Genomic DNA, 71,431 nt, shown 5'->3' with positions numbered 1-71,431 from the left:
GGAATGCTTGCCATTGTGTTTGCATTTGACAAATTCAGGAGTTATCTAGTGGGATCAAAGGTCACAGTTTACACAGATCACGCGGCCTTGAGGTACCTGATGTCTAAGAAGGACGCTAAGCCGAGGCTTTTGAGATGGGTCTTATTACTCCAAGAATTTGACATGGAGATACTTGATAAGAAGGGCATTGAAAATGGAGCCGCAGATCACCTCTCAAGGCTGAGGATTGAAGAACAGGTCCCAATAAATGATGCTTTACCCGAGGAACATCTCATGTTAGTCCGGTCTTACTTAGAGATGGAGGAAGCCAATACGATCAAGGAAAGAAGCCTTCCATGGTTCGCGGATCTTGTGAACTACTTGTCTTGCGGATTAGAGCCACCAGATCTTGATACTTATCAGAGGAAGAAGTTCTTTAGAGATGTGATGAGGTATCATTGGGATGAGCCGTATCTTTACGTGCTTAACAAGGACCATCTCTATAGGCGATGCTTGGCCGAAGAAGAGATCCATCCAGTGCTACAAGAATGCCACGGCTCATCGTATGGTGGTCATTTAGGTGCGTTCAAGACAGTTGCCAAGGTTTTACAGAGCGGTTTCTGGTGGCCGACCATGTTCAAAGACGCCCAGGAAGTGGTCTCGAGGTGTGAAGCTTGTCAAAGGCACGGAAACATATCCAAAAGGAATGAAATGCCCCAAAACCCAATCTTTGAAGTAGAAGTCTTCGACTGTTGGGGCATTGACTTCATGGGTCCCTTTGTAAGCTCATATGGGAATCAATATATCCTTGTAGCAGTGGATTATGTGAGTATATGGGTTGAAGCGGTTGCATCTCCGACCAACGATTCAAAAGTGGTGGTAAAACTCTTCAAGAGTATCATCTTCCCACGGTTTGGAGTACCAAGAGTAGTCATCAGTGATGGGGGAAGCCATTTCATCAACAAGACTCTTGAGAGTCTTTTGAAGAAGCACGGAGTAAAGCACAAGGTGGCCACTCCTTATCATCCGCAAACCAGCAGCCAAGTGGAGGTTTCCAACCGTCAGATAAAGGCCATTTTGGAGAGGACCGTGAACTCATCCAGGAAGGATTGGAGCAAGAAACTTGACGATGCCCTGTGGGCTTACAGAACCGCCTACAAGACCCCCATTGGGACTTCACCATTTAACTTGCTCTATGGGAAAAGCTGTCATCTACCGGTTGAGTTGGAATACAAGGCCTTGTGGGCAGTGAAACTTCTTGACATCAAGACCGCACAATAAAAGAGGGTTTTACAGCTTCATGAGCTTGAGGAGATCCGGTTAGATGCTTTCGAGAGCTCTAAGATCTACAAAGAAAGAACCAAGGCGCTCCATGACAAGAAGATACACAAGAGAGAGTTCAAAGAAGGGGACCAAGTTCTGTTGTTTAACTCAAGACTCAAGCTGTTCCCTGGGAAGCTGAGGTCTAGGTGGTCCGGTCCGTTCACGATTCTTGAAGTGAGACCCTATGGAGCCGTGGTTTTGAAAGGAAAAGATGGACAAGGCTTTGTGGTAAACGGCCAGAGGGTAAAGCATTACTTGGCATCAGAAACAAGGGAGGGAGGTACCTCAGTTCCTCTACTTGAACCGGAATCAGCCTGAAAAGGTATGAAAAGTCAAACTTAGTGACGTTAAACAAAGTGCTCTTGGGAGACACCCCAAGCTTATCCATGTACATATTTCGTTTTTCATCTTCTTTTTCTTTTTATTTGAAGCTGTTTGAAGGGTTTGTTAAGTGTTTCAGGAGTTAGACAGTAAACCTCGAGGGTGAAAGTGAGAGAAAGCTTGAAAAAGACACGGCCTGATGAATTAAGTCAAAGAGCATACATAGCCTCGGTATCGACCCTCGGTATATTCATACCATGGTCATCTTTTACCGAGTGAAAACTTGAGAACCTCAGCTAGATTCCTCGACTTAATTTCATCATGGTCGTGTCTGAGAAGTGCTATGGTAAAATAACTAAGTGTGGGGGAGGCTCATGGTGTAAACACCTTGGTATAAGTATACCGAGGGGCGATGTTCACTTAAAACGGTCAAAAACCTTGATCCGAGGCCGCGACCAGTTTACACCAACGACAGCCTGTTTAAACCCCCAAGCCTCACGTGTTCTTTGCTAAAAACAAGCGACCTCGGCATGATGCCCTCGTGGTGGAGCGTGCCGAGGCACTCGGTTTCAAGAAATGATCAAAAGCAAGAACACATGAAACACTTAGGACGAAGAAGAGGCTTTGCGAGGTCCAAAGAAAAGACGTGAAAGCTATGGGGATTTACTCGTTGGCATGGGCTCAGACAACTCGGCTTGGTACCCTCGGGGTGGAACAAGTCGAGGCAGCTCAGAGTAACACGAGAAAATATGGCTTGGTCCGTACAGCCCACGTCATCCCCATACCGCGTCCATTTGAAGGGTTGCGCGGCATTTTGAATTTAAACACTCGGTCAACGTAGTTTTTGGCGCGGTCAACGGCTGGAGCTGGAGCAGAAGGGGGGACCAGTCCCACAACAGTCCAAATGCCAGCTGGAAAGCACGCTCCAGCCCATACCGACCTCCATACTTGGCCAAAACGCAGAGTTTGCCCTCTAGACTCTTTTCTCTGCATTTCACGAACACAACTCACTCATTTCTCGTTCATTTTGCGTGATTCCAAGCGTTCTAGACTCGTTAGGGTGTTGTCTACTCTGCATAAGCAACTCGTTCAGCTTAAATCTTGCATTCCCAAAGGTATTTGCATCTTAAAGAACTCATTTTTTTCCTTCATTCTTTGCGAGCTTAAATGTTTGTAAAATGTGGAATCGATTCTTTTAGAATATATCGGCCTTTGGGAACAATTTTGTAAATTCCTCCAGGGTAGACAACACACGAAAAACCGGTCTTTGCATTTAAAATCACTTATTCTTGAGTTTTTAAAATTCTTGAGAAAATGCACTTGGAATCGGTCTTAATGATGATTTGTGTGTTTGAGCTGAAATGTCTAGATAACTTGTCTCTAATCGGTTGTTCTGGCTTGTTCTTACTTCCCTTGATGTTTGAAAAAGCTATGAATATCAGTTCTGCTAGAGAAAAAGTTTTGTACTTGCCAATCTTGAGATACATGTGCTTAACGATATACTTGGCTCTGACGATTCCTTTGAGAATCTCCCTTGCAGATGACCGGAGACCGAACCGTTCCTACCCACGAGACAAACAGAAGTGCGGGCCAGAAGAGAGTTTTGAAGGGTAAAGCCATTGCCGTGACACGTAGTGGAGAGACCAGCAAGAAACCCTCGATGCGACCCGATGACGAGCCAACCCCCAAACGAGCAAGAAATACTGAGCTCACTCTGGCACCAGCTCTCGAGTCAAAGAGGAACGGGAAGAAGGAAGCTGTGGGATCTGATGACGACGAGCCCGGAGCCTTAGTCCCTTATGTAGACAACGGTGACAAAAAGTCCAAGAAAGAACCAAAGGCCGAGCCCGAGGATGAGCACTTCCCAACCACTGAGGAATACTTGGACCACTTTAACTCAATCAGAGTGGCTCAAGGTCGATTCCCTGACTTGGAGTTGCTGAAGAAACTCGAGATACTTGATGACGTGACCCTCATTTTTGAGAATATGGGCTTGGCAAAGTTCTTTGAGATGAGCGATGTTGCCTATGAAGGGATTACACAACAGTTTCTTGGAACCTTGGAGGTCATCATCTACCCCAAGAGAGATCCAAAGCGTTTACATGGCAAAGGATTCGGCCACATTGAGTTTGACATGGATAGCGTGCACTACAAGGTCAGTTTCAAGGAGCTTGATGAAATCTTTGGGTTTGAAAGGAATGGAAGCTCGCTTGACAAGTTTGTGTACCCTCGTGATGAGTTGGCCGCATTGTGGGAAACGATATCTTTTGGACCCTACCTCGGAGGCAAGAGCAAGACAAGCTGCATAAGGAACCCTGCGATCAGATACACAAACCGCATCCTAGCATCAACATTCTTCTCGACCTTTAACCCTGGTGTTATTCACACGGCCGAGCTTGAACTATTGGGACTCGGACTGAAGCCGTTCATCACTCAAATGAAGAACAAGAAAGAGTTCCGAGGGCCGCTGCATGTACCATCATTGGGTGCATTTTTTGCCACTCAAATGCTCACTTATCAGCACAATGTATGGTGCGACCGCAAGAAGCGAGGAGCAAGAAGACTTCAGAACGGTTGGATAGTCACCAAGATCCTGAGGGCTCAAGGGTTTATATTCCCTGATTCACCAAAGAAGCCGAATCTCATTGATGAGTTATACCTAAGCAAAAGTGGTTTCTTCGGAGGCAAGTCAGGGGATAAATGGGTTTACAACTTCACCCTACTGCATAGAGACGGCACGCAGGTTCTATTGCCTAACCGAAGCCTCACCATGCTCGACAAGCAGTGTAACGTCTCGTTCTACGTTCTCAAAGACCAGTTGTATAACCCAGCATTCGACCCACCAACACGCAAATGCACCAAGGCAGCACCTAGCAAACCCGAGAACACTAGTGGCCCGGAAGATTATGATAACGGGGAGCAGAGACAATATGAGAGAAGGATCGGAGCAGGCCGCTATCACTTCGATCCGCATGTGTGGGGTGAGCCTGAATACCACACCAAGAAGCTGTATTCACGAGTGAACACCCTCCAAAAGTGGTGTAAGTGGCAAGAAAAAACCATCCATGCATTGGTGGATTGTGTGAGGCATTTGAAGAAGAAGGTAAAGCAGCTCACGAGGCCATCCTCGCCGGATAAGAACTCAGCGACCTCAACCGCACCGATTACAGAAGAAGGAGTTGGAGAAAGCTCAAACGCGAGGAACCCGGAGTTTCCACCAGGCAAAGAAGACTGGATCGATCCAGCCACGGCTTTCCTGCCTGAACCCTCAGAAAGCAGCCCACCACGTCAGCCCACTCCATCCTGCTCAACATTGAATCCCTCGCATTACTTGGGATCCGACCTCTCCGACTAAGGTATCGACTTCAAACCTTGTACATATGCATCTTGTATATATCATCTTGCATTCGTTCAGTTTGTATTTTCTCTTCTCTCACACGCTTTTATAACACAAGGGACTGTGTTATCTAAGTGTGGGGGAGGAGCTTTGTGTTTTCTGATCTTGTTTTCTTTGTTCTTATTTGACTTTTGCATTCTTGAGTCTCATTTAGCTTAATACATGTGATAAATTACATCATTCTAGTTGCATCTTGCATTCTAAGATCGAGTCTAGTTGCATCATGTAGGATTGCATCAGTGCAAGGAGCAATGATAGATTTTTTCCTAGAGAGTAAATCACTTGAGAACTTGAACTAAATATGCTTTTGAAACTCATTCTGTGCTTGTAAAGCTTGAAACGATTTGAATCTGAGAAGCAAGTCTGAATTACACTCAACTCTAGCTAAGTGATAACCCTGAACTTGAAATGAAAATATCCTTTGATGCATTGCTTAAATAGGCTTGTGGATACCGATATACATACTTGAGCTAGAATCATTGTTTTTACCACCCTCCTTCCTTAGCTCAACTAGCTGAATCCGCATCATGGATCAGTTTCCTCACCTTGAACCCATCTTTCTTTCGAGCCAATGTTTGCGTGTGAATTGTAAGGCCACCTTGGACTGAACTTGGCAGAAAGTGTTAGGTTTAGAGCGACAAGGGCATGGCTCATTGAGTGATATGTTCCAACATCAAGGAACCAAGAGTATTGGTGAGAAATAAGTGTGGGGGAAAAGACTTGTTGGTGAGTGGAAAAGTGAGAGTGGAAATAGCTAGGGGAATGAATGAAAATGAATCAAGTCTTGGTTGTGAAAAGATAAGCTCTGAAATGAAAAGAAGCCAAAGGCTCAAGTGTTCTGAAATAAAAATGAAAGAGGTTATACGCTATGAAAGAAAAGAGCTGTGTGAATAAGCAAAAACCAAGGCTTGAAAATAAAAGAAAAAGGCGAATCCCCTAGTGAAAAGAAAATGATTGTGAAGAGTGAGGATTCTGAGAGGGTGAGCAAGTGAGAAACGCTTTGAGTGGAGTGTGGGGTGTGATGAGTCTTGCCCTTGTATGCATCGGTTGCTTTTTACCTTTAGCATTCTGCTGAAGTTTGGTCGTTCATAGAGAGATCCCTGTTGCATTGCACCCGCTTGAATATTGATGAGATCATTTTTATCTCATGACCTTACCCTAGCCAAGCTAGCCTATTTGAACATTGCATCATTTGATTCACTGGTTACGAACTTAATAAATGTGAAAGAGTTGATTGTGATAATGACTTGTGGAGATTCCGTGTTTTAGTTGGAAAATATCCGAGTATAGCTTTGCATTGCATATTTGAGCATGAATCTGAGTTCTCTTGTGGTCACTTCTCTCTAAAAAAGGAAATATGAGCTCCATCTGCATTACAACCTCTCCCTCTCATTTGTTCTTTTTGCTTGAGGACAAGCAAAGGACAAGTGTGGGAGAGTTGATATGTCTATATTTTACATCATTTAGATTGCATTATAGAGTCCTAATCATGTGTTTTCTCATGTAAATTGAGTCTTTAGGCGTCAAAATAGGACTTAGGGCTTGCATTAGGTCCCAAAGAGTTTTGCATGTTTTGAAGTCCTTATCAGGAGCCTTGGAGACCAATTGGAGCCTAAGAAGAGGAACAGGAAAGAAAACGGTGAAGAAAAGGGTCAAAAATGGTGAAAACCGCTTGGAGGAATTTCTCGGCCAAATCTCGTACCGGCTGGTCGGAAACCTCGACCAAAATGTTTACCGGATGCTCATTACCGGCCAAAAACCTTACCGATCGGCCAGAATCGAGTATCGAGTGCAAAAATACCACGGGACAAGTTTTTGACCGAGGCAAGGATTTTTACGACCAAAAAGCTTACCGCGGTACACAGCCGTCGGCCATTTTCCTTACCGCGGGAAGGTTTTTACGACCAAAAGTTGCCCTTGCCCGTGCAATTCAGAAATCAGCAATCCGGGGAACCTTCCGGTCCGAATCAGTTGGCGGGGTCTTCACCAAAGTTGGAGATAATCAAGAAAAGATTCCAGAACAGTTGGAATAATCCAATTCGGACGAGTAAAGAGAAAGATATGGCTTCTGGAGCGTTCACCAGCCTTGCGCGTACCCGAGAACTGAACGGCGAACTTCAAAGATCATGGCGGACGGAGCCTTTCCTGTCCGAACCAGCTTACCCTGTCTTCATCAAAGTTCGAGATCCATGGAAGATCTTCTCAGAGCATTTGGAATCGCTCAATTCGGAGCAATGGTTTGGAAGATAGGGTTTCCGGAGTTCACATCGGTCTAAAAGTCTATTTTCCGGTAATTTCAATGCGGCGCAAGATGTGAAATCCAGGAAGCCTTCCGCTCCCCAAGCTCCGATGATTTCTTCACCAAAGTTCGAGCTTATTGAGTCATCTTTACTGTGGAACTGGTCCCAGAGCAATTGGAGTCGTGTACTGAAAGTTATCGCTTCCGGAAGGTGACATGGTCGATACAAGCCTAAAATGAGTTGCGATACGCACTAAGTGTCTTCACAAGCCTCGGTATCTTTACCTTGGCATCACCCAAGTCGAGGCTCATATCTTGGAAGTATTTTGGACCAGACCTCGTCCCAAAGCCTTGGCATGATTAGATCGAGGCATGCATACGTAAAAACTGAAGCTTGAAACGACTAAGTGTTGAGAGTACACCTCGGTGTAATGACCTCGGCGTGCATGCCAGACTGTGTTCTCCCAAGCACCTTGACATCATGACCCCTCGACATTTTATCCCGAGGTCCCTTGTCACGAACCCAGAATCAAGAACAGAGTAGCTCAAGAACACACACGTGAGGATGGCTCAAAGACTAGGGTTCATGCATGTTCTTGACGTGTTCTTCACGAGATCTTCATCCGGATCCTGACTCACGTGCACACCTCGGCATGAAGACCTCGGCTTCACTTTCCGACACACCGTGGCACTCACCCATCAACCCAAGAGGGCAGTTCAGTACCCGGTTTGTTCTGGGCTGACCCGCGACACTTTCCCTTTGCTATAAATACATTTTGAGACTAAAAACCTAGTGATCTTATCTCTTATCTGTTTTTAGCTCTAAGAACTTGCCTCTTTCGTGAAACTTGATTAATCTAATCCGATATCTCGTTTTTACATTAGAATCTTGTTCTTTCTTTATTTCTTTTATCATCCAACATCAAACTCCTTATCATGACTAGCTACACGTCTTGCAAAAGACTTAGTGAGCTCGTTATGATCAGTGAGTAGTCGTTTAAGCGGCTTTAGATAGGTAGATTAGGGTGCTTTCAAGGTGGATTAATGGGTTTAGGTGTCTAGTCTTGCATGTTTCATTCCTTAACCGACGAGATCTCTAAGCTGGATCCAAGCACATCACTTGAGGTTCAGATCTGAGACATATCTCGCATCAGAAGTGTTTGTAGAAATGTCTGAACCACTCGGTTAAGAGTGATAGTTTGTTCCCTTAAATGACGTTTTTGAACCGATTCTTATTGCTGACTGATTCGTGCTTCTCAAAAGGGATTTTGGTATGAAAGAGGATCATTTTAGACGTTTAATACTTTCATGAGAAGATTAACGTGCCTTGAGTTCAAAGTCAAATGAAATCGCTTGATAAAATGATTCATTAGCCCCTTAGTCCGAGAGTCTAAGGAAAATACGAGCCATGGTCCGGAATGAGGGTTAAGTCTAGTTAATGTGGGACTTAGCCAGGAAAAAGAAGAGAAAGATAGCTCAGTAAGGAGGGCCGAGCTATAAAGAGTTGGAAAGGTGAGCTAAGCTAGCTGGACCAGCTGCCGGGAAGCTCAGCTCAGCTGGATTAAGAGTAAGACAGTTGGTCTAGCTGAGTGGCCAGTGAACTAGCTGGACTGGGGTGGTTATGGGCGGTTATGGCCGAAGGGTTGCAAAGTCTATGCGCCCAATCAGTGCACCTGTTCGGCCAAAAAAACTCGCACCTGTTCGCCCAAAGTAGTTACCGCAAGGGAAAGTCTATAAATAGACCCCTTGGGCCACATTTTCGGGTACGCACAGATAGGGAGAGAAACTCTGCCCAAACTTCTACCAAATCGTGAGACTAAGGCAATCCAAGAGAGGGAATTAACTTGACCGGCGGTGAGGAAACCGACCGGAGCGGCTGGTGCGGGTCGCGGAAGAAGAAGAAGAAGGAAAGGAAACGCGGCAAGAGGAATCGACCGCGGGATTACTAAGGTGTATTCTATTAGTAGATGCGTATGGTTAAACTATCGCTCTGCCGGACGAACCAAACGATCGACCCAAGTATGGGCTAGGCCGATCAGACGGGAAGTCGCGGCCGAGGCGATAAGGATCCACCGAACGAGCCTGACGATCGGCCAAAGTATGGGCTAGGCCGGTCCGATCGCAAGCCTCGGTTGGATTTATAATAAAAGTCGCCGGCCATGGAATTGAGATTGGGCCGGCGATGATGCGCGATGGGTCGTATGGATGTAGGCCGGATCCGGTTGGTGCGACGGTTGAGCGGCTTGGGAGACAGAACGGATCACGCCAAGACTCGGCTTGTCTAAGGCTGATCCATGATCCGGATTAGAATAGTTTACTGTGGGTTAAAGTCGGGGTCGGGAATCATAGGCATGAAATGCATACATGTGCATAAATAATACTTAGCCAAAATAGCGAGTACTTATGGTGTTGGTTTACAGGGAACGATGAACGCGGAAAGGAAAGAGGATAGGCGCGCAGACCGTTTAGCCAAGGATGATGGGTGGTGTGATAGAACAGATGGATAGGATCATACGAACTTATAATAGCTTATATGCAAACTCTTAAGTTGTATTGAATCCTTTATTATATCAATAAAATATCTGTTCTCTTACTTGTTCATTACATATTGACTCTAACTTAGCAAATCCCAGAATACACATATCGAATATGACTTAAATAAAGGACTTGACCCTAAAATTGGACTGATTGGGTCGGAGCCGTATAGCGGTCCGACCGGGAACAACCTCCATGGGCTTAGAGTCCGGGATGGGGTGTTTCAAGTTGGTATCAGAGCATGCTTGCTCCTAGGACGGTTTTGTTAGGTTTTGGGTACACCATTCATCGGCTAAAGGGTCTCGCGCTAGGTTGTTGCTTAGGCTTGTCTAGGAATCCTGGTAATAGTTAGGATGCACTAACTAAACGATTTCTGCAGATGGGTAAAAGCAACAAGACGGGAAAAAGTAAAAAGAATAAGGAGACGGCCGAACCAAGTCAGGCCGATGAAAAGGATCAGCCTGCTCTCAACCCCACCGGACCTGAGGCTGGGGAAAGAGAGAAGAGCAACGGGAAAAGACCGATGGTTGACCAGGATGGTCAGTAGGCGATGGATCGTGAGGACTTTGCCGAGACATCGGATAAAGGTGCTGGGAATAAGGAAGGTGCGGCAGCTGGCACGGGAAACCAGACCGCAGTATCAACGCCTGTGGAGATGTGGCAAACTCTCTAGGCTATAATGACGCAACTGACGGTCCTGAGTCAGGCTGCAGCACCAGCAGGAAACCTGTCCGATGGGCAATCCACAAGGATCCGTACGGCCATTCCGATCGTAGCAGAAAAGGAAGGCAGGGCTGCGGAGGTGGTGGAACTCGACTCATCACCGACTAAGCCGACAAAGAAGGTGGACTATTTGGTCGTGTTGGATCACATGGCCAGGCTTGGAACTAGGCAATTCCAGGGTAGTTCTGACCCGATTGAGGAGGATGAGTGGAGAAACTGCTTAGTCCGAAATTTTCGATCCACCAGATGCCCGGAAGATTACAAGAAGGACATTGCGGTCCATTTTCTTGAAGGAGATGCACACAATTGGTGGGTATTAATGGAAAAACGCTTGGGAGGAATTGATACTTTTTCCGAGTTCGAGGAGGAGTTCAAACAAAAGTACTTTCCTTCGGAAGCCTGGGATAGACTCGAATAGCGATTCCTGGAATTAACACAAGGAAACCGGACTGTCCGGGAGTACGAGGTGGAATTCAACCGTCTGCGACGGTGTGTTGGAGGGGAATTGGTGAAGGAGGATACACAGATCCGGCGTTTCCTCCGCAGCTTAAGAGGAGAACTCCGAACCCATTGCTCCTCACGCACCTTCAGATCGGTTGTGGAATTATTGGAACGGGGTGCGGCTGTTGAGTCCAGCATTGAAGAGGAAAATAAGGAAAGAGCCCCGACACGTCCCAACCTGGCGAGTAAGATCGTGGATAACAGAAAACGGAAATGGGATCAGGTCGGTGAAGGCGGTCAAGCCTCAGCTAAACAAAGGGAATGTGCGACTTGCGGAAAGAAGCACGGGGGTACATGCTGGAAAATGGTTGGAGCATGTGCCAAGTGCGGAAGCAAGGACCACACGGTTCAAAGCTGTCTGCGGATTGAGCAAGGGCAGCTCAAGATTAAAAATGAGGAAAGATCATGTTTCTATTGCGGAAAGGTCGGACATTTCAAGAAGTAATGTCCTAAGCTGCAAGCTGAAATACGGATGGAACAAAGAGGAAACCGTAGCGGGGACACACAGCAAGCCAAGAGACAGGCTGTGGCACCCCGGGTGTACGAGTTGTCCAAGGAAATTGATGAGGCCGGAAGTTACAGTGAGATCACTGGTAAGTTTCCTAGCCTATTCAATAATTTAAATTTCGAGCATGGCATTGCATCGGGGTAGAAAGGATAGGGAACTTAGCATTTAGGAAAAATGTGTAGGAACCCTAGAGATAGGCGGTGTGTCAACACACATCTTATTTGATACCGGAGCTACACATAGTTTTGTGAGCCCGGAAATGATAGGAAAAGGCAGGTTCTGTAAAGAACCTGGGAAAGACTATGGGATAGTCAATGATGCAGGTGGTCAGGTCATGTTCTCGCAGGGAACAGTCCATGACATCTCGGTAATGATCGGGGGTGTGAACCTACCGGCGGACCTGGTCATAGTCCGACTCAAGCATCACGAAGTGATATTGGGAATGGACTGGCTGGGAAAACATAAAGCAACGCTAGACTGTTACCAGGGACGGGTGCGGTTCGAGCGGGATGCTGGAAAGTTGGAGTTTCAAGGAATTCGACCAACTTCAGGGAGTTTGATTGTCTCAGCAATCCAAGCGGAAAGGATGTTAGAGAAGGGTTGTGAGGCTTACTTGGCCACAATCACGTCGGCCGAAGTGGGCAAGGGTGCCGAGATCAAGGAAATTCCGGTAGTCAATGAGTTCGCAGATGTGTTCCAGGCCTTAACAGGTTTACCACCTGACCGGTCGGATCCATCTACGATAGAACTCGAACCGGGAACGACCCCACTCTCGAAGGCGCCTTACCGGATGGCTCCGGCAGAGATGGCCGAGCTTAAGAAACAGTTGGAAGAGCTATTGGAAAAGGGATTTATCAGGCCAAGTAGTTCACCATGGGGAGCGCCGGTTGCCCGGTTCTATTTGTTAAGAAGAAAGACGGAAGTTTTAGACTGTGCATCGACTACCGAGGGCTTAACCGAGTAACTGTTAAGAACAAGTACCCATTGCCTCGGATAGACGAGTTGTTGGATCAGTTGAAAGGGGCAACGGTGTTCTCAAAGGTGGATTTGGCTTCGGGATATCATCAGATTCCCATAGAGCCTACGGATGTGCGCAAGACAGCTTTCCGGACTAGGTATGGCCACTTTGAATTTGTGGTTATGCCATTCGGATTGACCAACACACCAGCAGCCTTCATGAAGATGATGAATGGGATTTTCCGTGATTGTCTAGACGAGTTTGTTATCATTTTCATCGATGAAATTCTTGTTTATTCAAAAGCCCGGGAAACGCATCAAGGTCATTTGAGGGCGGTGTTGCAGCGACTAAGGGACCAAAAGCTATATGCGAAATTGAGCAAGTGTAGCTTTTGGCAATGGAGTATTGGGTTCCTAGGACATATTGTCTCGGACCAAGGTGTATCAGTGGATCCGGAGAAGATCAAATCCATTGAAGAATGGCCAAGACCCAAGAACGCCTTGGAAATAAGGAGTTTTCTCGGCTTGGCGGGATATTATAGGAAGTTTGTGAATGGATTCTCGAGTTTAGCCAAGTCATTGACACGGCGGATCGGGAAGGATGTGAAATTCACGTGGACGGAAGAGTGTGAAAAGAGTTTCGCCGGGCTGAAGGAGAAATTAACAAGCGCACCGGTTCTAGCCTTACCGGAAACGGACGAGCCGTATGTGGTGTACACGGATGCATTTATAAACGGGCTGGGATGTATCCTTATGCAAAAAGGCAAGGTGATCGCCTATGCATCAAGGCAGTTACGGAAACATGAAGGGAATTATCCAACCCATGACTTGGAAATGGCGGCAGTAGTCTTTGCACTTAAGATATGGCGATCTTACCTCTACGGAGCCAAAGTGCAAATCTACACCGACCATAAGAGTCTGAAGTACATCTTCACGCAGTCCAAATTAAACCTAAGGCAAAGGCGGTGGATGGAACTTGTGGCGGATTACGACCTGGATATAGCTTACCATCCTGGTAAAGCTAACTTAGTCGCGGATGCTCTAAGCAGAAGGCAGTCCGAAGTAGCTGCGGGGAAAGAAGCGGAGATGCTAGTGAACATGATTGGGACCTTGCGCCTTAATGCCTTGTCCACTGAACCGGAACCGTTGGGCTTAGGGGCTGCAGATCAAGCTGACGTTCTTACACGGATTCGGATTGCACAAGGAAAAGATGAGATCTTGTGTAAGGCTGTGCAGAACGGGAAAACCGAGTACCAAACCTCAAACAATGGTACGATTGTGGTTAATGGCCGGGTATGTGTTCCAGAGGTGAAAATGTTAAAGGAAGAAATTCTTAAGGAGGCGCATCAGTCTAAGTTCTCGATTCATCCTGGGCTTAACAAGATGTACCAGGATCTAAAACGGTATTATCATTGGGTTGGGATGAAAAGGGACGTGGCTGAGTGGGTGGCAAGATGTCCTACTTGTCAACTGGTGAAGGCAGAACATCAAGTTCCGAGTGGGTTGCTACAGAGTTTACCAATTCCGGAGTGGAATGGGACCATGTAACGATGGATTTCGTGACTGGTTTTCCCCGAACAAGGACCGGACGTGATGCGGTCTGGGTTGTGGTGGATCGATTAACTAAGTCCGCTCACTTCATTGCAATTAAAAAGACGGATGGTGTTGAGCAGATTGTGGTCAGGTATCTGGATGAGATAGTGCGGTTGCATGGTGTTCCGGCAAGCATAGTCTCAGACCGGGATTCGCGGTTCACATCTTTCTTCTGGAGGGCTTTTCAAAAGGCCTTAGGGACAAGAGTGAACATGAGTACGGCTTACCATCCGCAGACAGACGGTCAGTCAGAACGGACCATACAAATCCTCAAAGACATGTTAAGGGCTTGTGTTCTAGATTGGGGCGGGTCATGGGGAAGTATTTACCCTTAGCCGAATTTGCCTACAACAACAGTTTCCAAACCAGCATTGGGATGTCGCCGTATGAAGCCTTATATGGACGGCCGTGCCGAACACCACTTTGTTTGACCCAAGTGGGAGAACGGAGTGCAATTGGACCAGCTATTGTGGAGGAAACCACGGAAAGAATCAAGTTCCTAAAGATAAAAATGAAGGAAGCCCAAGACAAACAGAAAAGCTATGCGGACAAGCGTCGGAAGGACCTTGAGTTCGCGGTGGGCGATCTGGTCTATCTGAAGATGATCACGTTCAAAGGAAGGGCTCGGACTTCCAAGAGGGGAAAGCTTGATCCAAGGTACATAGGACCATTCCGAATTGTGGAAAGGGTTGGGGCAGTCGCATAGTTGGATTTACCACCGGCGATGGAAGCATTTCACAATGTTTTCCATGTATCCCAACTAAGGAAGTGCTTGACGGATCAAGATAAAGTCCTGACCGAAATCCCTTTGGACCTTAAAGGGAATCTGACCGTGGAAACAAAACCAGTCCAAATCATTGACAAGATGGAAAAAGCAACAAGGAAAAAGATGATTCCGATGGTCAAAGTCGTTTGGGAAAGTAACGGAGTGGAAGAAGAAACTTGGGAAACAGAGTATCGGATGATGGCTGATTATCCCGAATGGTTCGAGGAATGGAACAAGGTTCTACCCCTTAGCCCGGATTCGAGGACGAATCCCTTTCAAGGGGGGAAGACTTGTAACGTCCCTGACCCGCAATAGGGTCGCCGGGACAGACCATGGCCGTGAAGTGGGGAATAGTGACCGAGAGTCTAAGGAAAATACGAGCCATGGTCCGGAATGAGGGTTAAGTCTAGTTAATGTGGGACTTAGCCAGGAAAAAGAAGAGAAAGATAGTTCAGTAAGGAGGGCCGAGCTAAAAATAGTTGGAAAGGTGAGCTAAGCTAGCTGGACCAGCTGCCGGGAAGCTCAGCTCAGCTGGATTAAGAGTAAGACAGTTGGTCTAGCTGAGTGGCCAGTGAACTAGCTGGACTGGGGTGGTTATGGGCGGTTATGGCCGAAGGGTTGCAAAGTCTATGCACCCAATTAATGCACCTGTTCGGCCAAAAAAACTCGCACCTGTTCGCCCAAAATAGTTACCGCAAGGGAAAGTCTATAAATAGACCCCTTGGGCCACATTTTCGGGTACGCACAGATAGGGAGAGAAACTCTTCCCAAACTTCTACCAAATCGTGAGACTAAGGCAATCCGAGAGAGGGAATTAACTTGACCGGCGGTGAGGAAACCGACCGGAGCGGCTGGTGCGGGTCGCGGAAGAAGAAGAAGAAGGAAAGGAAACGCGGCAAGAGCAATCGACCGCGGGATTACTAAGGTGCGTTCTATTAGTAGATACGTATGGTTAAACTATCGCTCCGCCGGACGAACCGAACGATCGATCCAAGTATGGGCTAGGCCGATCAGACGGGAAGTAGCGGCCGAGGCGATAAGTATCCACCAAACGAGCCTGACGATCGGCCAAAGTATGGGCTAGGCCAGTCCGATCGCAAGCCTCGGTTAGATTTATAATAAAAGTCGCCGGCCATGGAATTGAGATTGGGCCGGCGATGATGCGCGATGGGTCGTATGGATGTAGGCCGGATCCGGTTGGTGCGACGATTGAGCGGCTTGGGAGACAGAACGGATCTCGCCAAGACTCGGCCTGTCTAAGGCTGAACCATGATCCGGAGTAGAATAGTTTACCGTGGGTTAAAGTCGGGGTCGGGAATCATAGGCATGAAATGCATACATGTGCATAAATAATACTTAGCCAAAATAGCGAGTACTTATGGTGTTGGTTTACAGGAAACGATGAACGCGGAAAGGAAAGAGGATAGGCGCGCAGACCGTTTAGCCAAGGATGATGGGTGGTGTGATAGAACAGATGGATAGGATCATACGAACTTATAATAGCTTATATGCAAACTCTTAAGTTGTATTGAATCCTTTATTATATCAATAAAATATCTGTTCTCTTACTTGTTCATTACATATTGACTCTAACTTAGCGAATCTCAGAATACACATATCGAATATGACTTAAATAAAGGACTTGACCCTAAAATTGGACTGATTGGGTCGGAGCCGTATAGCGGTCCGACCGGGAACAACCTCCATGGGCTTAGAGTCCGGGATGGGGTGTTTCAGTGATGGCACACACATTTCTCTAATTAAATTTGGACCTCTCAAGACCCATTCTTATTTTATCATGTGCATCCATCTTCCCAAGATAGTTACCACTAAACATCACACGTAATAAATTACGGAATTGTAAAAGATGATAAGTCATAAGTATACATGAGTGATTGCACACAAGTTTTAAAACTACAAAGTATGCAAAATTCAAAGAAAAAAAAATGGATTGCTAGCAACACTTTAAATATGCCTAACTCTACAATCTTTTACAATGAAGTAGAAGTGTAGAACTTACAAATGCCTAACTCAGACTTTATTAGAAGTCTGTATAAGTATGCTAAACACAAATTTCAAAACTTCGTTTGGAGACTTTGTGTGCAGATTCATCCAAACTGCTAGAGAAGTCTACTTTTACAAGCTAACTAGCTTATAAATCAAAAATTTTGATTCCACAATAAATATCGAATTAAATCAAATGAAAATCATTGAGCAGTTCAATTACTTGCTAAGACGTTTGGCAAAACCTGAAAATTGAAAAAAAACGTTATAAATATTTTTGGAAAGCATTTTTAAATAAATACAAAAATAGACTTCTCAATTAGACTTCATCCGTAGACTAAACCACGAAGTCTACTTTAATGAGCTAAGTAGCTTAAAAATCAAAAATTCTGATTCCACAATAAATATCAAATGAAATTAAATGAAATTCACTGGATAGTTCAATGACTTACTGACAAACATTTCTAATAAAAAAATTGAAAAAAATACTTTATAAATTTGCCTAAAACACGTTTTTTTAAAAAAATGCAATAAATAGACTTCTACAACAGACTTCAAACATAGACTGGAGGAGAAGTCTACTTTTTCCTATCGAAGTCTGCGAAAGAAGTCTACTTAAAAATAGGTTATTTTTGCAATTGACCAAACCATTGACTTTTCCTTCAGTAGACTTCAAAAGTAGACTTCCGACCAAAAAGTTTACTTTAGCATTTGACCGAGCCATTGACTAACAAAGTAGACTTCTATCGTAGACTTCAAGTAAGAGTAGACTTCTCTAATAGTCTACTTTTGAAGTCTACTCTTTCAATAGAAGTCTACAGAAAAATTTAGGTTATTTTTGCAATTGACTGTCTTTAGTAGATTTCACAGGGAAGTCTACTAAAAAAAAAGATTCTTTCTAAGTTTGACCGGAAAACAGAAGTAGACTTCCGCAAGAAGTCTACCGTTTTTAGACTTCTTTCTACTGGAGTTTTCCGGAATTTTCTGTATTTTTTATTTTTTTAAAAACTTTAGTCAAACACTATAATGACCTATACGTTTTTGGTCAAACAACAAAAGTAACTTAAAAGTAAACTTCTTGTGCAGACGTAAATAGTAGACTTTAGAAAGAAGTCTATATTAAAAAGTCAAAATACGGTCAACTACAAAAATAACCTCTTCTCTTTCGTTTCTTATGCCTTCAAACGAAGTCTACTGGGTTTTTTTTTGTTTTCAAAGGATATCGAGTAGACTTCTTGTGCAGTTTAATGAAGTCTACTTTTAAGAAGTCAATTGCAAAAATAACCTTATATTTTGAAGTCTACTTTTGCGATACAGATATAGATATTACCAAAATTGAAGTGTATCATTACCTATATCGGTTTTGAGTTTGTTTTTAGGTCTCTCATGTACCCAAAACTCTGAATTTGACCCAAAAAAAAATAACCCAAGTCTTGATTAAGCTGAAATCACCAAAAATGCATAACCTTTGACATTGTAACTCAGCTCAGAAATTTTAGAGAAGAAATTAGGAAAGAATATAGAAAGTTATGAGTGTATGAGCTCTCATATTAACTTATTATAGCTTTAAAATTGGTTGAGAAGCATTTATTCTATTTTTGGGGTTGTTCATGGTGGTTAAAAGTATTGAAAAAGATGGCATTATTGTAATAAAAAAGGTTGTAGGAGGTCCAAAGAGACTTTAGTCAATATTTAAAAAAATCGAAATAATGAGTATATAATTGCATTTTCGTTAATATCTTGAGTGAGAAGGATAGAATTGTGACAAAATGACAAAATTTGGAGAGAGCAAAAAATGAGGCTAATTTGGTGTTTGGCTTTAAAATTCAGGTTAAATCTGAAAATCTCCATTGTTCATATTGGTTTGTGTTCGGATTTTCAAAAAAAATTTTAAACCGCCGATATTCGGATTCAATGCAAACCCATTAACGATCTCGATAAGAATTTTTATAAAAATTAAAAATCATCAAAAATTATTAAAACTAATCGATATAAACTAATAAAATTATAACAAACATCGACCAATCAGAATATTCGAAATTCATTAATCAAAACGACATCCAAAATTGTGCATTGAACCACACTCGGATCACTTTGTAAATAATATAATGATTGAAAGAAAATTAGTTTTCAAATTTTTGCTTTTAACCAAACAATATTAATATTCAAGCCACCGGCTGCAACGATATTTCATTATTTGGTGAGATTTAGGGGAAAAAATCTGGAAGGAATGGATGATATTTTGAGGTTATAGTAGAGAAATAAGAACCATTGACAGAAGTACACGTGGTCGTCACGATGCTTTTCAAAAATCTTATCCAAGCTTATGCTCCTTCGTACCTTTTTCTCCACAGGATCCTTCTCCACTCTTTTCATCTCTCTAACAATGAACAAACCCAAAAAATTATAAGGATTCAAAAAAGGAAGCATGGCGACTGCTACTTTGTCCTTCTCTCCTCTCTCTCACTCCCATTCCCATTCTTCTTCTTCTTCCCTCAAACTGACACCGTTTCTCAGATATGGCAAGAAACAACTTCACCTTCACCACCAAATCTTCATTACCATCTCATACCCAAATTACCACTCTACCCTTTCTCGCCACCTAGCCGTCTCAAGAGACGACGCCTCCACGCCTCTCGAAGAGACCGAGACCATGGAACTCGAAGACGCGACTGAGAAGCGAAGAAGAGAAGAGGAGAAATTCGCGGTTTTGAATACTGGGATCTATGAGTGTAGATCATGTGGGTACAAGTACGACGAATCAGCGGGCGATCCATCGTACCCAATCCCACCGGGTTTTCAGTTCGACAAGTTACCTGAAGATTGGAGATGTCCAACTTGTGGAGCTGCAAAGACTTTTTTCGAGAGTAAAATGGTTGAAATTGCTGGTTTTGCTCAAAATCAACAATATGGACTTGGTGGTAATGCACTTACTTCTGGCCAGAAAACTGCTTTAATCTTTGGGAGTCTCTTCCTCTTCTTCATGCTTTTTTTGAGTGGCTATTTTATCCAATGATGATGTTTACTATTTATGTTAATGATGTTATTACAATTTTTATAATGTTTCAATACACACCAGCATTCTCATTTGTTACCTACAATGATTTCTACTGGAAAGGTTGGTTTGAAGTGTAATTAAACACCTTATATATTACAATGGTGGTAGGTGAAGACATTCTACACCAAAATTCGATGTCAAATGCATAGGCTAGTCAGATATATGTTAAGGATAATGCCGGCGACGAGATTGTGAATCTGGAAAGTGTAATGGGATCAGTCTCAATCTAGTCAAGAATTGAGATAACTGTATATGGCAAAGATCTAAATCAAGAGATAGAAAGGAAAGGTATTTCCATGAAAAAATGATAAAAATAAAGTTATTTCATGCTGATAAATGATCAGAATGAACAAAAGCATCCAATTAGCAAAGATTGTGTGCTATGAATCTTTTCTATAAATTGTATATTATTTAGGAGAATTGGTATTTTTACTACACAAAATCAGTAAACTAAATAACATCGACTTAATAAGAGCATCTCCAATGGTCCTTCATTTTTCACATTTTCCTTCATTTTGAAGATAAAAATGAAGAAATGTTCTTGAATGGTGCTTCAAATTCATCTTAAAAATGAAGAAATGAACAGTGTTCCTTCAAATTTGAAGGAACACTTTTCATTTCTTCATTTTTTGAAGGTGAACTTTTTTATTTACAAAATGTATCCTTAACTTTCTACATGCTTTGTTTTATACCCAAACAAAATTTATATGTTTTTTTTATCCAATTAATTTTAAAACTGTTTATTTTTTAATTAAATTATGAAGTAAAAATACTGTAAACACAATAAAAATATACAATAACATATATTATATAGAAAATACAAGAACATAGCTCACAACAAAATTAAAAATGCATAATTAATACTGAATTATAAATAATAAACTTAACATAACATAAACTAGCAACTTAATAATTTGGAAAATCACTTCCAAGTCCATTAAGATGATTAAAATACTGTCCAAATGAAGCTGATGCTGAAGGAAGAGTTTGCTGGTTTGTTCTTATTTACATGATATATTGTAATTTTCTTTATATAATAAAATTTTTAATTATATAAAATTTATAATTTGGTTGAATAATTATTCTACATAAATAAATAGGTGAAAATTTGAAAATTTGAAAAGTATAAGACCTTGTTAGTAATTAATAAAAAAATAGAGATAAAATATGCTTGGAATATTCTTTTTAAAGAAAAAAATGAAGAAAGTTTGCTTTATTGGTTTCTTATTTTTTCCTTTAAAAATGAAGAAACTTCATCGAAGAAACTTCATTTTTAAAGGAAAAAATGAAGAAACCATTGGAGATGCTCTAAGATATTAAAAGCCAACACTGTTTGATTTTCTGTTATATCTCAGGTGTAAAATATACGCAATTTGTCAGCAAGCATGAATAAATAGAAAACTCTTAAAAATTCGTGCATTACTCTAGAGACCGAAGTAATCAGTGTAATTTTCTACCAAATCTTATTTAGTTTTGGTATTTTTTTTCAGGAATTTTCTCATCAAATTTCAAAATTCACTCAAATATTCAATGTGAAAAACCCTAATCATATGAAGCGTCGCAGTTGCTAAAAGGAGCAAACTGGAACCAAGAGAAAATTAGAATGGCGTAATAAAACATTGAACTAATTTCTTAAATTTGCTTGAGAAGTGTCAACAATAATTAATTTAAGAGGGAAGAAGTAAATAAAAAAAAAAAATACGTCAACGGTACATTATACATTTGCATTTTAGCCGAAATATTGGAGCATTAATGACAGTGCGAATATGGCAGCCGCTGTAGCTTCTCACCAGAACTACAAAAGGGCATTGCAGCGAATGAAAGAAACTAGGTGTTCGATACACCACATGTACAGAAAGAAAACTTGAACTTGCCTCAGCTAAAAAACTCATTCATTTGTGCCTCGACGACTTTGTTGTGTCTTGGCCTGATAAATCACTTTCTTTCCCGGTTTTCCATTTGTTTCACCATAACCAACTCCTTCTTTATAGTATCCACCGCCATAATTCCCACCTTGCGGTGTACCGATCCATTGGGTAGGCGGTAAAGGCAATGGTTTGAGACTTGCATTAGCAGCTTCTGTATAACTTGAATACAATTGTTTGCTTCTGACGTTATCTTCAATAGATAAACCTGACATTCCAGCTCTGATTCCACCACGGTTCTGCTGTTCTACCTTGGAATTATTGTAGTTCTGGTTATAGTCTGGTGATCCATTTAGTGGACCAGGATACCTTGGACCGTTGCTGTACGTTCCTTGGTAACTATTGTTATACTTTCCGTAATAGTAATAGCTGGAGTCATCCTCGTATGCTTTCCTGTAAGAAGAAGAACCTGGTGCTCTTGGTCTATTGACTCCACCGTAATAATGATTACCCGGTACATTTCGGTTGTATGCGTACGGGTCAAGTAGTCCTGAAGCCGAACCACTAGAGGATTTCATGTTAAGCGTGTTTTTGATAAGACGATGAGCTGCTTCTCCCAGCATTGGTCCGGCTATAGCACCAGCCACTTGTGGTCTGCACCGTAGAAATATTATAGGTTTTTTTTTTATAAAAAATACATTATTTACACTGAGATATTCAAAATATCAGTAGTAGTAAAGTCCCCTTACCGATCTCGGGCTTGTCGGCGTCGGTTGCTATTATCTTCATGCCACAAAGGAGGAAATGGCTTTATATCTGCTGACGTCAAGATCTACAAATTGGAACTTCCATAATGAATATCGATCCACTTTTTTTTTGCAATGAATATTCAGCAGATAAATAGGCATGCAAGATGAAACAAACAAAAAAAAGAAAACAAATAGACTGGTAAGAAAACACTGACATTTGAGATACAAGTAAACATGTTCTCCTAAACGCTAATACAAAACCTAATTTCCATTTCTTTTAGTGCAGTGATGGACTATACTGTTTATGACGGACTCCTTTGGTGCAACATACCTTGTCCGGAATGATCGCTCCTCTTGGTGGTTCTGGGATATGAGAGTGTTTGGCAGGATTCAAGTACGTAACATTTCTGAAAATGTATAGGAAAATATCTGAATGAGTAGATCATAATTTTATTAGACAGTAACTTGCGAAGAACGAAAAAACGTACAAGGCTCGGTTCTGCTCAATGCTTGGCAAATCATTTACAGGAGAAACCACTTTCGTTTGGAAACCATTCCTTTCACTAAACCAGAGAAACCCGTTCATCGCTTGGCTGCAACAAACACAAGAGAATCGAGAATAAGAACAAGCTCGATAATCAGACTACACACAGCTTGTTAATTATCAATTTAGCCAATCAAAGCAAACCTCGAATTCGGGTCAATCATCCATGGAAGACATTCATGTGGTGCCAACTGGCGGTAGAACTGGTAGTACTGCATAACCCGCTGGCCCAGTGGATGAGCGGGGTGTACGTATAACAAATCAAGCATCACGCTGTTGCGTTGCCGTTCTTCCACCTGCGAGATTAAATCCATATTGAATATTTAATTGCTAATCATTTTCAATTCTAGTTCCCAATAGACAATACTGATGGCTTGCGCACGCTTAGCTGTAAAGCTACTTTAGCTAACCAAAAAAAAAACCATCCAGATGGTCCAAGAATTTATCTTATCAAGAATTATAGTTTTCTTGGAGAGGTTGTAGTTTTGACCAAACGATATGCTTATGTATTTTGAGTGAAGATTCAGTTCCAACCGTTAGCGTTTCTTCAAGCTTCCTTGTAGCAGCTAACAATAATTTCTCCTCAATGAAAGGGAGTTTTGCAATACCCTGGATCACAGCAAGTGCGATATACACAACATCAAAATCTGAAGAACAGAATACAGTCTTATCGTGATAACATCATCACAATATCCAAAGAATACAGACAACCATAAACCTGCCAGGAGAAGCGCTTTCCATTCATGTCAATCTCAAAATCTGTAAATATAATGATAGCTTATGAGTATTTACTATCCAGCATAAATATATAGGAATAAAACCGTATTAGCATTTGGGTAAATGATTACCAGCAGGGTAAAATTTCAGGATCGGGGATGAGGGATCAGTCATCAACTTCCGGTATTCACCAGGTAGAGCATTTGAGCTGCAACGACGTAAGAACACAATTTACATCACCGCAGGGGCCCGAAATAATAATTATTGAGGTTTCACAAAAAGGAAAGAACCTTGCAGCCGGCAAGGTTCCCATTAACTGGTCAAAAGGTTTAAAGGGCTCTCCAATGAAAAATGTGATTTCCAAATCAGATAGATTCTTAAGATCTGAAGCAAATGGAGCATAATGGTATGGGTAAAACCTGCAAAATTTAAAGGGTTAGAAAACACAGTCTAGCCTTCACAATTTGCAACTTAGTATTTCCCAACAAGTGACACCAACATCAAGGTCTATCTTGGGAAGAGACCAATCAGTTTACAGTAAAATAAGATATTCTAGTCTTTTCCAAAACATGGCTCTCATGGCAGTCGCATGACATTCTCAATGTAAGCTTTACGTAAAGTTATACTGACCATTGCCAAGAGCAAACACCTTGGTAGTAGTACCGGCAGACCCAGCACAAACCTTCAACATATTTTTGTACCTACAGGATAATGGTCATTAGACTTGATAAGTGATAACAGTTTAGTGTTCATCTAAAACTGTCTCAGGAGAAATTATAAGAAAGTAGTTCATATAGCGCAATAAACTTTTATTAAAGATGAAACGAACTGTGAAATATCAAGCTGTGAATTTGGTGGTCAAAAATTTTCAAGATGAGAGACTTAAAAGGATGTTTAATTACATTAGCAAATGGCCTGAAGAAACTTTTAATTAACTTTAGATTTATTATAAAGATCATCAGAAGGGTGACTGAGAGAGTTAATTGACATAAACTCACCAGATCTTGCTTGATTTGCTCAGTTTCCTCTGGATTGGTCGTACTAAATTTCTCAGCATAATACCTTTCCTTGTAGCCTGGCTCTCCTAGCTTAATCTACACAAAATGAATGAGCAATTTTAGTTGTACCTCTAAAACAATTTCAGCTGGTAATAAAGATATAAGAATCTCTACAGCTCACAGGCTCATACTGAGAGAACGTTGCCACTATTTTACCTTATCGTCTATCGGTTCAGGTGGTGCCTCAGATGGGTCTCTTCTTGATCTTTGTTTCATTTCTTCATTGTTGTCCATTGACTGAATACCAACATTAGCACAACTTTAGCCATAACTTATGCAGTTTGAACATAAAAGAAGAATATGATACAAACCATTAATTAAAAGTGGAGCTAGTTATTGCCATACAAGGGGCACCATTCATTTAGAAGCTAGTTTTTAGGGGTGAATTCTACCCAGTTCTACGCTTACAAGTATTGGATTGGTCCTATTTCAGTGATCCTATCAACTGGTATCAGAGGCTACCACATGGCGACAGCGCAACAAAGTAGAATGATGAAACTAGAAAGGATCATAGACATGGCAGGTGGCCCAAGTTGGTGGTCAGTGCCAATACCATGGTGGCATGTTGGGTTGCAACTTTGATTAGACATGTTAGTTAGTGCCTTATAAGGGTATGAGCACCCTACTTTCCTTAAGTCTTCAAAGGGTTGCATAAAGGGAAATATGGGATAGGTAAAGAAAACCTGTTTTATCCGCGTCCTTTTCTGAAATATTTTATCTTCATTAACAGCGACGGCTTGAATAAAATGCTCTACCCTATTTAGCAAAACCTATCAATGCAGAAAAGGAAAACATTGTCAATGGGTTAATGGATAAATACAAAAAACACAAATACATGGAAATAATGCAGTTCAGGTTTTAATTACTAATTATCTAGGCAGACAATATAGAACCGAAGCAATCTAAGCGAAAAGTTGCCATAAGATAACTGACCATTTTCTACAGCTCATACAAAATAGGGTACTGAGCAAGGTGAAGCGAGAATGAAAGGGGGGTGAGATGATTAAAAAGACCAATAACTTACCTCACCAGAATCTGTTAGATAGCCTCCCATAGCTGTAAACTCCTTTCTGTAAACATGCATCAGCAAGTTTATAGCCCCCTGAAGTAACAAAGCAAATCGAGTATAAAGATAAAAAAACAAAAATAAGCTAAAGACTATTTTGTCAAATGCCTCGATGCATTATACTGTAAGAAACATGATAGTTAGTCTGCACATAGTGACTTGATTTTAGAATCAACAAAACAATAATATTACGAAGTAGGAATGAAAACATTTCATAATGTACATACCTCTCGAATTTCCAATGTAGGCATATGAGGTAGGAAGTCATTGCCAACAAAGAAGCAAAGGAAAACAAAGTCGTCTATAATTCTCTCGAAGTTGATCGTGAACGGAGTATCTGGAATGGCCAATTCATATTGCAGATATTCTCGCAACACCCAGATGTTCAGGAACTATAAAACATGTCACATCAGACAGATATGAGAAAGCTCCAAAAGTGGCATGTTGTTCAACTGCAAGATCCTTGGAGATAACAAAGGAAACTACTTAAACCTGATATTTTTTCTTGTGGATTGGAATATCAGATGCTGCATTTGCGCTACCTGATTTTCCAGGGCAATCTGCAGCAAAATGACCAGTTTGTCCGCACACAAAACATTTCTCTTGTTGGCCAGGGTATGTGATAACCTGGAATTAAGATGATCGTCGTTTGACTGACTGAGAATCAAAGCAAATACAGAGCATATGGGTGGAAAACAGCTACCTCTCTTAAGATTGAAAAGTGAACTTCATGTGTCGCTAGAGATAGCATTATTAAATCAGCATCCTGCATTATAAAATACAGCTCTTGGCAATAAGGAATGAGAAATTTTTTGGAGGAACCCTCAGTATCTTACAAATCAAAAAGAAAGTAAAACAACTACATTGTGGGTTGACACTAACCAGACCATAAAGACAATGCCGTGTATTTGGATCAAAACCAGGAAGATTACGTTGGAGACGAATGTATGACATTATCTTGTGTTCTCCTTCGCCCGGCACATTTGAATCAGAAAGAATTACCTTCAAATATTAATCCATGAAAACTTAGGAAGGCAATTTACCTTGAGAACCATACGTAAGGGGATAAAACTAACGAAACAAGAATAGGATAAATCTTGAACGGTATCACACCTTAAGAAATTTCCAACCAGGGTTATGGTTTAACCTATATTGGACGTAATACTGAAGAGCTACGGACAGTATAGTCATAAACTGGGTCCCAGGAGTAATGACATTTGAATCTGAGGTTTCTGCTTTCTCTTTAGCAGACAAGATTTGCCCCCCAGTCTCAAACTCTTGTCTCAACCTCTCTTCCTCAGCTTCCTATTCAACGAGATATAGTATAAACAACAGTGACCCAAACAAAGCCAAGAGTAAATCTAAAATAGAAAGACATAGAGAGCATACAGCCTCCGCTGCGTCCTTTGCAGCTCTAAAACGTCGAGAACGCTGCTGATTCATCTTTGCTCTGGGTGCAACTCCATCTGCAACATCATACTTAATTCAGATCCCATCTAACAGAGCGAAACAGATAGGGGAGAAGAAGGATGCAAAGATCACCTATAGCCAAATAAAGAACCTTCCTCGGTCGCACTAATGTAAAAAGATGGTCAATGTACTCAAACATAGATTTGAATACATCATCATATGTGGCAGGAGTAGGCTGCATTAAATCAAATAATCAAAATGTGATTAGCTAGTGAAATCTTCATGGCAATTAAGTATCAGCTTATCTCATTCATTAAAATGTCTCCTCAACTTAAATAAAGACCTAAAAGCATCGCCGTCTCTTGTTTTCTAGTCAAAAACTTAAGAAACCTACTCTTAACTAGCATAAGTGAGCAGAATCAACACTGCCATTTGCATCGGATTTCCCAAAATAATATTATTCCAATTCAGCTTCCGAAAAGAACTTCCAATCACTTTTAGTAAGCAAAATCATGCGAAAGCAACAACTGTAATCATCATCTTCTCCACCAAAATACTTAACTCGGTGATTTCATTTCTCATACAACAAAACCATATGCCTAATACGATTAACTCAAAACCATGCCCAAGTAATTCACAGTTAAATTTGTAAACAGATAAGAGTCAAAAGCTTACCTTTCCTTCAGGATGGAAACACGGGTGGATGATACCGTTCATATCGAGGTATAGATTATCAAATTCGAAGCCGTTAGGGTTAGGTCTGGTGATGTCTACCGGAATTAGGTCACGACCTGCATCGGTGGGTTCTTCCTCAACGACGTCGCTAATAGACTTCGGGTACCGGTCAGCGAGCCATCTGTAGAACGCTGGTACCCCCATGGCGGATTAGGGCTTCCCTTTTTTTTATCGGCGATGGAGTGAGATCCGAGTATGAAGCTTGTTCGCGATCAGTTTGACGTTTATCGGCTTAAGGATGCTGATTGTGATTTTCCTTTTTCACTTGCAAAATTTTTTACTGAATAAGCTGTCAACTTTTTCACTTGTGATTGTGATTTTCCTTCTTCAATTTGTCCCCAAGTTGAAAATGTGCACTTGCCAAACCACGACTGTTTTGGATAACGAACGAATTGGTTGCAGCTAGGGTTGTTAATTTTGGACTCGAACCGTGGAAGATTATTGGAACTAGGGGTGGCTAATCCAAAATTTGGGTTGGGTTTCTTTTTTTTGGAACAAGATTTATTGGTTTGGGTTGGGTTTCTTAGGTTTTGGATTGGGTTTAGTTTATTTGGTTTGAGAATTATTTGACCAAATTATTATTTTTTTTTTTGTCGTCAAAGTATTTCATTGAAATAAAACATTACATCAACCATTTGATTACATGATTTTGCATACCAACTCTAGCTTGCTTAGCTAATGTATCAGCTTCAACATTGATTGATCTACTAATCTGCTTGAATTTGAAACCACACATAGTGGATATCTTCCTAATATCGAAAAGATATGAAGCCCACGGAAGATGCTTCCAAGCCTGATGTTCTTGTAAATACTGGTTACTTTGCAAAGAACCGTAAACTGCCTTTAAATCACCACAAAATATTGCATTCTTGTAACCAAGTCTTCGAACATCAATGACTGCAATCCGTAGAGCCTCGGCCTCAGCTTCCATAGATGTCTGAGTAGGTGGAATAACCCCTGATCCTGCAATGATCTGCCTGCCATCCTCGTTGTACAAGATCCATCCAATTCCAGCTACTTGATGCTGAGAAATCCAAGAAGCATCTACACAACAACAGCAGTTACGACTGGTACGAACTATCTGACAAATGTTAGAAGAAACATCATGATCAATAGATACAGCAGGATGAGTCAAGATCTCTGCATCTAATCGAACTTCCTGCTTATTTGCCTCCAATGCTTCATTCCACAATTCTACATCCATGAGCACTTTGTTAATTACATCTGGGATAGCCCATCTTCTGCCATTGAAGACGACATCATTACGCTGCTTCCAAATTCTCCAACCCAACAAATGAAATAATATAATTAAGCAAGGGTCATGCTTGTTAGCCTCCATAAACGCAGGGTATATGTCGCATAAGCTATGAGATGAGATAAAGTCAGATGATGGCTTTTGCAAAGGAGATAGCTCCCAAATCTCCTTACTTATACGACACTTAAACAGAAGATGATCAGTGGTCTCTTCTGCTTCTCCACACACCTGACAAGTGCTATCCCTTAAAATTTTCTTGTATTTAAGCTGCTGTGCCACCGGTAATGCCTGGTGAAAACCTCTCCACCCGAAATGTTTGACCTTTGGAGGAATATTCTGTCTCCACATAGTTTTATATAGATGTACAGGAGTAGAGGAGGTCTGACCTTTTTGACAACGAAGAAGATTGTATCCAGACTTAACAGAATATCCTCCATGCTTAGTATGCTTCCATATGATCTGATCAGATGCTCCTGTGATAGAAGGTCGAATCATTTTGATAAGAGGGATATCCAAAGGATCGCAAAGTATCTGTAACTGAGATTCATCCCAGCTTATAGATCCTGCAATAAAGAGGTCTGACACTTTCATATTTGGATATATTGTAGCACCAATACCAGAAGCTGGCACAGACGGATTGATAGGCAGCCAAGAATCCTTCCACACATTTATTTGTCTCCCATTTCCAACAATCCATTGAACTCCGTTTTTAAGCACCTGATTACCTTTCAATATACTGCGCCATGCATAACTTGAAGCCCATTTCTGTTTCGCCTCCAACAAAGTAGTTTTTGGAAAGTATTTGGACTTATAAACTCTGGCCAAAAGAGAATGAGGATTTTGCAGCATTCTCCAACCCTCCACGAGCTTGTTGTGAGGACCACCAAAATCTCCTCGTAACTGCCACAATCTGTCTAATAATTGCCATAGGCAACATAAAACAAGTCATACAATATGCAGGAATAGCGGTTACCACCGATCTGATTAAGACTTCCTTACCAGCAGGCGACAATAATTTTGAATACCAATTCTCCATTTTCTTAGATACTATTTGAGCCAAATAGGAGAATGTATCAGTTTTATTCCGACCAATATATTCAGGAAGTCCTAAATATTTACCAAATCCCCCAACCTTCTGAATATTAGTAGTTTGAAGAAGATAATCCTTAAGTGCAGGGGAGATACCTTTAGTAAACATAATTGCTGACTTTTGAAAATTAACCGCTTGTCCAGATGCTTCCTCATATTGGTGTAATAAATGTAAAACTTCCTGACATTCTTGCACTGTGGCTTTACAAAACAGCAGGGAATCATCTGCAAAGAGCATGTGAGTAACTGAAGGGCCTCCCCGACTTGCACAGAAACCCGTAATGAGACCTTTGCTCTCTGCTTGAGAAATTAAGTATGATAATCCCTCTGTGCATAACAAATAAATATAAGGAGAGATTGGGTCCCCTTGTCTAATACCTCGAGTTGGGACAATAATGTCAGATGGATTGCCATTAAGAAGAACTGAATATGTAACAGTTGAAATGCACTTCATAATCCATCCACACCATTTCTCTGCAAAACCCAACTTCTTCATTATATTCTCAATATATATGACCACTCAACTTTATCAAAGGCTTTGCTGATATCCAACTTTAAGGCCATAGTTGGATCAACTCGTCTCCGAGTATGCATCGAGTGCAGCAATTCATGGGATATAAGCACATTATCAGTAATAAGACGCCTTGGAATAAAAGCTGTTTGGTTTTCTGAAATGATTGAATGCAGTATAGGTTTAAGCCTTTCAGCGAGGACTTTGGAAAGGATTTTATACGCAACATTGCTCAAGCTAATAGGCCTATAATCCTTGACTTCAACAGGTGATTCAATTTTAGGGATCAAACAGATATATGTACGATTCAAAGCAGGATCCAAACTAGAAGTTTCAAAGAAAGCTCGAATGAATCTTACAACACCTTCCTTAATGACTGACCAATGGTCCTGGTAGAATCCCGCTGTAAGTCCGTCAGGCCCTGGAGCCTTATCTCTATTCATCTGTTTGAGAGCTTGATAAATCTCCTCTTCTGTAACCTGTCGAGTGAGATGCGCATTCATTTCTTCTGTAACTTTTGGACGCAGATTCTGAAGAATATCAGGTGCGATATTATTCCTCTGAGAAGAAAACAGCGCAGAAAAGTAATTAGTTGTGATCCTTTCAATATCATCTTGCTTAAAACAAATATTGCCTGAATCATCAGCAAGAGAGGTAATTCTATTCAAGAATCTTCGCTGCTTTGTTCGAGCATGGAAATATTTTGTGTTACGATCACCGGCTTGCAACCAAAGAGTTCTACTCTTGGTTCTCCAATACTCTTGTATGCATGAGCAAGCTGAGATTTAATAATACCAATGTGAGCATAATCTATAGGAGTCCTCTCATATGCCTGCTGAAGAGACATCTGAAGCTTATTGATTAGCTTTTGTGAATTAGTAGGGTTCTGAGATTTCCAATTAGATAATCTACGCCTGCAAATCTCTAGAGCCTTACTAAAGTTGTTGCTAGGTATCTCTTTACATTTATCCTCCCAGACCTTCTGAATATCATCCTTGAGTGCTGTATTAAATCTCCATCTATTATCATAGCGGAATAACTTATAACCCTTCCACTTAGATGTCTCTGTATGTAATAGAATAGCACAGTGATCCGAACAAAACCAAGGTAGAATTTGCGCATATGCAGTAGGATAGATGTCTAACCAGTCACTTGTGGCAACAACTCTGTCAATACGAGTTCTAACAGTATGCTTATACCTCTGACCAACCCAAGTGAATTTGCCACCAAACGTTTTGACATCATGAAAACCACAAACATCAAGCATTTTCTGTACCATCCTGCTTCCGCTTCAGCAATCATCCTGACCAAATTTAATTTACATAGAATTTAGATCAAGTTTTTTAAGTTTTACATCAAATTTTGGTCCTTTGAATCATAACTAATTTGATCCAAAATAGACTGATATCTAATTTTATTTGGATTATTTAGAGCTTATATTAGATTTAGTTATTAAATATTTTTAAAAACAATAACATATAAAATAAATTCTTAATGTTAATTGCAATAAATAAAATAATTTATAAAATCTAGAAATATAACAAGACCATTACCTGATATTGTAAAATATAAAATCTAGAAATGAAACAAAAGTATTATTATATCTCAGAGGTGAGCGTTATTTGGGTTTTTTGGGTCATCTAATAACCAATCCAAATAATCTAAACTCAAACTAGATTCTAACCTGCCTATGGGTGGGCAGACGTAATTTTTGTTGGCTAAAAATAAAAATAAAAATATTAAGTTATTTGGTAATAATGTTTAGTTTAGTGTATAAAGTTGTATGTTATGAACGCAATGATATGTGGAGTATATACATCGATACGTGTGATATTTATGATATGGAGATGTAGATTTAAAATATAGGTCAGATTTCAGTTCCTATTCGCGAGAGAGCAAACCCTCAGAACCCATTGGTGGAAAAGCACGCCTCCATTGATGCTCGCAATGAAGGTCATAAAGAGAGGAGAGGTATGCGTGAGGATCTCCGTAAGCCACCACAAGGTTTGAAAGATGGAAACCCCGAATCAGCTCTTGCGAAAAAAGTCTTGCGATCGGTGGATGAAAGAAGGCTCGATGAAAGAAGACATGACGAGAGAAGACACGAGAGAGTTTGGAACAGGATCGAGCCAAATGCAGGGTATCGTCGGGAAGCTCGGAGATATGAGTTGCACCCTGAAGCTGAGGAAGAAAACCGGTCTCGAAGCAGAGATGGAATAAGAATCTCGGAGAATGTCTATCGCAAAAGGCGATACGAAGAATCATTTACAGCGAACAAAGAGAAGTTTGCCAAAAACAAGGAGAAAGAGATGTTACTGAATAAAGACTCCCAACCTGACAAAACCTACCGGAACAAGCCGTTCTCATCCGCGAAGCTCTCTTCAGACTCGCAAAGGACAATTTCTGACTCCCCAAATCGCATGAACAAAGCTAAAGCAAAGCATGGAAACACCTCCCCTGAGCACGTGCAAAGCCGACCCTTTCGACTCTCTCTTCTCAGCAAATCATCAAGCTTGGGAAGGGGTAATGGCATGGAAACCGGTGAATCCTCAGAAGCTGCAAGCTCTGCAAAAAAAGCTCTAATCTTTGAACCGGTTGATCCGGTGAAGCTTGATGAAGCTGACTCACATGAGCCACAATCTCCTCAACACCACCGAAATACCTCTCTCCCCGTGCAACCCTTGATTCAGAAGAGCTGGTATGAACAAACATTGGAGGAGGAAGAAGAGGAAAACGCCCCCTCAAATGAGGCTCTGAACCCCCTCGAATCCTTTGCACTCCCAATGGAAGGGGATCCTGGGGTAGCTATGGGGGAAATCGCAGGGAATGACCACACAAATCTCCATTCAGTGGAAGAAGATCTCATGGAGGAAGACCTCCCTGAAGGCAATGAAGACTTCGGAATTTCTGAAACAATTGAGGGCCTAGCAGACGGTGATGACTGGATGGATGATACAGATCTGTACGACGAAGGAGAACTGGACGAGCTTCTCACAAACGACGATCTGCTCGGTGAAGAACTCGCTCAAGATGGAAAAGTGAAGGCGGCGGATGACCAAAAGCATATTGAAAACGAAGCTCACTCTTTTCAGGCAGCATCATGGTGGCGAAGCCCACCTAAGTCGGGAATGAATGGAGATGTTTCGCCGGGTGCTGCTAAATCTGGCAGACTTCTCGGAAAGAAGAAGTCGGTCCCTAGATCGCCGGCAATGCTGGGAGTCTCTCTGAAGAAAAGAAACTTCACGTTGGGCCGTACCTCTCCTAAGGCCAGGGGAAAAGGAAAGAACACAAATTCAGGCCCAAATACAAGCCCAGAGGAAGAAACAGATGGAAAGCCCAAGGGAAACAAAACAACAAAGGCCCAGAAGCCAAAACCACCATCAGGCTTAGGAGAGCCCCCGAAACCAGCCAACCGAAAGAAATGAATGTTCTTGGATGGAACTGTCAGGGCGCGGGAGCCGACCTGACGAAGGATCACTTAGAAGAACTTTATCATTGTTTTTTCCCTCGCTTTTTATTTTTATCAGAAACTAAGAACAATCGGATATTTATGCAAGATATGCAGATGTATTTTGGCTATGACCATGTTTTTACCGTCGATCCTAGAGGTCGAAGCGATGGTCTAGCCCTCTTTTATATGGATGAACCCTCGGTTTCTATTATTATTCCGACGAGCATATGATCGATATTGAATCAAGTCTAGACGGACATAAAATCTTTATGACTTTCGTCTACGGGGATCCGGTTATTAAAAACCGAGAAAGTGTTTGGGAACGTTTAACAAGGATGAGCTTAACCAGGAACGAAGCCTGGTTTATGATTGGGGATTTTAACGAAATTACCGGGAACCATGAGAAACGGGGAGGTCGTAGGCGTCCGGAAATCTCTTTCATCCCTTTCCAGACCATGATAGCTAATTGTGGGATGATCGATCTCCCTTACAAAGGAAATTCATTCTCCTGGGTGGGAAGAAGACGCTCAGGAAAAGTCAAATGCCGCTTAGACAGAGCACTTGGAAACGAAGAGTGGCTCTCCTTTTTTCCCCATTCATCCGCAGAGTATCTGAAACTTTGGGGATCAGACCACAGACCAGTCCTAGCTATGATAAAATCTGAAAATATAAGGAAGAAAAAATTATTTCGCTTTGACAAAAGATGGATTGGAAAACCAGGATTCAAAGAGGTAGTCGTTTCCGGGTGGGGCCCTTTTGATGGAATCTCACGTCGAGATTTCCATCTGAAAGTGGCACGATGCCGGAAAAACATCTCCATCTGGAAAAGATCTTCCCCGACGAACTCGCAAAAGATGATCAAAGATTTAAAAAATCAATTGGATTTTGCCCAAGATGATGACAATACAACGCTTGAGGAAATCGAAAATATTAGGAGACGACTCTGCAAAGCACTCCGGGAAGAAGAAATCTTTTGGCAACAAAAGAGTCGGGAAAAATGGCACAAGGATGGAGATAAAAACACAAAGTTTTTCCATGCGCTCACTAAACAAAGGAGAGCTCAAAACCGTATCGTCTCGCTCAGAGATAGTAATGGACAATTGGTAGAAAACGCGAGGGGGATTGAGCGGGTGGCTTCCTCGTATTTCCAAGAGCTATTCTCTTCAGCTTCCCCCTCTGACCCGGCACTCTCACTCCGGTATATCACCGAGAAAGTATCAAACAATACAAATCAATTACTACTGAAGGAACCAACTGAAAAAGAAATCAGAGAAGCCCTCTTTGATATTAATCCGGATAAAGCCCCCGGTCCTGATGGAATGACAAGTAAATTCTATCAGAAATTCTGGCCTTTTCTCCGCCAAGACATAGTAAAACTCGTCAAAGATTTTTTCAGCTCGGGATCCTTTGACCATAGACTCAATCAGACCAACATTTGCCTAATTCCGAAAAAGAACAAACCCAGAGAAATGACAGAATTTCGGCCAATCAGCCTCTGTAACGTGAGTTACAAGATCATTTCAAAACTAATGTGTAAACGGCTTAAAAAGCCCTCCCTAACATCATCTCGGAAACACAATCGGCCTTTATGGCTAGACGGCTTATTACTGACAATATCTTGTTAGCCCAAGAAAACTTTCATGCACTTCGTACCAATACCATATGCAGAGAAGAATTCATGGCCATAAAGACAGATATGAGCAAAGCCTATGATCGGGTCGAATGGAGTTTCATTGAAGCCCTCCTGATTAAGTTAGGCTTCTCGGCGAGATGGATCGAGCTTCTTATGTTCTGCATTTCCTCAGTCTCATACCAGGTCCTTATTAATGGTGAACCCAAAGGACATATCAAGCCATCGAGGGGTTTAAGGCAAGGAGATCCTCTCTCCCCATTTCTTTTAATCTTATGCACAGAGAGCCTTATCTCCCTCCTTAAAGGAGCCGAGGATGAAGAACGTATTTCTGGGCTGAAAGTGGCCCAAGCAAGTCCCCCAGTGTCGCACCTACTATTCGCTGATGATAGCCTGTTCTTCTGTAAAGCAAACATTCACCAGGGAACAGAGATCCTCAGAATTTTAAACACTTATGGAGAGGCATCGGGGCAAAAACTTAACCTGGGCAAATCATCCATCATGTTTGGAAATAAAGTGGAGCTGAACCAAAAACGAGATATTAAAAACACCATCGGCATCTCGACAGAAGGTGGCATGGGCATGTATTTGGGCCTACCAGAGCAAATCTGCGGATCAAAGAAGAAAGTCTTCTCATTTGTCCATGATCGCCTTAGCTCCCGAGTCAATAATTGGTCTGCAAGACTTCTCTCAAAAGGGGGAAAGGGAGTCCAGATCAAATCAGTGGCTCAAGCCGTACCAACCTACGTCATGTCTTGCTTTCTCCTCCCTCAAGGGATTACTGACAAACTCCGTAGTGCCATTGCCAATTTTTGGTGGAGATCAAAACAAGATAGCAGTGGGATACACTGGATTGCATGGGACAAGATCTGCATTCCCCAGGATATGGGAGGCCTTGGATTTAGGGACTTAAACGATTTTAACCTAGCTTTGCTAGCCAAGCAACTATGGAGACTTATCCAGTTCCCAAACTCTCTTCTGGCACGGGTGCTAAGAGGAAGATACTTTAGACAATCTGACCCTTTAGAGAACCGTAAAGTTTACTCACCATCCTACGGATGGAGGAGTATGTTGGCCGCCAAACCGTACCTTAAATTGGGACTCAGGAAGACGATCGGATCGGGACTCAACACCAGAGCTTGGAGTGAGCCTTGGATCCCCGATGTTAGAGCCCGACCTCCAAGAGCAGGCCCCCTGATTGGCTTCCAAGATCCGGGTATGCTGGTATACCACCTGATCAATCAAGACACGAAACTATGGAATGAGCCGCTCCTAAGAGCCTGCTTCCAACCTGAGGATGTCTCTATTATTCTCGGGTTGAGACCTACTAGGAACCGTACCCTAGATGGATACGCATGGAATCACACCAAATCAGGAATCTATTCGGTCAAATCGGGCTATGATTTGATTAGAAGAATAAAACTGGCACAAAATCCTGAGGTCATGGGTGAACCGAGCATCAGAGCCCTTCAAAGTCATGTTTGGAAAGTACAAACTCCCGGAAAAATGAAGCACTTCATGTGGCAAGCCCTCTCAGGATGCATTGCCACTTGTCATAACCTGACCCGCAGATATATGGCTACAGATGGATGTTGTCCCCGCTGTGGAAACCCTGAAGAATCTATTAACCACCTTCTATTTTTATGTCCCCCGGCTTTACAAGTCTGGGCGTTATCGGACTTTCCGTCCCTTCCGGGCCTCTTCCCGAGTACCTCTATTTTCCAAAATATGAGCTTCCTCTTTTGGAAAACAAAAGAGTTAGGCATGACAGATCCACAAAAGGATATTTATCCTTGGATCCTATGGTATATCTGGAAAGCAAGAAATGACAAGATTTTTAACAGGAAAGAAATCTCCCCGTTAGACACCTTAGTCCATGCAAAGATTGAAGCAGAAAGCTGGCGGAGTGCAAACAAGTCGGAAGCAGAGGAGGACGCATTTGACGAGACAAACCCTAATTCCCTACTTCCGATATCGCCACCTGATACCATGAGGTACCCAATCTGCCAGGTTGATGCCTTTTGGATAGCGAACGGGCTGGTTAGTGGGCTCGGGTGGAGTCTGAAGAAGGAGAGGAGCGGGGAGATTTATGGACTCCAAGGCTGTCGTAGAAGCATCTCGGCATTACACGCCGAATTGGAGAGCCTCTTATGGGCAATGTTTTGCGTGAGAGACAAACAGATCTTATCAGCTCACTTCCAGACCGACTGCTTGGATCTGGTTAACATGGCAGAATCGCCATCTGATTGGCCTTCTTTCCTCTCAGAATTGGAAATCTTCCGATCTTTACGTGAGAGCTTTCTGGATTTCACTATTTCTCATATTCCCAGGAGTTCAAATGTCCGAGCGGATAGTCTGGCGAAAGGAGCTCGAGCTAAAGGCATTATATTCTCCCAAATCATTCATAACGAGCCAGTTGCGGGGGGTCTTCCAGACCATTCCCTAAACGGGTCAATAGTGATGTAATAGTGGGATGGGGGAAAAAAAAATATATAGGTTAGCAATCAAAAGGGAAAATTAAAATGCAAATTTAGTAAAGTATATATATCGTATAGAAAGCATAATTGTTGACAGTTTTACAGATGTTAAACAATCAAAATCCATCACATTTTCTTACAACCCTTGTTATATTATAAAGAAAGCTCATCACTTTATCACTTATATAGAACAAACTAATTGTATGGCCCCCATAAACCGATTAATTAATAAAATATAAAATGCAAATGTATATAGAAAATTGGTCAAATTCATTGACAATTTTAATAATGTTAAACCATTAAAGCCCATCACCTTATAAATTATAGAGTGTAAAGCATTGCAATGGCCCAAAAAATCGAATTGTTAAGAAAACTGCAAATTTAAGTGTTGAAAAGGTGTTTTTTTCCATTATTGAATAGTTGGTTTAAAGCCTACATATTATTCATACTGATATCACTTATATAACTGACTCGAATATGTCAAATACGAAAAAAGTTCAGAGTATAAAAAGAGTTATGACAAATAAAGAAACACTTGTACATATATGAAAACACTGTTATTCTCTAATATCTTCTTAACTATCACAAACTAAACCTAAATCCACCTCCGTGTTGAACCTGCAAAAAATAAATATAAGAAGCCTAAAAATAACCATATAGTGGCTTATATGAGTATGTGACAAAAATGATGTATCTCTATTAATTCTGGTAAAACCATAATGTATACATCTACTTGAGATATAAAGATAAGCATCATAACATATGCATATGAATAGCCTCTTACTTTTTTTTGAAATCGACAGCCTCCTGTATTGGTGGATCAATCAAAAACTGTGAACAATCTGTAAGAGATTGAACACACATTCTCCCATTGTTTTGATCTACATAACATAACATATTGTGTTAAGTAAAGTATGAATGTTTATTTTTAAATAATACAGACTCATTGTTATTTAATAACAAATTCTACTACCAGTTACCTTCCTTAATCACCCAAAATCGAAGAACACATACTGACCGATAAGATCCTATATGGCTCTACTGATGATAAAACTCGAGCAATTTCACCGAAAGCAAAACATGTAATAATGCATGCTCTATATCATGAGAAATATGTATAAGTTACGACAAAAATGAAGTTATAATAACTATATTCATTACATATCTATAATTAAAAGAAGTAATTCTTACTCTTCGTCTACAAGGTAAAAACTTATTGTATCCTGATCATCGTGATATAAGAGATTCCCCACGGCAGAGATAGTTCCAACTAGTTCTATATACGAAGATAAAGGAAAATGAAAATGAGAAAGGGAATATCATAAGTGAATTTTTATAAAATGTGCTGGTACCAGTCAAAACATTCGGGTCAGTCTTCTTCCGCAGAATATCAAAAATTCTTGCTGCATCCAAAAAGTACCGATCTGTATTTGGCTGAATATCAAAAATAATGGACCCATACCTGAGTCTAATGTAGTAATTATTGGGAGTTAGCCTCAGAATTCCTACATTTAGACACACTTTGAAGCCGATAAACAATTTCCAATCTCCTTGTCGAACTGAATCTTCAAGAAAACGCACGTCTCGCGGCTATATCACAGCAGAAATATTCACACTTTAAAAATACAGAATACAATATACCAATAAAAGTTATTATTAAGCAACTAAATCTATGACAATCGATTGTGATACTACTTAACATATTAGAAGTAGATGTATGATCTAAATATAACTATGATCCTAAAATTAATTTTCTGCATATGTACCTTATGATCGATGAGTATCATGTTAATACTCTCTCCACCACCAGAAGGTTGCCTCCAAAGACTCAAAATTTTCGCATCAATAGCCCAACATTGGCCAACGTCACGTAAATCTTTCAACTCATTGATGGGCTTGTGGGCCTAGGGTTGTTTTTTAACAAGCTTGTTGGTCCTCCAAAAGTTTTAAATTTATAAAACCATAGTGTCTGCAAGTGCACAGATGTACGTTGTAGGACTTAGGGTGTCGATCCACAGGGAAGATGTCTAATCTGCAAGAAACAACAATCTGAGAAGTAAGCAAACTCATAAACCAATAAAAGTTTTGGGGTTTTTGGTTAAGATCCTAAACTAAACCTAATCTAGTATTCACAAGAAATGCAATGCAGGATGAATTGTTAAAAGAACATCTAAAGCATATCGACTCAAACTAAAGACTCTTAAACTCATAGGTGGCGATTTAGATGATATGTTCATAATTTGTATCATTTAGGTTGTATATTTCATTCCAAATCATGTTATTTCTCATGCATATTAGGTCCTTAGGTGTTGTTTTAGGACTTAGGAGTTGCATTAGGTCCCAATGAGTCTTTGCATGTTTGGAGTGTTTATCAGGTGTATTTGGAGCTATTTGGAGTTGAAAAGGTGAAACCAGGAAGAGAAACGGTGATCAGAGCTTGAAAGATGGTGAAAATGGATTTTTGGAGGTTCTCGGCGATTTTCACGTACCGCAGGAAGCTTTTCTCAGCATTTTTCATGTACCGCGGGTGAACCTCTCGGCCAAAACACGTACCCTGCTCAAGTTTCTCGGCCAAAAACTCTGGGTGAAGATACAATCCTCCCAAGGAAATTGCACTTGCTTGTTTGGTAGGGGTTGATATACTCGGCCAGATCGGTTTGATCGGAGAGATGCTAAGGGGTGAGGGGTTGCCTCGAAGATCCTTAGGCCCAACTCGCGAGAAACGGAAACTGAACAAGGGGGTGAGAACACCAAGTGTTGATCTCGCGGGTCAAGGATGAACAGGCGTGAGACTTGATCTCGAAAATCCTGTTGCCCCTAAACTACTTTGAACGAAATCGAAAACAAGATGTAAGGAAGGCTGCGTCGAATCCTATGGACTGAATCCGATAAACCAAAATAAACTTTCAAGGCTAACCACCTAAGAAAGGAAACTCAAAGAGAACAAGAGAAAATCTCGAAATTTTATTGATAAAAAAAGTGAATGAGAAAATACAAGGGATTAGGGCTCTTTATATAGAGTCTCATAAGAAGTGCAAAAGACAGAAATAATAAATAGATACATTGAATACGATAAAGGACTACTCGGCTTCCTCGGATGTCCGTTTGTCTTCTTTTGCGCGAATGATCTTTCAACTCCTTGTAACGACTATTAACCAATTCGGATAAGGAAAAGATGTGGACCTTAACCTCATTAAAACCCCATCCGGTAAACCCGATGGGACAAACCCGGATGCAAGGAAAAAGAGTATCAAGGGGCCACACCGTCCGAATAGGCTAAGAGTGTTACAGCTCGGTCGCTTAGTGTGGCATCCGTGAACTTGGCCATCAGCTCGGTGTATAACCTCCAAATGAACATGGACAGCTTCTTAGCTCGGGACCGTGTAATTGGACCAGTGAGCTCGGTCAGTTCTGGACTTGGGTCGTTCACCTTGGTCAGCTTTCCTTCTTGAACCTCCATCTCACTTAGCTCGGCCATTTGGTCGTGATTTCCGGTCTGAACTAGTCCTCCGGCCTGACCCTCAGTTCGCACCTCGTCCATGCTCGTATCATGTCTGCAAGTGCACAGATGTACGTTGTAGGACTTAGGGTGTCGATCCACAGGGAGGATGTCTAATCTGCAAGAAACAACAATCTGAGAAGTAAGCAAACTCATAAACCAATAAAAGTTTTGGGGTTTTTGGTTAAGATCCTTAACTAAACCTAATCTAGTATTCACAAGAAATGCAATGCAGGATGAATTGTTAAAAGAACATCTAAAGCATATCGACTCAAACTAAAGACTCTTAAACTCATAGGTGGCGATTTAGATGATATGTTCATAATTTGTATCATTTAGGTTGTGTATTTCATTCCAAATCATGTTATTTCTCATGCATATTAGGTCCTTAGGTGTTGTTTTAGGACTTAGGAGTTGCATTAGGTCCCAATGAGTCTTTGCATGTTTGGAGTGTTTATCAGGTGTATTTGGAGCTATTTGGAGTTGAAAAGGTGAAACCAGGAAGAGAAACGGTGATCAGAGCTTGAAAGATGGTGAAAATGGATTTTTGGAGGTTCTCGGCGATTTTCACGTACCGCAGGAAGCTTTTCTCGGCATTTTTCATGTACCGCGGGTGAACCTCTCGGCCAAAACACGTACCGCTGCTCAAGTTTCTCGGCCAAAAACTCTGGGTGCAGATACAACTCCAAAGTCGCGTCACCGGAAGATCTTGCCAGCCAATTCAGCTTACAGGGTCTTCAGCAAAGTTGGATATAATCGAGTCAAGAACCCAGGACAGTTCAAATCAGGACATTTGGAGCACTGAGCTGAAAGATACGATCACCGGAAGACAGACCTATCTCGCATCCATTCCGGAGCAATCCAATACGCCTGAAAGATCACCTGTCCGGGGAACCTTCCGTTCCGATTCAGCTGTTGGGTGCTTCATCAAAGTTGTATAGGATTGGATCATGGTTCCATATCAAGTAGAGTCATAAGATTTGGAGTCGTGAGCAAAGAGTTAAGCTCACCGGAAGGCACGCCTGTCTCGCTACCGTTTTGGACCGACCCGATGAGCTCCGAAGATTTCGAAGGACGATGCACTTCCTGACCGATTCAGTCTACAGGGCCGTCATCAAGATTTGCGATATTTGAGTCCTCTTTTCAGAACATTTGAGATCATTCAATTTGGAGCCATGAGCAAGAAGATAACGTTTCCAGAGTGGACACATGTCTAGATGCTTCTTTCTGACCGTGTCAATGAACTGCAAAGATGATCCCTCCGGGGAACCCTCCACTTCCCAAGCGTTGAGGGTTCCTTCACCAAAGTTTGAACTGTTTGAATGCCCTTTCCACTGCAGCTAGAATCAAGCCGTTCGGATCTATATTCTGGAAGTTACTCTCCCCCGAATGTGAAGTTGTCCGAGGAGACCTGAAGCCTGCGAGATAGTCTTGCGACTTGGTTAACTCGTAATGCCTGGAGATTAATGTCTGGGGATTGAGCTGCGTGTTGAGATGTGCAAGTAAGGTAACACTGGGTAAGGTCAAAGGTTCCCGAGCAAGAAAAATACTAAGTCCACAAGCGTGCGACTTGAGCATGTGAGTTGGCCAAGCTGTGAACTGAGCCGCATGAAGACTCGCAATTTACACCGACTTGAGCATGCGACTTGAAAAGTAACGAAGACCGTCCCGCACATATTTCTGAAGTTCTGTGCTACATGGTTGTGCGAGCTAGGGAGCAAAGGGAATTGAGCCGGATGAAGACTCGCAATTTACACCGAGAAAGGAGTGCGCCCTGGCTTACATGATTCTATCTCGCTGAAGCTTCTTTCTAGGCCTGTGCGAGTTAGGCATATGACTTGGGACTAAAGGATGACCAACTCGCACACATATTCTCCCCAGAATGCGTCTTGGTCATGCGGGTTGAAGAGAAGGAAGACTCGCAGAACACACCTAGATGGGCATGCTACTTGGGAAGCTACTGACCAACTCGCACACCCGACATTTTACCCATCAAAGCCGGGTCAGGAACCGGTTTATTCCGGGCTGACCCGGTTCGTTTTAAGACCTATATCTAGTTTTTTAAGACCCTTTGTACTGCAAAGTGACAAAAGGGATTGATAACCCCTCATTTAGAGCCTTGAAAACTCTAAGTTATCAACTGACGCCATTGCCAAAGTGTGATAGCATTAAGATTGTGTCATTTCTTGAGATCAAGCATTTTCTTTTGTGTTTTCTAATTTCTTTCAAGTTCTGGTTGTGAGTTTCAGGTGCATGAACACCAGGTCTAGATCAAAAAGCTATGGTCCACCTTTCCCCTTTAACGACAACATTAATCTTTTGGTTCCAAGAAGGAGAAGGGATAGGCGTGGAAGACAGACTGATCAGGCTGATATGGAAGATCAAAGACAGCATGTAGTTGACATTGAGCAACCGGCTCAGGAGCAACAGGCTCAGGTGCAGCAGGGTAATGGAATTGGTAATGCAGCTGGTAATGGAGCTAGTCAAGGGTTACATCAGGGTAATGTTCAGCAGGAAGCTTATGTCCACCAGGGACAAGCTCCAGCTCATCAGCAAAGGCATCAGGCCAATGTACAGCAACGACAACAGGTGCACCACCAACAGGCCTTCCAACACCAACAAAGGAGATATGAGCAGCCACGGGTCTATGTTTGAGAGAATGATAGGGCCAATGCTCATCAGTATGGAGCTGGAATTCAAGCACCACCTGTGCAAAACAACAATTTTGAAGTGCAGGCATCCTTATTGAATATGGTCCAGAACTCCAAGTTCCATGGATTGGCTATGGAAGATCCTTTGGAACACTTGGACCAATTTGATAAGGTTTGTGACTTGACAAAGATAAATGGAGTATCTGAGGATACTTTCAAGCTCAGATTATTCCCCTTCAGTCTTGGTGACAAAGCTCACCAATGGGAGAAGAATCTCCCAAGAGGCTCCATTCAGACCTGGGAGCAATGCAAGCAGGCATTTCTATATAAGTTCTTCTCAACTTCAAGAAAAACAAAGCTAAGAAACCAAATCTCCAGCTTCACTCAACATAGCAATGAGAGTTTTGGTGAAGCATATGAGAGATTCAGGAGCTACACTAATCAGTGCCCACACCATGGGTTTAGTGAGGCTTCACTTCTCAGCATACTTTATAGAGGGGCTCTTCCCAAGATTAGGAACCAGCTGGATACTGTCTCCAATGGAAACTTTCTGGGAAAGGAGATTCATGCTGCTTTAGAGCTGGTTGAGAACTTAGCAATGAGCAATGATACATATGGAGAAGACTTTGATAGAGCCAATAGGAGTGAGAGTTCAAGCAGGGATCAAAGGTATGAGAAGGACTTTAAAACACTTGAAAGCAAGCTGGACAAGGTGTTATTGGCCACTCAAAAACCAATGCACTTTGTAGGAGAGTATGAGGAACCTTCTCAATGCTTGAGAACATCAGTGAAGAGGGTCTTACTCACGAAGAGCTAAACTATATTAGGAATCAGAGGTTCCAAAGGTATCAGTATGCCAATGCCAATTAGAACCTCTCTTACAGAAATCCCAATTTAGCAAACCCACAAGACCAAATCTACCCTACCTCTCAAGCTCCACAGAATTTTGTTCCCAAGAACAACTTTCAAGGGTCTTTTCAACCAAAGAATCAGTTTGCTCAGAATCAGGGTTACAGTCAGCATCAACAACCACTTCAGAGTTCTGGTTTCAATTCACAGCAACAGCCAAAGGCACCGCCAGAGTTTGGTCCACCACAGTTCCAGCAGCAGGCGCCGGTTCAGCATCAGTTTCAGTCAGCACCTGTTCACCAGCAGCCACAGATGGGGTCAGATATGGTTGGATTCTACAACAGCTGCTTCAGGGTCAACAAGTGTTTGCAAGCCAGTATGCATCCATGCACAGGACATCAAGGAATTGAAGCAAAATCAGGCCTCTAGCTCAAGGAACCAAGGCCAACTACCTGGTAAGCCTGAACCCAATCCCAAGGAATATGCTAAAGCCATTACACTGAGAAGTGGCAAAGAGCTACCTGATATTAAGCACAACAATGTGATCATTGAGGACAATGATCAAACTGAGGGGGAGGCAGCCTTAAAGGATGATCAAGTTGCTGAAAAATCAAGGAAAGAAAAGGGTAAAGAGGTGGAAAAGGAACCTACACCAGAGAACCTATATGTTCCACCACCTCCATACCAACCCAAGCTCCCATTTCCAGGGAGATTTAAGAAACAGCCTATAGACAAGACAAGAGCTGTATTTGAGAAGGCTCTCAATGAGACACCACTCACAATGCCTCTCATTGATGCATTTCTAATGATGCCAAAGATGGGTAAGTTTTTGAAAGATGCTATTCGGAACAAGACTAAAGAGCTTCAAGGTATGGTGGTATTGAGCCATGAGTGCAGTGCTATTATTCAGAGAAAGGCGGTTCCAAGAAAGTTATCTGATCCAGGGAGCTTCACACTCCCTTGTGCTATAGGACCCCTGATGTTTTCTGGGTGCCTTTGTGATCTGGGAGCATCTGTCAGCTTAATGCCATTCTCCATAGCGAAGAAGCTTGGATATAGAGTGTTCAAACCTGCTAGGATCTCTTTTGTCCTTGCAGACAGATCATTTAGGTTACCTGTTGGAATGTTGGAAGATCTGCCTGTTAAGATAGGTGGTTTTGAGGTTCCAACTGATTTTGTTGTGCTAGAGATGGATGAGGAACCAGTTGATCCTCTTATTGTGGGCATGCCATTCTTGGCCACAGCAGGAGCAATTATTGATGTGAGAGGTGGCATCATTGAGCTTCAACTTGGTTCTGAAAGGCTTAAGTTTGATGTTAATGAGATGATGAAGAAGCCCACCATAGAAGGACAATGCTTCTATGTAGAGAAAATGGATCAGCTGGCTGATGAGTTGCTTGAGGAACTGAATACTGATGATCCTCTTCAAGTTGCTTTAACCCAAGAACAAGGAGACCATGGGTTCTTAGCAGAGGACAGTGAAGGATACAAGCTGTATTTGGACAATGCAAGAGAACTTGGTCCTGAGGCAAGGTTTTTGGAACTGGAACAAAGTGGCCCTGAGGTCTTGGATATCAGAGGCTCAAACACAAGTCAAGGAGCAGTTCAAGCAGTCATGGCTGTGGGTTCTAAGGTGAAGGAGCATGCTGGGCCGTGTGAGCAAGACAGCTTCAGTGCTGATTAAGATGAGTCTAAGGCACCTCAGCTGGAACTCAAACCTCTTCCCAAGGGGCTCAGGTATGCTTTCTTAGGTCTCAATGAGTCTTATCCTATCATCATCAATGATATGCTGTTAGAGGACCAAGAGCATAAGTTGTTAGAAGAGTTGAGGAAATATAGGGGAGCCATTGGCTACTCTCTGGATGACATAAAGGGTATCTCACCCTCAGTTTGCACTCATATGATTCACTTAGAAGAGGAGTCTATGTCATCCATAGAGCACCAAAGGCGTCTCAATCCCAATCTAAAAGAAGTAGTGAAGAAAGAGATTCTCAAACTCCTGGAGGCTGGGATAATTTATCCAATCTCAGACTCTAGATGGGTTTCACCAGTCCATGTGGTGCCCAAAAAGGGGGGAATGACGGTAATAAGGAATGAGAAGGATGAGCTGATTGCAACTAGGACAATCACAGGTCACATGATGTGTATAGATTATAGAAAGCTCAATGCAGCCTCTAGGAAGGACCATTTTCCTTTGCCTTTCATTGACCAAATGTTAGTGAGGCTTGCAAACCATCCCTTCTTTTGTTTTCTAGATGGTTACTCTGGATTCTTTCAAATCCCCATAGATCCAAGAGACCAAGAGAAGACCACATTTACTTGTCCTTATGGTACATTTGCATACAGGCGCATGCCTTTTGGTCTTTGTAACGCCCCTGCCACATTCCAGCGTTGCATGATGCATATATTCTCTGACATCATTGAAGAGAAGGTGGAGGTGTTCATGGACGATTTTTCTGTCTATGGCTCCTCCTTCTCCGATTGTCTTTCTAACTTGTCGCAGGTCCTGGAGAGATGTGAGCAGCATAACCTGGTGCTGAACTGGGAGAAAAGCTATTTCATGGTGCAGGAAGGGATTGTACTTGGGCACAAGATCTCTGAGAAGGGCATAGAGGTTGACAAGGCTAAGGTGGCAGTCATGAAAAATTTGGAGCCTCCAAGTTCAGTGAAGGGCATAAGGAGTTTCTTGGGGCATGTTGGTTTCTACAGAAGATTCATCAAAGATTTCTCAAGAATAGCCAGACCTTTGACAAGGCTGTTGTGTAAAAAGGTTGATTTTGTCTTTGATGCTGAGTGTGAAGAAGCCTTCAAGAAGATCAAGGATGCATTAGTCAGTGCACCCATTGTCCAGGCTCCAGACTGGTCCCTTCCTTTTGAGGTTATGACTGACATCAGACTATGCAGTTGGAGCTGTGCTTGGTCAGAGGAGGGACAGGAAGCTTCATGTCATCTACTATGCCAGCAGAACCCTTGATTCTGCCCAGGAGAAGTATGCTACCACACAGAGAAGGAAATGTTGGCAATAGTCTTTGCATTTGATAAATTCAGGAGCTACCTGGTGGGATCAAAAGTCATTGTGTATACTGATCATGCAGCCCTCAGGTATCTAATGACCAAGAAGGATGCCAAACCTAGACTTTTGAGATGGGTCCTCTTACTTCAAGAGTTTGATATGGAGGTACAAGACAAGAAGGGTATAGAGAATGGAGCTGCAGACCATCTCTCTAGGTTAAGAGTGGACTCTGAAGTTCCTCTTAATGTCAGTCTCCCTGAGGAATCATTGATGGTGCTTAACTCTTACTTGAAGTTTGAGGAAGTGGATAGCATCCAAGAGAAGAGAATGCCCTGGTTTGCTGATATTGTGAACTTTCTTGCTTGTGGAGTGGAACCACCAGAGCTTGATGCTTACCACAGAAAGAAGTTCTTCAAAGATGTCCAGAGATACCACTGGGATGAACCTTACCTGTATGTCCTGAACAAAGATCAGCTGTATAGAAGGGGTCTTGCTGAAGAGGAAATGCAACCTGTGTTGCAAGAGTGCCATGGATCAGCTTTTGGGGGTCACATGGGAGCATTCAAGACTGTGGCCAAGGTTCTTCAGAGTGGGTTCTAGTGGCCCACAATGTTCAAGAACGCTCAAGGAGTTGTTTCAGCATGTGATGTCTGTCAGAGGCATGGGAACATTTCAAAGAGGAGTGAGATGCCTCAAAATCCAATATTGGAGGTTGAAGTTTTTGATTGTTGGGGAGTGGACTTGATGGGGGATTTCATCTCATCTTATGGGAATCAGTACATATTAGTGGCTGTGGACTATATGTCTAAATGTGTACTCCGGAGACGGTATCTTCCAAACCACCGCTCCGAATTGAGCAACTTTAGGCGTTACGAAAAGAGCATTCATAGAAATTGAATATTGATGAAGGCCCCGTAAACTGGTTCGAATCGGAAGGGCTTCGTCCCACGTAATCTTTGAAGCTCAGCTGATCAGCTTTCGGGTGCATGCAAGACAGGTTTGTCTTCCGGAGGCAATATCTCTCTTCTCACTGGTCCGAATTGCGTGATTTCAACTGTTCTGGGATCTTGGATTGATTATCTCCAACTTTGATGAAGACCCCGTCAACTGATTCGGACTGGAAGGTTCCCCGGATTGATGATCTTTGAAGCACGCGGGTGAAAATAGGTTTTAGCCGAGAAATGCTTCCCACGGTAAGGAAAATGTCTGAGAATCATGTACCGCGGTAAGCTTTTTAGCCGATAAAACTTCTTGCCTCGGCGTAAAACTTCACCCGATGGAATTTTCACCCGATACTAATTTTTAGCCAATAACGACCACCCGATAGTGATTTTGGCCGATGTTTCGGTCCAGCCGGTACGAGTTTTCGCCGAGAAATTTCTCCAAGCGGTTTTCACCATCTTTGACCTTTTTCTTCACCGTTTTCATTCCTGATCCTCCTTTTGAGCTCCAAATAGCTTCCAAAGCACCTGATAAAGACTTCAAAACATGCAAAACTCTTTGGGACCTAATGCAAGTCCTAAAACCTATTTTGATGCCTAAAGACTCAATATACATGAGAAAACACATGATATGGACTCTAAAATGCAGCCTAAATGATGCAGAATATAGACATATCAACTCCCCCACACTTGTCCTTTGCTTGTCTTCAAGCAAAAAGAACAAATGAGAGAAAGAGGTTGTAATGCAATGGGAGCTCATATTTCCTTTTTAGAGAGAAGTGATCACAATGAGAACTCAAGTTCATGCTCAAATATGCAATGCAAAGCCATACTCAGATATATATCATCTAAACAAGGAATCTCCACAAGTTCTCTTCTCTCTCAACTCTTTCACATTCGTTAAGCTTGTGACCGGTGGATCATGTTCATGCAAATCAAGATGAATTCATTCGGCTCAGGACTGGGTTTTGAGATAAAAATGATCTCAATCAAGTAACTGGTACTCTATGCAAGGGGATCACTCAAAAATTAGTAGACTTTAGTAAAATGCTAAGGGTAAAAAGCAACGGATGCATACAAAGATAGAACTGCATCTACTCCACACCCAAAATGCTTTTCACACTCGGTATCAAACCTCACAAGACTTTCTCCCTAGTCTACTCACCCCTAAATGGCATTTTGCCTTTGACTCTCAATGAGCTCTCGTTACTCTCCTCATTTCATCTCATAGGGGAATGCTTCCTTTAACAACTTAGCGAGTTTCTTTTCTTTAACACACAAGCTCTTCTTAAGACATGCCTCTTTTGAATCTTTTCTTTTCTTTTCCATGAGGCTCTTTTTATTTTAACACATGAGCTTTTCTTTTTAGCATAGACTCGCTTTCTTTCATTTTAGCATTCATTCCCCTATCCAATCCGGTTCTTTCCACTTTTATCACTCAAATTCTTTTCTTTTCAGCTCGCTCACTCAAAATTGATGCTTTCACTTTCACCCTAGCCTAGACTGGTCCTTGATGATGGACTAGTGTCTACATGCAGTGCTATCTTTGTTGCTCTAAACCCAACACTTTTTACCAAGTCTACTAGAAACAAGGCCTCACAAATTATGCACACAAGAAGGGTGTTTAGGCTTCAAAGAAAGGTTAGGCTAAAGGCATGGAACTGTCTCAAGATGAGAGATCAGCAATTTGAGCTAGGAGTGATAAAAAGGGATAAGAAAGCTCAAATATGTATGTGGTAACCATGAATTCACAATGATATGCATAAACATGATAATTAGATGTCAAGTTCAAGGTTCTTACTTAATCAGAGTTGAGTTCAATTCAAACTTGTCTCTCGGATTCAAATCGTTTCAGACTTTTCAAGCACATAATGGGTTTCACAAGCATATTTAGTTCAAGCTCTCAAGCGATTTTACTCTCTAGGAAAAACCTATCATTGCTCCTTGCATTGATGCAATCCTACATGATGCAACTAGACTCGATCTTAAAATGCGAGATGCAACTAGAATGAGCATTTTTTTGTGAAAATTTTCAGGTTTTTCATATGCACTAAGCTATATGAGACTCAAGAATGCAAAAAGTCAAATAAGAACAGAGAAAACAAGATCAGAAAACACGAAGCTCCTCCCCCACACTTAAATAACACAGTCCCTTGTGTTATAAAAGCGTGTGAGAAAAGTAAAAAGAAAAACTAGACAAATGCAAGATGGTATATACAAGATGCATATTTACAAGGGTTCGAAGTCGATACCTCAGTCGCTGAGGTCTGATCCCAAGTAGTGCGAGGGATTTGATGTTGAGCAGGAGGGTGTGGACTGTCGTGGTGGGCTGCTCTCTGAGGGTTCAGGCAGGAATGCCGTTGTAGGATCGATCCAGTCCTCTTTGCCTGGTGGAAACTCAGGGTTCCTCGCGTTCGAGCTCTCTCCAACCTCCTCTTGTGCAACCGGTGCTGATGAGAGCGCCGAGTTCTTATCAGGTGAGGATGGTGCTGTGAGCTGCTTGACCTTCTTCTTTAGCTGCCTTACACAGTCCACCAATGCGTGAATGGTCTTGTCTTGCCACTTACACCACTTTTGGAGGGTGTTGACTCTCGAGTACAGCTTCTTGGTGTGGTATTCAGGCTCTCCCCACACGTATGGATCAAAATGGTATCTTGGCTCCTCATTCTCACATCCGGCCGTGCCATTCTCATTCAGCGACTTACTAGACGTGGCTTGGGTCACCTTGGTGCACTTGCGCATTGGCGGATCAAAAAGAGGGTTGTACAGGTGGTCTTTGAGCACGTAAAAGGAGACATTACATTGCTTATCTAGCATGGTGACGCCTCGGTTAGGCAAGAGAACCTGCGTTCCATCTCTGTGCATCAGCGTGAAGTTGTAAACCCACTTGTTCCCTGACTTGCCTCCGAAGAAACCGCTTTTGCTTAAGTATTTCTCATCAATGAGGCTCGCTTATGACGGTGATTCAGGGAGTACAAACCCTTTGGCTCTCAAGATTTTAGTCACAACCCATCCGTTCTGGAGCCTCCTCGTGCCTTTCTTCTTCCGATCACACCACACATTATGACGGTAGGTAAGCATTTGGATCGCAAAGAACGCGCCTAAAGAAGGTACATGTATTGGCCCTTGGACCTCCTTCTTGTTCTTCATCTGCGTGATGAGTGGCTTCAAACCAAGTCCCAACATTTCAATCTCGGCCAAGTGAATAACTCCAGGATTATAGGTCGAGAAGAACATAGAGGCTAGAACTCGGTTAGCGTATCTGGTCGCGGGGTTCCTGATGCAGCTCGTCTTGCTCTTGCCTCCCAAGTAGGGTCCAAAAGCAATGGTTTCCCACAAAGCAGCTATCTCCTCCTTCGGGTACACAAATTTATCAAGGGAGCTCCCGTTCTTCACAAAACCGAATATCTCATCAAGCTCCTTGAAACTGACTTTGTAGTGTACTCCATCCATATTAAACTCTATATGGCCGAATCCTTTCCCATGTAAGCGCTTGGGATCTCTCTTGGGGTATATGATTACCTCCAAGGTGGCAAGGAACTGTTGTGTAATACCTTCGTAAGCAACATCGCTCAGCTCAAAGAACGAGGCCAGACCCATGTTTCGGAAGATGAGGGTAACATCATCGAGTATCTCAAGCTTCCTCAACAAGTCCATGTCAGGGAACCGATCTTGTGCCACTCTCACAGAATTAAAATGGTTCAAGTACTCCTCAGTGGTTGGGAAATGCTCTCCTTCAGGCTCGGTCTTCGGTTCTTTCTTTGGTCTCTTGCCACAGTTGGCCTCTCGTTCTGTTGTGTCTTCTCGCGGAACCAGAGCTCTATCCTCGTCCTCATCAGAGTCAGAAACCACCTGCTTCCCATTCCTCCTTGGTTCGGGCGCTGGTGCAAGAGCAAGCTCGTTGTTCCTTGCTCTTTTCGCAGCCGGTTCGCCTTCGGGTCTTGTGGAGGTTTTCTTGCTTGTTCCCCCATTTTGTGCCAAGGCAACAGCTTTCCCTTTGGTGGTCCTCCTTTGGACATCGTTCTTGCTTGTCTCGTGGGCTGGAGTGGTGTGTTTCTCGGTCATCTGCGAAAGGGACTCTCAAAGAAGACATGAGAACCGAGTGTATTGCAAAGTACGAACACCACAAAAATAGCAAGAACAGAGCTCTCTATTTAACAAGGCAGGTTTAATGGCTTCTCAAACATCAAAGTAATTCACAAACAAGCGAATACAACCAGTAGAAGCAGAGATATTTAGACAGTTTAGCTCATAAACTCAGGTCACCATTAAAGCCGATTCCAAGCGCTTTTTCTCATGAATTTTAAAAACTCATGAACAAACGATTTTCAGTGCAAGAACTAGTTTTTCATGTGTTGTCTATCCTGATGGAATTTCTAAAATTGTTCCCAAAGGCTGTAACGGTTTAAAAGAATCGATTCCACAATTTTCAAACAAAAATGCTCGCAAAGAATAATGGAAAAAGATGAGTTCTTTAGAATGCAAATACCTTTGGGGATTCAAGAGTCAAGCTCAGTGAAATGCTTATGCAGAATAGACAACACCCTAACGAATCTAGAGCACTTGGAATCGCGTGAAACTAACGAGAAATGAGAGAGTTGTATTCGTGAAATGCAGAGAAAATGGTGAAGAAGGCAAACTCTGCGTTTTGGCTCGGTATGGAGGCAGGTATGGGCTGGAGCGCGCTTTCCAGCTGGCATTTGGACTGTTGTGGGACTGGTCCCCTCTTCTGTTCCAGCTTCAGCCGTTTACCGCACCAAAAATTGCCTTGACCGAGCGTTTGAATTCAAAATGTCGCGCAAAGCCTCCAAATGACCGCGGTATGGAAATGACATGGGCCGTACGGTCTTAACCGAATTTCCTCGTGTTAACACAAGTGGCCTCGACATGTTCCACCACGAGGGTACCAAGCCGAGGGATTTGAGCTCATGCTAACGAGTAAATTTTCGTGGCCCTCAAGTCTTTTCCATGGACCGCGCAAACCTTCTTCTTTGACCTAAGTGTCCCAAGTGTTCTTGTTTTCGTTCTTTCTTGTGATCGGGCACCTCGGCATGCTCCACCTCAAGGGCATCATGCCGAGGGTACTTGTTTTAACAAAGAACACTTGGTGCTTGGGGGTTTTGGCGAGTCGGCCTTGGTATAACTGGTCGCGGCCTCAAGTCGAGGTTTTTAACCGTTTCATGTGAACATTGCTCCTCGGTATAACTACACGGCCATGATGTAAATAAGGCGAGGAGTTTAGCCAAGGTTCTCAGGCTTTCACTCGGTAAAAGGTGACCACGGCATGAATATACCGAGGGTCGATACCGAGGCTACGAGTACTCCTGTTCTTAAGTCATCAGCCCGTGTCTTCTCAAGCTTCTCTTTCCTTTGATCACAAGATTCACTGGCTAACACCTGAAACACTTAACAAACCCTTCAAAAAGCTTCAAGTAAAAAGAAAAAGAAGATGAAAAATGAAGTATTTACAAGGATAAGCTTGGGGTGTCTCCCAAGAGGAGTTTGTTTAACGTCTCTAAGTTTGACTTTACTTACCTTTTCAGGCAGTTTTGGGTTCAAGAAGAGGAACTGAGGTAGCTTCCTCTCTTGTTTCTGATGCCAAGTAGTGCTTTACCCTCTGACCGTGTACCACAAAGCCTTGTCCATCTTTTCCTTTTAAAACCACAGCTCCATAAGGTCTTACTTCAAGAACTGTAAACGGACCGGACCACCTAGACCTTAGCTTTCCAGGGAACAGTTTAAGTCTTGAGTTGAACAACAGAACTTGATCCCCTTCTTTGAACTCTCTTTTGTGTATCTTCTTGTCATGGAGCGCCTTGGTCCTTTCTTTGTAGATTTTAGAGCTTTCAAATACGTCTAAGCAGATCTCCTCGAGCTCGTGAAGCTGTATAACTCTCTTTTCTTGAGTTGTCTTGATATCAAAGTTCAAAAGCTTCACTGCCCACAAGGTTTTGTACTCCAACTCAACCGGTAAGTGACAGCTTTTCCCATAAAGCAAGTTAAATGGTGAGGTTCCAATGGGGGTTTTGTATGCGGTCCTGTAGGCCCACAAAGCATCATCTAATTTCTTGCTCCAATATTTCCTAGATGAGCTCACGGTTCTCTCCAGAATGGCTTTGATCTGGCGGTTTGAGACCTCTACTTGGCCGCTCGTTTGAGGATGATAAGGGCTGGCCACCTTGTGCTTTACTCCGTGCTTCTTCAAAAGACTCTCAAGAGTCTTGTTGATGAAATGGCTTCCCCCATCACTGACGACTACCCTTGGAACTCCGAACCTTGGGAAAATGATGCTCTTGAAGAGCTTTACCACAACTTTCGAGTCATTAGTCGGAGATGCAACTGCTTCAACCCACTTACTCACATAGTCCACAGCAACAAGTATATACTGATTCCCGTATGAGCTTACAATGGGACTCATGAAGTCAATGCCCCAACAGTCGAAGACCTCTACTTCAAAAATCGGGTACTGAGGCATTTCATTCCTCGTGGATATGTTACCGTGCCTTTGACAAGCTTCGCACCTTGAGACTACATCCTGAGCGTCTTTGAACATGGTCGACCACCAGAAACCGCTTTGTAAAACCTTGGCGACCGTCTTGAATGCACCCAAGTAACCACCATACGCCGAGCCGTGGCATTCTTGTAGCACTGGATAAATCTCCTCCTCGGCCAAGCATCGTCTATAGAGATGGTCTTTGTTAAACACGTATAGATAGGGCTCATCCCAATGGTATCTCATCACATCTTTAAAGAACTTCTTCCTCTGATAGGTATCAAGATCAGGTGGCTCTAAACCGCATGACAAGTAGTTCACCAAATCTGCAAACCATGGGAGGCTTCTTTCATTGATCGTGTTCGCTTCCTCTACTTCTAAGTAAGACTTGACTAGCATGAGATGTTCCTCGGGTAAAGCATCGTCTATGGGGACTTGTTCTTCGATCCTCAGCCTTGAGAGATGGTCGGCCGCTCCATTCTCGATACCCTTTTTATCAAGCACCTCGATATCGAATTCTTGAAGTAACAAAACCCATCTGAGAAGCCTTGGCTTAGCATCTTTCTTGGTCATCAAATATCTCAAAGCCGCGTGATCTGTATAGACCGTGACCTTTGATCCCACTAGATAGCTCCTGAATTTATCAAATGCAAACACAATGGCTAGCATTTCTTTCTCGGTGGTGGCATACTTTTCTTGAACTGAATCCAATGTGCGGCTTGCGTAATAGATTACATGGAGCTTCTTATCTTTCTTTTGCCCCAAGACAGCCCCCACGGCATAATCAGATGCATCCGTCATCACTTCGAATGGTAATGACCAATCAGGGGCTTGGACAATCGGTGCACTGATCAATGCTTCCTTGATTCTCTTAAACACTTCTTCACATTCATCATCAAAGATAATCCACCTCTTTACACAATAGCCTTGTCAAGGGTCGAGCTATTTTAGAGAAATATTTGATAAATCTTCTGTAGAACCCTGTGTGACCAAGGAAGCTTCTTATTCCTTTTACTGAGTTCGGAGCTTGTAGGTTCACCATAACCTCGATCTTAGCTTTTTCCACCTCTATGCCTTTCTCTGATAACTTGTTCCCCAAGACAATCCCTTCTTGGACCATGAAATGGCATTTCTCCCAGTTCAAGACGAGCCTGTGCTCCTCACATCGCTTTAGAACCTGAGATAGATTAGCAAGACAATCGGAGAAAGAGGAGCCGTAGACAGAAAAATCATCCATAAACACCTCCACTTTCTCTTCAATTAGATCAGAGAAAATATGCATCATGCATCTTTGAAAAGTGGCCGGTGCATTACAGAGACCGAAAGGCATTCTCCTATAAGCATAAGTGCCATAAGGGCAAGTAAATGTCGTTTTCTCTTGATCTCGGGGATCTATGGGGATTTGAAAGAAACCCGAGTACCCATCAAGAAAACAAAAATAAGGATGGTTAGCTAGCCTCTCAAGCATTTGATCAATGAATGGCAAAGGAAAATGATCTTTTCTAGAAGCAGAATTCAGTTTTCTATAGTCTATGCACATGCGATGACCGGTTATGGTTCTTTGGGCTATAAGCTCATCCTTTTCATTTTTAACTACCGTGATCCCACCTTTCTTGGGCACAACGTGAACAGGAGATACCCACCTTGAGTCAGAGATTGGGTAAATTATCCCTGCCTCAAGGAGCTTGAGTATCTCCTTCTTAACCACCTCCTTGAGGTTCGGGTTAAGTCGTCGTTGATGCTCAATAGAGGACATAGCTTGGTCCTCTAGGTGTATCCTGTGGGTGCATATGTCAGGAGAGATCCCTCTAATATCAGCCAAAGAATATCCTATGGCTCTCCTGAACTTTCTTATCTCACTAAGCAATGCACTCTCTTCATGCTCTAGCAAGCTATCATTAATGATCACGGGATATGTGGAGTTTAAACCCAAGAAAGTGTACCTGAGCCCTGTTGGTAGAGGTTTGAGCTCAACATGGGGTGCATCAGCCTCATTCCAATCGGCATCAAAGCTGCATTGGCTCGGAACAGCTTCCTCGGCCTTTTCTTTCTTGCGCGGTTTACCATCGACCTCGGCACAAGCCATCGCGACCATGATACCCCGAGGTGTCTCCTCAACACCCTTGGACTCCCCAATGTCTAAAATGTCGAGACCACTCTTCCTGAGCTCCAGAAACCTCGTCTCAGCTCCAAGTTCCTTCGGTTGGTCTAAGAGACGCTTGTACACCTCGCTTTTCTTGTTCAAATACCCGTGCTCGCTTTGTTCCCTTGTTAAGACCACTTGTAATGGGTCTTCTGCGTTCAACTCCTCTAGGAGCTCATCAACTAGCTCCTCCATAGCCTTCACATAGAAAACCTGAACTCCAATGGTCGGGTTTTTCATCATTTCCTTCACGTCGAACTTCATAGTCTCGGAGCCGATGTGTAGTTCGATCATACCCCCTCTCACGTCGATGATCGCTCCTTCTGTTGCTAAGAACGGTCGCCCCAAGATAATGGGGTCCAGAGGTTCCTCGTCCATCTCAAGAACTATGAAGTCCATGGGGATCTCTATTTCACCGATTCTCAAAGGTAGATCCTCAAGTAAGCCCACTGGTAGTCTCACCGATCTATCAGCTAATACAAGGGAGATATCTTGGCCGGCTTGTAGCTTTTGAATCCCAGTCTCTTGGCCACCGTGTAAGGCGTTAAGCTCACAGAAGTTCCTAGATCACATAAGCAATTTGAGAACTTCAAGTGACCTATGGCGCACGGAAAAGTAAAGCTGCCCGGATCGAATAGCTTTCTTGGTATAGATCTCCTCTGAATTATAGCGCTGCACTCGTGACTCAATATTACCATACCCTGGAGCTCCTTTGTCTTGTTGAGAATCGCATCCTTTAGAAAATTTCCAAGCTGTTGTATAGCTAAGAAAGCGTGTATGATAGGCAAAGTCAGTTGTGTGTTCTCCAAGTGTTTCTCAAAGATCGCCTTGGCTTTGTCTAGGATTTTCTTCTTGAAACACCCTGGGAATGGTATCTTGGGCTGGTAAGGTGGTGGTGGGACGTAGGGCTTTTCTAGCTCAGGTGTCTTCTCCACCTCTTTTCCTTTGTCTTTAATCGGTTCCTTCTCCAAAACCTCTTCTTCTTGAGCATCATCTGAGGCTGCCTCCCCTCCGAGTTGCTCATTGGCCTCAATGAGCTTTGATTTAGGTGCTCGAGCTTGTAATTCTTTACCACTCCTCAATGTGATGGCGTTCACATATTCCTTGGGGTTAGGCTCCGGCTTACCTGGTAAAGCCGGTGCTCTTGATGATGTCGAAGCTTGGTTCTGCTTAAGCTCCCGTATATCCTGTTGCATTGTAGCGTGCTGGCTCTCGACCCTCTGCTGACCCTGTAACAGTTGCTGTAGAATCCCACAGACATCAGGTCCCATCTGATTCTGACCCGTTCCCTGGTTCTGATGCTGATTACCCATCGGCTGCGGATTGAACCCTGGTGGAAACTTATGTTGCTGCGGTTGGCTGTTGAAGGTGTTGCTTTGAGCCGGTAGGTTCTGCTGACTATAATTCTGTGGCTGCCCACTGAATTGTTGCTTGGGCTGAAAGCTATTCTGAAATGGAGCTTTTGGAGTATAGCTTTGTTGGTGTTGTTGGGCAGGGTACACTTGGTCTTGAGGGTTAGCTACATTTGGGTTTCGGTAAGAGAGGTTGGGGTTATTGCTGTAGTTGTTAAACCGCTGATACCTTTGCTGATTCCCTATGTAGTTCAGCTCCTCTTGAGTTAGACCATCTTCATTGACATTATCAAAACTCGGCCCTTGCTCATCAAACTCGCCTACAAAGTGTATTGGCTTTTGTGTAGCCATTAGAACTTTGTCAAGCTTGCTCTGTAGCTCTCTGATATCTTTCTTCATGCGCTGTTCTTCACTAGATCCCTCTGAACAGTTTGCCCTGTCAAAATCTTCTCCATACGTGTCATTGGAAATGGCGAGGTTCTCCACTAGTTCCATTGCCGCATTGAACTCTTTCCCAAGAAAATTTCCATTTGAGGCTGTATCGAGTTGGTTTCTTATCTTGGGGAGGGCACCTCGGTATAGAGTACTCAGGAGGGATGCCTCCGAGAATCCGTGGTGTGGGCATTGGTTTGTATAGCTCCTGAGCCGTTCCCAAGCTTCACTAAAGCTTTTGTTGTTGTGCTGTGTGAAACTTTTGATCTGATTCCTGAGCTTGGCCGTGCGTGATGTGGAGAAGAACTTTGATAAGAACGCCAGTTTACACTGCTCCCACATTTGTATAGAACCCCTCGGGAGGTTCTTTTCCCACTGGTGAGCTTTATCACCAAGGCTGAATGGGAACAGGCGTAGCTTAAAGCTATCTTCTGAGATGCCATTGATCTTGGTTAAGTCGCAGACCCGATCGAACTGATCTAGATGCTCAAGAGGATCTTCTCCGGCTAGACCGTGAAACTTTGAGTTCTGCACCATATTGAGCAGGGAAGCTTTAACTTCGAAGTTGTTATTTTGAACCGGTGGTGCTTGAATCCCGGCTCTATATTGGTGCGCATTAGCTCGGTCATTTTCTCCATCAAAGACCGGAGGAGGTTGTCTCTGAGCTGGTGGCAGAGGCGGATGAACATGATGGGCTTGCTGCTCATTTCTATTTGCTTGATGTTGATTTTTCTGAGCAAGCCTTTCATTTCTTTGAGCCTGTTGTTGGTTAATAAAGGCTTGTTGTTCATTTCTTTCTGCCTGTGCTTGATTAGCCTGAGCCTGGTGCTCGGCATCTTGAGCCTGCTGCTCTATCCTTTGCTGTTCTGCCATTCCAAGCCTTTTAAAGTGCCGTTCTCTCGCGAGCTCGCCTTTCAATCCTATTGATGTTATTGTCGTAAGGGAGAGGCGGTTCTGTGCTGCGAGATCTGGTTTTCATGCACCTGAAAGCAAAGCCAGAACTTGCAAAAGAGTTAGTAAAACAAAAGAAAGTAAAGTCTTGATCTTAAGAACAAATAAGAGACTAATGCTCCCACAAGTCGGCAACGGCGCCAATTGATAACTAGGAGTTTTCACTCTTTGTAGAGGTTATCAACCCCTGTCTTGTAGTACAAGGGGTTATCAATCCAAACTTGTGTGCGAGACACTAGTCTATGTTACTTGTGATCTTAAGTCAAGATGAACAGGTAAAGGTTTTTGCTAATCTACTTAACAAGCAAGTAAACATGAAAATGAAGCAAAAGATGAGATTTAAACTAGCTGAAGATGGAAGTGATCAATAGTAAATAGGCAAATGATTCGGATGATGATGATATATGATAAAAACAGAGGCTTTAGACAGGATACATGACTCGGGTGCTTCCAAGCTAGACTAGTAAGTTAATGAATCAGATTTATCAAGCGGTTTCATTTAACATGAACTCAAAGTATGTTAATCTTCTCATGAAAGTATTAAACATCTAAACTGATCCTATTTCATACAAAAATCCCTTTTGAGAAGCATGAATCAGTCAGCATTAAGATTCAGTTCAATAAGTCAGTTAAGAGAACAAACTATCACTCTCGCGATGAAAGACTCTTAAACCCTTAACCGAGTGGTTCAAACATTTCTACAAACACTTTTGATGCGAGATATGTCTCAGATCTGAACCTCAAGTGATGTGCTTGGATCCAGCTTACAGATCTCGTCGGTTAAAGAATGCAACATGCAAGACTAGACCCCTAAACTCACTAATCTATCATGAAAGCACCCTAATCTACCTATATAAAGCCGCTTAAACGACTACTCACTGATCATAATGAGCTCACTAAGTCCTTTGCAAGACGTGTAGCTAGTCATGATAAGGAGTTTTATGCTGGAAAATAAAAGAAATAAAGCAAGAACAAGATTCTGATGCAAAAACGAGATATCAGATTAGATTAATCAAGTTTCACAAAAGAGGCAAGTTGTTAAAGCTAAAAGGTGATAAGAGATAAGATGATTAGGTTTCTGGTCCTAAAATCTATTTATAGTGAAGGGAAAGTGTTGCGGGTCAGCCCAGAACAAACCAGGTACTGAGCCATCTTCTTGGGTTGTTAGGTGAGCACCACGGTGTGTGGGAGAGTGAAGCCGAGGTCTTGATGCCAAGAGGTGCACGTGAGCAAAGATCAAGATGGAGATCTCGTGAAGAACACGTCAAGAACATGCATGAACCCTAGTCTTTGATCCATCTTCACGTGTGTTCTCTTAAGTCACATTGTTCTTGATTCTGGAGTTGTGACAAGGGACCTCGCCATGTAATGCCGTGGAGCTTGGTAGTCGAGGGGTCCAGGAAGACAGAGTCTGGCATGCAATGCCGAGGTTTTTGTACCGAGGTGCATGTTTAACACTTACTCGTTTTCAGCTTCACTTCTCTTGCATGCATGCCTTGATCTCAACATACTGAGGGGTTGGTACGAGGTCTAGTCCAAAATACTTTCAGGAGATGAGCCTCGGCCTGAGAAATGTCGAGGTAACGATGCCGAGGTCTGTAGAAACACTTAGCGCGTATCGCAACTCCTTTGGGCGCATATCGATCAACTTGTCTTCCGGAAACAATAAATTTCAGCACACGACTCCAAATGCTTTGAAACCAGTTCCATAGTCAAGATGACTCATTCAGCTCAAACTTTGGTGAAGAAACCATCGGAGCTTGGGAAGTGGAAGGCTCCCCGGATTGCTCATCTTTGCACCGCATTGGAATGACCGGAAAGTACAGCTTTTAGACCGATGTGTACTCCGGAGACAGTATCTTCCAAACCACCGCTCCGAATTGAGCGAATTTAGGCGTTCCGGAAAGAGAATTCATAGAACTTGAATATTGATGTAGGCCCCGTAAACTGGTTCGAATCGGAAGGGCTTCGTCCCACGTAATCTTTGAAGCTCAGCTGATCGACTTTCGGGTGCATGCGAGACAGGTTTGTTTTCTGGAGGCAATATCTCTCTAGTCACTGGTCCGAATTGCGTGATTCTAACTGTTCTGGGATCTTGGCTTGATTATCTCAAACTTTGATGAAGACCCCATCAACTGATTCGGACTGGAAGGTTCCCCGGATTGGTGATCTTTGAAGCACGCGGGTGAAAATAGGTTTTAGCCGAGAAATGCTTCCCGCGGTAAAGAAAATGTCCGAGAATCATGTACCGCGGTAAGCTTTTTAGCCGATAAAACTTCTTGCCTCGGCGTAAAACTTCACCCGATACTAATTTTTAGCCGATAACGACCACCTGATAGCGATTTTGGCCGATGTTTCGGTCCAGCCGGTACGAGTTTTTGCCAAGAAATTTCTCCAAGCGGTTGTCACCATTTTTGACCTTTTTCTTCACCGTTTTCATTCCTGATCCTCCTTTTGAGCTCCAAATAGCTTCCAAAGCACCTGATAAGGACTTTAAAACATGCAAAACTCTTTGGGACCTAATGCAAGTCCTAAAGACTCAATATACATGAGAAAACACATGATATGGACTCTAAAATGCAGGATATATAATGCAAAATATAGACATATCACCTTTAAGACTCAAATTGGGACATCTCCTTTCAATCTGCTATATGGGAAGAGCTGCCACCTTCCTGTTGAGCTGGAGTACAAGGCACTATGGGCTGTGAAGTTGCTGAACTTTGATATCAAAACAGCTCAAGAGAAAAGGATAATTCAACTCCATGAGCTTGAGGAGATCAGATTGGAGGCTTTTGAGAGCTCCAAGATCTATAAAGAAAAGACCAAGGCTCTACATGATCAAAAGATTATGATAAAGGGAGTTCAAGGAAGGTGATTTGGTGTTGCTGTTCAACTCTAGGCTTAAGTTATTTCCTGGAAAACTTAAGTCTAGATGGTCTGGTCCCTTTAAGATTCTTGAGGTTAGGCCATATGGAGCTGTTGAGCTAGAAGGCAAAGATGGTCAAGAGTTTGTGGTAAATGGCCAAAGGATCAAGCACTACCTAGTCTCACAAAGGAAGGAGGAAGCTACAGAAGTTTCCCTTCTTGATCCACCACCAGCTTGTTAAACAGGTTTTCAAAGTCAAACTTAGAGACTTTAAAAAAAGTGCTCTTGGGAGACACCCCAAGCTTATCCTTTGTAAATATGCTTTTGATCTTTTCTTTTCTTTCTTTTTATGTTTTAGAACTTTTTGATGGGTTTTGTGAGTTGATCTCAGGTTCCAGGTGATTTGTAGAGGCTGTGGCTCACGGACAAAGTGGAATGGAGCATGTGAGAGGGCTGAGAAGAGGGTCTAAGGCATGGAAACTGATGGGCACCTGTGTGCTGCTTGGTTGTGCGGCTCGGTCAGGGTAGGAACCATCTCGCAGAGGAACTCGCTATTAACTCCAACTTGAGTCTGCGGGTCATTCATCCAGCAGCAGAAGTTTGAACACGAAAAAAGCCTAAGTGTTAGAACTGCGAGATGGTCGTGCGAGATAGATGCAAGAGAAGCTCAGGCCGCACGGAGACGCGCTGTTGACTCCGACCTGGTGCTGCGAGACAAGCCGAGACGACCAAGCCGCACACGGAAAGAAAGTGGCCAAAAAAATCCGAAGTGTTGGAGTTGCGAGATAGGACTGCGGGTCGGATGCACAGAGGCCAAGCCGCATGACCACGCGCAATTCACAACGGGTTGGTCATTCAAAACAGTCCCAAAGGCCGACCAAGTCGCACCAGAAGAACACACGCCTAGACGTCTAAGTACCAGAACCTGCGACCTGGGCGTGCGGCTTAAACCAAGGAGAGACCAGGCCGCAGAGGAACTCGCAAATTACACCGGGATAGTTATGCGGCTTAGGTCAATGTCCTCCCAGGTCGCACAGCAGGAAAAGAGGCCGAGGTGTCTAAATATCAGAATGTGCGAGATGGACGTGCGGCTCGGATAAAAAGAAGACCAGGCCGCAGTAACATTCGCATTTTACACCGACCTGGTCATGCGAGTCGATGAAAGAAGAGCCCAGGCCGCACACCAGAAAATAACATGTGGCGTCTAAGTGCTAAAAATGTGCGAGACAGGCCTCCGGGTAAGATTAAGAAGGCACCAGGTCGCACGAACATTCGCCGTTTACACCAGCCTGGGAATGCGTGTTGGTTCAAGGAGCACACCAGGTCGCACGATGTAAAGAAGCAAAACATCGGCCAAGGTTTAAAACGTGCGACCTGGGCATGCAAGATGGTCCGGAGTTTGCCCAGGCTGCACATTAGTTCGCGGTATACAGCGATTGTGACATGCGGGACAGCAGGAGGTAGGGCCAGATCGCAGCATGAGAAAAGAGTTTAGATCGTGCAAGGGAGATTTTTGTGCGAACTGGGCATGCGAGACGGTCAACACCAGGTTCCAAGTCGCACACATAAGCACATTTTACTCCTACTCAGTCTTGCGGCTCGGTCACGGGAGTTCTAGCCCGCACAAAGGGAAAAAGAAGTCTGGTCAATGAAAAAAAGGAGGAGTCAACGCCTTGACTGGTCAAGGTGGATCTATTGACCACCAGTCCAAAGGCCGCACATTAGTTCGCGGTTTACACCGATTGGGACATGCGGGACAGCACGAGGTAGCGCCAGTTCGCAGCATGAGAGAAGAGTTTAGATCGTGCAAGGGAGATTTTTGTGCTAACTGGGCATGCGAGACGGTCAACACCAGGTTCCAAGTTGCACACATAAGCACATTTTACTCCTACTCAGTCTTGCGGCTCGGTCACGGGAGTTCTAGCCCGCACAAAGGGAAAAAGAAGTCTGGTCAATGAAAAAAAGGAGGAGTCAACGCCTTGACTGGTCAAAGTGGATCTATTGACCACCAGTCCAAAGGCTGCACCTAGTCCCACACTCTCTCTTCCTCACCAAAATCACGAGTTTGCTTTCTATACCCATTTGTTTCCATTGCTTTCTTCATAACTCTCTCATTTCTTCACCAAATTCGTTGATTCGAAGTGCTCTGAGCTCGTTTTCGAGTTGGTAATCTCATCCTGTTAGCATTTTGAACTCGTTTGCATCATAATCCCAAGGTATTCACTCTGTTAAAACTCATCTATTTCCATGTTCTTAAATGGTGATTTTTGAGCTTCAAAGTGTGGAATCAATTTTAATAGGTTGTTTTATACCTTGGGATTATTTTTATAAATGCTAGGGTGCTAGATTATCATGGAAAACAGAGCTCTTTCTTGTTGATTCACTGTTTTAAAATTTTGAAAATTGTTGCAAAATAATTTATGGAAAATTTGATTTTTCTTGAAAAAGTGATGAATCTGTTTCTTGCTGAGTCTTTGCTTTGCACTTTTTTTTTGCATTGCTATGAATTCATTGGACTGATGCTTGGCTTGAGAAACTTGTTCATGTGCTTTAGAAATCGATTTTTGCAGCAACTTTTCAAAAATTTTGAGAACTTTGTGAAACTTGATCTTGTGCTAACTTGTTTCTGAGAAAATCTTTTGCAGATGACTGAGAGAACCAATGCTCTAGCCCGCATGAAGAAAGGTCTTGCATTTAAAGACAAGGTCTTGGTCTCAGGATCTTCACAGCCAAAAGGAAATGGCCAAGGCAGCAAGAAGGGCACAAAGCAAAGAAGGAGTGAACAAGAGCCAAAAAGAACAAGGAATGAGGAGAAGGCTTTGGTGGCTGCTTCTGGTTCAAAAAAGAAAGGAAAACAGCTGGCTGTGGTATCTGAAGATGAACAAACTGAGAGTGGTTGAAGCAGCTCCGCTGGAAGTTCTCAAGGCGCCATCGAAGAGGCACCCAAGAGGATCAAGAAAACTACACCAGAAACACATGATTATCTTGCTAAGTTTCAGCAAATGGGGATCCAGCAAGGGAGGTTCCCTGATGTGGAATTTTTGAAGAAGATTGGGATCTTTGAGGATGTCAAAACTTTGCTTGGGAACATGGGCATTGAATCACTCTTGGAGCTGAGAGAGATCGCATATGAAGAGGAGTCTCAAGAGTTCTTGGCTTCTTTTGATGCTTTTATGTACTACCCAAGGGATTCAAGGATTTTTCAAGGGGATGGTCTTGGATACATGGAGTTTACGGTGAAAGGAGAGGCCTACAGAGTGCCATTCAGGGAATAGAATGAGATATTTGGGTTTTCTGCGCCTAAAAACATACCTCTCTCCAACCAGATCGGTCTCAGAAAGGAAGATGTTCAAGCTTTATGGGGATCAATAGCTTTTGGGAAGTACACAGCTGGAGCAGCTAAGTCCTCTTGGATAAGAAATCCAGTGCTGAGATATGTCCACAAGATCCTTTCTCACAACTTCTTCTTCAAGCTTGATGTTGGGAGAGTTCATAAAAGTGATCTGAATCTCCTTGGTGTGGGGCTGAAACAATTGATGCCAACTTATGATAATGGGAAGCCCTATGAAGGATATGCTTACACACCTTGCCTTGCCTCTCAATTAGCAAGGTCTTTGATGTTCTACAAGGAGTGCATTTGGGGTTCAACAAAGAAGGATGCAAAGTTGGCCTATGGTTGGGTTGTGACAAAGATTTTGAAGGCAAGAGGATACAGGTTTAAGGATAGCAAGGCAAGGTTTGATCTGATTAATGAGGCTCATCTGTGCAGAATTGGTTTCTTTCAAGGAAGAGTTGGGGCCAAGCTAGTTTACAACTTCAAGTCTTTTATTGATGAGCCAGTCCAAACTCTCCTACCCAATCCTTCCATCACCACAGTCCAAGTAAAGCGCAACATTCACTTCTACTTGTTGAAGGAAGAGCTTTACAATGTCCAAACTGATCCATCAATTCTTAAGTACAAAAACGCTTGCAGAGAAGAAGCTAACAAGGAAAAGAAAGCAACCGCTGAAGCTGCTGCCACTAGTGCTGCTGGTGCTGGAGATGAAGGTCTGCCTCCACCCCAAAAACGTTATGGTGGGAACAGATATCATTTTGATGATTACAACTGGGAGGAGCCAGCCACTTCAGGGTTTAGAGCCCAACAAAAGATTGGTGTCCTTCAACAATGGTGCAAGTACCAGGACAAAACGATACACAAGATGGCAAAGTTGATATGTCTATATTTTGCATCATTTAGATTGCATTTTAGAGTCCTCATCATGTGTTTTTCCATGTAAATTGAGTCTTTAGGCATCAAAATAGGATTTAAGGCTTGCATTAGGTCCCAAAGAGTTTTGCATGTTTTGAAGTCTTTATCAGGTGCTTTAGAAGCCATTTGGAGCTTAAGAAGAGGAGCAGAAAAGAAAACGGTGAAGAAAAGGGTTAAAAATTGTGAAAACCGCTTGGAGGAATTTCTCGGCCAAAACTCGTACCAGCTGGACAGAAACCTCGGTCAAAAAGCTTACTGAACGCTCATTATCGGCCAAAACCCTTACTGATCGACCAAAATCAGCCAAGGTCGAGTATCGAGTGCAAATTACCTCGGGTTAAGTTTTTGGCCGAGGCGAGAGGAATTTTACGGCTAAAAAGCTTACCGCGGTACAGAGCCCTCGGTCATTTTCCTTACCGCGGGAAGCTTTTCTCGGCTAAAACCTGTCCTTGCCCGCGCGTTTCAAAGATCCCGAAACAGTTGGAATCATCCAATTCGGACCAGTGAGGAGAAAGATACTGCTTCCGGAAGATGCAGCAGTACTGCGCGTACTCGAGAACCGAACAGCGGACTTCAAAGATCAAGAAAGACGGAGCCTTTGCGGTCCGAACTAGCCTGCCCGGTCTTCATCAAAGTTTTAGATCTGTGAAAGATCTTCTCAGAACGCTTAGAATCACTCAATTCGGAGCAATGGTTTGAAAGATAAGGTCTCCGGAGTTCACATCGGTCCAAGAGCTTATTTTCCGGTGATTCCAATGCGGCGCAAAGATGTGAAATCCAGGAAGCCTTTCACTTCCCAAGCTCCGACGGTTTCTTCACCAAAGTTCGAGCTTATTGAGTCATCTTGACTATGGAACTGGTCTCAAAGCAATTGGAGTTGTGTGTTGAAAGTTACTGCTTCCGGAAGGCAAGTTCGTCGACACGAGCCTAAATGAGTTGCGATACGCGCTAAGTATTTTCCCAGGCTTCGGCATCATTACCTCGACATTACTCAAGTCAAGGCTCATATCTTGGGAATATTTTGGACTGGACCTCGTGCCGATGCCTCGGCATGTTGGGATCAAGGCATGCACACGTAAGAAATGAAGCTGGAAACGACTAAGTGTTGAACGTGCACCTCGGTGTCATGGCCTCGGCGTGAATGCCGGACTCTGTTCTCCCGAACCCCTCGACTACCAAGCCCCACGACATTCTATGGCGAGGTCCCTTGTCACAACCCCAGAATCAAGAACATGACGGCTCAAGAACACACACGTAAAGATGGATCAAAGACTAGGGTTCATGCATGTTCTTGACGTGTTCTTCACGAGATCTCCATTTGGATCTTGGCTCACGTGCACTCCTCGACATCAAGGCCTCGGCTTTACTCTCCGACACACCGTGGCACTCACCCATCGACCCGAGAAGGCGGCTCAGTACCCGGTTTGTTCCGGGCTGACCCGCGACACTTTCCCTTTGTTATAAATACATTTTAGGACCAAAAACCTAAGGATCTTATCTCTTATCATATTTTAGCTTTAAGAACTTGCCTCTTTTGTGAAACTTGATTAATCTAATCCGATATCTCGTTTCTGCATCTGAATTTTGTTCTTTCTTTAATTTCTTTTATCATCCACATCAAACTCCTTATCATGACTAGCTACACGTCTTGCAAAGGACTTAGTGAGCTCGTTATGATCAGTGAGTAGTCGTTCAAGCAGCTTTAGATAGGTAGATTAGGGTGCTTTCAAGATAGATTAGTGGGTTCAGGTGTCTAGTCTTGCATGTTTCATTCTTTAACCGACGAGATCTCTAAGCTGGATCCAAGCACATCACTTGAGGTTCAGATCTGAGACATATGTTGCATCAAAAGTGTTTGTAGAAATGTCTGAACCACTCGGTTAAAGGTTTAAGAGTCTTTCATCGCGAGAGTGATAGTTTGTTCTCTTAAATGACATTTTTGGACTGAATCTTATTGCTGACTGATTCATGCTTCTCAAAAGGGATTTTGGTATGAAAGAGGATCAGTTTAGATGTTTAATACTTGCATGAGAAGATTAACATGCCTCGAGTCCAAAGTTAAATGAAATCGCTTGATAAAATGATTCATTAACCCATTAGTTTAGCTTGGAAGCACCCGAGTCAAGTATCCTGTCTAAAGCTCCTGCCTTTATCATATATTATCATTATCCGAACCATTTGCTTGTCATTTGCATCCTTGCTTAGTTTAAATCTCATCTCTTGTTTCATTTACATGCTTATTTACTTGTTAAACAGTTTAGCTAAAACCCTTATCATTTCATCTTGACTTAAGATCGCAAGTAACATAGATTAGTGTCTCCATCACAAGTTTGGTTTGATAACCCCTTGTACTACAAGGACAGGGGTATTGATAACCTCTTTAAAGAGTATTAACTCTTAGTTATCAATTGGTGCCGTTGCCAACTTGTGGGAGCATTAGTCTCTTATTTGTTCTTAAGATCAAGACATTACTTTCTTTTCTTTTACTGACTCTTTTGCAAGTTCTTGTTTTGATTTCAGGTGCATGAAAACCAGGTCTCCTAGCACAGAACCGCCTTTACCATACGACAATAACATCAAAAGGATCGAAAGGCAAGCTCGCGAGAGAGAACGGCACTTTGAACGACTTGGAATGGCAGAACAGCAAAGGATCGAGCAATAGGCTCAAGAAGCCGAGCACCAGGCTCAGGCTAATCAGGCGCAGGCAGGAAGAAATGAACAACAGGCCTACGTTAATCAGCAACAGGCTCAAAGAAACGAACGGCTTGCTCAGCAAAACCAACAACAAGCTAATAGAAATGAGCAACAAGCCCATCATGTTCATCCGCCACCGCCACAAGCTCAGAGACAACCTCCTCCGGTCTTTGATGGAGAAAATGACCGAGCTAATGCGCACCAATATAGAGCCGGGATTCAAGCAACACCGGTTCAAAATAACAACTTCAAAGTTAAAGCTTCCCTGCTCAATATGGTGCAGAACTCAAAGTTTCATGGTCTAGCCGGAGAAGATCCTCTTGAGCATCTAGATCAGTTCGATCGGGTCTGCGACTTAACCAAGATCAATGGCGTCTCAGAAGATAGCTTTAAGCTACGCTTGTTCCCATTCAGCCTCGGTGATAAAGCTCACCAGTGGGAAAAGAATCTCAAGAATCAGATCTCAAGTTTCACGCAACACAACAATGAGAGCTTTAGTGAAGCTTGGGAACGGTTTAGGAGCTATACTAACCAATACCCACACCACGGCTTCTCAGAGGCATCCCTCTTGAGTACTTTATACCGAGGTGCACTCCCCAAGATCAGAAACCAACTCGATACAGCTTCAAATGGAAATTTTCTTGGGAAAGAGATCAATGCGGCAATGGAACTAGTGGAAAACCTCGCCATGTCCAATGACACGTATGGTGAAGACTTTGATAGAGAAAACCGTTTAGAGGGATCTAGTGATGAACAGCGCATGAAGAAGGATAAAAGAGAGCTTCAGAGCAAGCTTGACAAGGTTTTAATAGCGACTCAAAAGCCAATACACTT

The 71,431-nt window shown here is 42.7% G+C and overlaps 3 protein-coding genes and 3 non-coding genes across 6 annotated transcripts; 3 read left to right on the top strand and 3 right to left on the bottom strand.

Annotated features, from left to right (window-relative positions):
* The first annotated feature begins 19,180 nt into the window (after nt 1-19,180).
* On the top strand, nt 19,181-19,947 carry LOC18010086 (rubredoxin). Its single transcript, XM_006392474.2, has one exon. The coding sequence runs from the start codon at nt 19,275-19,277 to the stop codon at nt 19,860-19,862; it is 588 nt and encodes a 195-aa protein (XP_006392536.1). The 5' UTR covers nt 19,181-19,274; the 3' UTR covers nt 19,863-19,947.
* A 1,845-nt stretch (nt 19,948-21,792) lies between these two features.
* On the bottom strand, nt 21,793-28,192 carry LOC18010235 (5'-3' exoribonuclease 4). The gene is made up of 22 exons (XM_006392473.2): nt 27,989-28,192; nt 27,446-27,548; nt 27,293-27,369; nt 27,017-27,208; nt 26,786-26,905; nt 26,607-26,669; nt 26,396-26,530; nt 26,131-26,295; nt 25,862-25,939; nt 25,521-25,607; nt 24,994-25,074; nt 24,778-24,873; nt 24,410-24,480; nt 24,070-24,198; nt 23,911-23,987; nt 23,781-23,821; nt 23,597-23,671; nt 23,207-23,358; nt 23,007-23,111; nt 22,850-22,925; nt 22,519-22,601; nt 21,793-22,423 (listed from the first exon to the last, which is right to left on the bottom strand). The coding sequence occupies exons 1-22, from the start codon at nt 28,190-28,192 to the stop codon at nt 21,793-21,795; spliced, it is 2,841 nt and encodes a 946-aa protein (XP_006392535.1).
* A 6,497-nt stretch (nt 28,193-34,689) lies between these two features.
* On the top strand, nt 34,690-38,450 carry LOC112088922. The gene is made up of 2 exons (XM_024159424.1): nt 34,690-35,680; nt 35,980-38,450. Exons 1-2 carry the CDS (start codon nt 34,690-34,692, stop codon nt 38,448-38,450), a joined length of 3,462 nt encoding a protein of 1,153 aa, XP_024015192.1.
* Nucleotides 38,451-44,966: 6,516 nt separating this feature from the next.
* On the bottom strand, nt 44,967-45,073 carry LOC112082261. The gene has a single exon (XR_002896919.1). It is a non-coding gene; the product is annotated as a small nucleolar RNA R71 (small nucleolar RNA).
* Nucleotides 45,074-60,009: 14,936 nt separating this feature from the next.
* Nucleotides 60,010-60,116, top strand: LOC112082247. The gene has a single exon (XR_002896899.1). It is a non-coding gene; the product is annotated as a small nucleolar RNA R71 (small nucleolar RNA).
* Nucleotides 60,117-71,042: 10,926 nt separating this feature from the next.
* On the bottom strand, nt 71,043-71,149 carry LOC112082626. The gene has a single exon (XR_002897296.1). It is a non-coding gene; the product is annotated as a small nucleolar RNA R71 (small nucleolar RNA).
* Between the last annotated feature and the right edge of the window lie 282 nt (nt 71,150-71,431).

This window comes from Eutrema salsugineum, unplaced genomic scaffold (assembly GCF_000478725.1).
Source record: "Eutrema salsugineum unplaced genomic scaffold, Eutsalg1_0 scaffold_8, whole genome shotgun sequence".
NCBI classification, from domain to species: Eukaryota; Viridiplantae; Streptophyta; class Magnoliopsida; order Brassicales; family Brassicaceae; genus Eutrema; species Eutrema salsugineum.
Note: the sequence above shows the minus strand (reverse complement) of the source record. Positions and strands in the feature narration are given on the sequence as shown.

Excerpts from the sequence above, each read along its gene's own strand:
- LOC18010086 (XM_006392474.2), top strand. The coding sequence starts at position 19,275 with ATGGCGACTGCTACTTTGTCCTTCTCTCCTCTCTCTCACTCCCATTCC.
- LOC18010235 (XM_006392473.2), bottom strand. The coding sequence starts at position 28,192 with ATGGGGGTACCAGCGTTCTACAGATGGCTCGCTGACCGGTACCCGAAG. Across the intron at positions 23,112-23,206 it reads ATGATTGACCCGAATTCGAG|CCAAGCGATGAACGGGTTTC; the intron begins GTTTGCTTTGAT and ends TGTTTGTTGCAG. Across the intron at positions 22,926-23,006 it reads ATTGAGCAGAACCGAGCCTT|AAATGTTACGTACTTGAATC; the intron begins GTACGTTTTTTC and ends ATACATTTTCAG.
- LOC112088922 (XM_024159424.1), top strand. The coding sequence starts at position 34,690 with ATGAGCTTAACCAGGAACGAAGCCTGGTTTATGATTGGGGATTTTAAC. Across the intron at positions 35,681-35,979 it reads CGGTCCTGATGGAATGACAA|CCCAAGAAAACTTTCATGCA; the intron begins GTAAATTCTATC and ends ATATCTTGTTAG.